This window comes from the organism of the source record quoted next, unplaced genomic scaffold (assembly GCF_019419815.1).
Source record: "Pyrus x bretschneideri cultivar Hongxiangsu unplaced genomic scaffold, Pyrus_bretschneideri_v1 Contig8, whole genome shotgun sequence".
NCBI classification, from domain to species: Eukaryota; Viridiplantae; Streptophyta; class Magnoliopsida; order Rosales; family Rosaceae; genus Pyrus; species Pyrus x bretschneideri.
Genome location: NW_025999820.1, coordinates 224,057 through 296,145, shown reverse-complemented (window position 1 = coordinate 296,145; position 72,089 = coordinate 224,057). Strand labels below are relative to the sequence as shown.

Below are 72,089 nucleotides of genomic sequence, written 5' to 3'. Positions count from 1 at the left end.
AACTCTTTTCTTTTGTCTTCCAGTACAATTAATCTTTCCAATACCTCTCAAAAATATAAGAAACATCTTTAAAAAAAAAAAAAATTATTATTATAAGAAACACCTCTTCCTGTACAATTGGGGTGACAGGAATTTGTATGAAGAAAAAAAATTAGAAGAATAAAGAAAAAGGAAAATAAGTTGAAAAACCGCTTTTCATTTTTTGGTTTTCAAGACTTCATTTATTGTTTACAAGTCAACCCCACAGTACCAAAGTATGGAAAAAGTTCGTGCATAGATGTCGCACATGTCTAACTTACCTAAAAACTTCAAGAATTTTTTATTTGAAATAGCTTTGGTGGGGATGTTGGCCAATTGATCCTCTGATCGTATCTTACGCAACTCCAGAATTTTCTCATCCAACTTCTTGATAAAGAATCTGTCCACTTTACAGCACTTCACTAGCTTCACATGTGAGGGTGTAAATAATGTCCAAAAAAAAAAAATTAAGAGCTTGTTGGACAATTATTTCATTTTTAGTTTTTAATTTTTATATTTTTTATGTTTGAGATATAGAAGAAGTATATAAAAGAAAATAGTGATGAAGAAGGGTTGTGTGAAGGAGGGGAAGAAACAGAGAAGAATCTTGAACAAAATAAAATTCTGAAAGTAAAATCAACTTAAAATAGAATAATATGGATATTTTATGTCCCTCATTTCCAATGGTGGAGCCACATGAAAATGAGGATAGTCCAGGGCTCATCCTAGAATTTTACACTTTTACCTATTGTCTACTAATTTTTGCAATAATGATTACGTGGTTTGTTGGTAGAGCAGAGTTGGAGGTATCCCTGAGTCCTGGGTCGAGAAATGACCTGCATATACATCAATCAACATGAAGAAATTTAGACAAATCATCTTCATCTTGAATGCAATCCATAAACCATAGTGTTCAATAACCACATATTAGATGAAATATTTTTAGGTAAATTTTTTTTTTTTTTTTTGTCAAACGATAAATTTGTTAGATTAGAATTTGACGGTAGGGAATAATTAGCCATTTTAAATAATCTAATTTCCAATTATCCTGAAACGAAATGTTTGGTATTTAGTATTACGCATGGTCTAGTAGTTTCCTCTTCACTCATAATAGATCTTATGTTTGAAGCTCAAGTTCGACAAGTTCGCAACCAATTTATTCTCCTATCCCTTTTGTGTGAATATATCGATGTATAAAAGGGGAAATACTTGAGAACAAAATTATCATGATGTACTTAGAGGGCTAAAATACACGTTTCCCAACAAGACTTTGATACAATTCAGCGAATTTTTTTTTTTTTTTAACGGCAACGATAGGTAAGGTTTCGTTCAACAAAAAAGAACCACGATAAACACGCTGCTATATAGCATAGCCCCAATTAAAACTGAAAGTTGAAATCTTTTTTGGTAACTACTCTTAGTTTTCAAAAAATAAAAATAAAAACTGAAAACTACCTTCTTAAGTTTTCAAATTTTGGCCTTAAGCTTTTACTTTTTGGTTTTTAGTTTTCATTTTTCTTTTTAAAAACTGAAATTAGTTACCAAACAAAATTTCAGTTAAAAGAAAACTAAAAATAAAAAACCAAAAAACTAAAAACTGAAAACCAAATGGTTATCAAACCGCCTCCAAGTATTTTTTTTTTTTTTACTTGCACTTAATCTAGACTTTAATTAACAGCTTCAAAAATAAAATACAACAAGGATTCCAAGTCCTTGTTAATGAAGAGCTCGATAATAATATCCCAAGCAAATCCTATTTTGATTTAAACTAAAATTAAAAAAAAATTCCTACAAGGACTCCAATAATCATCGAGGTTAGCTAGCCTTCTTGTTTTTCTCATCAAAGAATTGTATCAACCATGGCTTCCGATAATCAACAAGAACTTGCTCTTAGAAGAAGAAGAAGAATGAACTCGGGACAAACACTAAGAAAAATGACCGCAAGGCAAAAAATTACATTACATTGGGTATATATCGTTTCTCCAATTTTGTTAACTGGCTTTATATCGTTTCTCCAATTTTAACCTAATGGCCAGCAAGGTATATATACATTTACATTACATTGGGTACCTTTTCTTATCATTTACTGATAAAGTGTCTGCTTTTCGATTTTTGAAAATAGAGTCCCACGTTGAAAATTTATTATCTTACTTGCCTCATATATAACATCTTAGCTAGCTCTCTTCATCCATTATCGACTAGCCCCATTTTTTTCAATTTTCTCTTCTTTCTTTTTTTTATATGTTATAATTTTTCTTTACGTCATGAATTCTCTCTATGTTTTCTTGGTACGTATTCCGCTGTTTTTTCTATGCAGAAATAAAAATTCATGCTGCTTGATATGCTTCGGCGTTCTAAGTGCTGCTACTACTCCATCTCCTCTCAATTTGATTTTAGTGCTGTTATATCTGTAAATTTTTCTTTTTGAAGTCTCATTAATTTGTTGGAACCTTTTTTTGTTTAATGCTTTTACAGCCTTGGGCTGGTTTTCTGTACATTTTTTTTGGCTTTGCCCCTATGCTGCGTTTAGGTTTGTTTGGTTCCAAAAAATTTGTTTCTTATTACGGAGATTTAGTTTTACTAAATTTGTTTAATTGCGTGTAAATTATAAATTATAATATTTGTTTAAAACAATAATATATTTATATTATGGGTATGGGCTTGGGCAAAGCCACATAACCAAATTTTGTTGATTTGAGTTTTTTTTTTTTTTTTTTTTAGTACATTGATATTTTTTATACTAAGAGAATGAAGAGTTCAGCTAAACCACACAATGGGTAACCTAATTTGGTATCGAATTCACTATCCACGAGATTCGAACCTAAGACCTCTCACTTCCAAGTGAAGAGGAATACCATCAGATCATAGTTCTGGGTGACTGCTGATTTGAGTCTTAATTGTAAATATTCTTGGAGTCCTATTTTTTTGTAGGTTTAGGATATATAATCTTTAGGATGTTTGGTATAGTTAAATCTCAATTCACAATTTTTAAGTCCGCTCATCCATTTCCAATTTAAACATAAGCAAAGTTAGTGTTAGCTTGTGCAGGGTTGCACAATTTTCTTTGCAAGGAGTGTCGTTCTGATAAATTTTCTATCGAACCAGAAGATGATGAATATGAAGATGAAGAAAATGATGATGAACTAGGTAATCAAACTCAAGAGCAACAACGACAGATTGCTATTGCATAGAGAGCTGGTATAACTACGAATATGTGGACATATGATGTGAATGACAGCATTCAAAGATGAGAAATAGAGGGGATTAATTGTATTTACGGATTGGATCGGAGTATGCAATTTTTGTTTGAAAAACTTTAATAGCTAGTTTATTTTGTAAGCCATAACTTTCAAGATTTTGGAGCCAATGTTTAAATTCACTTCGAGAGCTAGTTGAAAACATTGCATGTGAGCTTGTCAACAACAACATCCTTTTGCGAACTTGTCAACCTCAAATAGTACTCCCATTGGTCCATTCCAGAAATATGTATGCCCTTGGTCTATTCCATCGAATTGAAACTGTTCATGTGATGTTTTTGTTGATTTGAGCCTTAATTGTAAATATATTTGGAGTCCTATTTTTTGTAGGTTTAGGATAGATAATATTTAGGATATTTAAATCTCAATCCACAATTTTTAAGTCCACTCATCTATTTCCAATTAAAACACAAGCATAGTTAGTGTTAGCTTGCGCAGGAGTGCACAACTTTCTTTGCAAGGAATGTCGTTCTAATGAATTTTCCATCGAACCAAAAGTTGATGAATCTGAAGATGAAGAAAATTACGATAAACCAGGTAATCAAACTCAAGAGCAACAACGACAGATTGCTAATGCATGGAGAGCCAGTATAACTACGAATATGTGGATAGATGATGTGAATGATAGCATTCAAAGATGAGAAATAGAGGGGATTAATTGTATTTATGGATTGGAGTATGCAATTTTTGTTTAAAAAATTTTGATAGCTAGTTTATTTTGTAAGCCATAACTTTCAAGATTTTGGAGCTAATGTTTGAATCCACTTTGATAGCTAGTTGAAAACTTTGCATGTGAACTTGCCAACAACAACATCCTTCTGCGAACTTGTCAACCTCAAACAGTACTCCCATTGGCCCATTCCAGAAATATGTATGGCCCTTGTCTATTCCCTCGAATTGCAACTGTTCATGTGATGTTGTTGGTTGGTTGGCTTTGTATTGTCATACGCCGTTCAGGTACTGCGATTTGGTATTAGTATGATGAAACTAATTTTGGCTTGTAAAGGGAAGGAAATTGTTGATCAGGTTCTTTAAAATTCTCTAACATTATGTTTGGATGAGGGAAATAAAGTTGGAATTTAGGTAAAAATCAGCATTTATAATGAATTAGCATGTATCAATTCCCTTGTTTGGATTCATAAACATAGAAATTTAGAATTTCCGCATGGAAAAAAACTTGGAATTTGGGGCCTCCAATTCCCAAGTTTAAATTCCATGTAAATAAGTGTCATTTCCCAATTTCAATGATTGAGAGTTTAAAAATAACAAATTTCGTATTCAATTCCATTGTTGTTTTAGATTTATCAAACAAGAAGATTCACAAATGCTAGAAAATAAAATTTCATCATTTCAATTTCCATCATTTTAAAATGCCTTAGTAATCTTAAATTTCTTCATCCTTAGCCCATGTAAAGAATTCTCTCACAATTCATGTGAATTCTATGAAAGTTATAATTAATTTACTCAAAGTCCCTAGGAATTTTTTTTTTCCTCTCAAACTCTCCAGAATTCCATGAATTTAAAACTTCCCTGGAACTCTTCCAAAATCCTAATTGAATACACTCCCTTAGTTTCCTTATCTTTTGTAATTACTTTCCTTGTAAAATAAGGCATGTGACAATATATTATAAAGGGTGAATTGCCAATGTAGTCCCTAAATTATCACCTCAGTGAACATTAGGTCTCTAAACTATTTTTTTTTTCTTCAAAAAATAAGTCCTTGAATTATAAAAATCTGCCAATTACATCCCTAATATTATATTCTAAGCTTTCCGTCAATTTAAGTCACGTTAATTGCATATGATACACACTGGAGGGTATATTGGTAGTTTTTCATAAAGAAATAGTGTATGAAGTTAGCTTTGGACGGTAAATTGATAGGTTTTTCATAAGAAATAGTGTAAGTTAATTTTGGAGGGTAAATTAGACGTTAGATTCACAACTATATGAAATGTTAAGGGTTTATAAGCGAGAAAATAACGGTATTACACTCTAAAGTATGTAAAATGACTTAAGTTGACGAAAAATTAGATATAATAGCTTTGATTCTAGTTATCCTTTCCTATTACAACTTGTATTCCTTGGGGATAAAGGAATTTCTTCTCTCCTTTTACTACTATAAATAAAGGCACTATGTAGGAGGGATAACACACACATTCCTCCACAATTCTACAAACACATCTCTCTCAATTGCTCTACCCTTGCCACTGGCCCTATTCCCTTTGTCAGATAAAATAGGCTACAACACATTATCAGCACGCTCCTATCACTACGCTTAGGAATCTAACATTGAAGTTTTTCTGCATCATACCAGTTCATCTATATGATCATGCAATCAGGATCCTTCAAAACAACGGTTTTTATCTCAATATTTTTGCAGTCTTGATAGCATGAACATTCACAATAATGCATGACTCAACTTTACATTTTTCGAATTTTAGATTCTACATAAATTGTGTATGCATTATATTCATAATTGTTAAATTATGTGAATTTGATATTTGCCATGAATTGCATCAAATATATGTATATGCATTAAAATATTATTGATTTGAATATGTAGATAATTGAATTTCATAATTGAAAAAAAAAATCAAAAATTGCCGCCTGGGTTTTTCGAACCCGTGACCCTGAGTAAGCATGGAGCATCAAGCTCCTTTGAAACTCGACGCCCACGACTTCGTTGTGCAATTTTCTGACCAAATCCAACATGGTATCGTAATTTTGATTCAATAGCATTGAAATTCCTGAAGAAATTTCATCGAATTTGTGTGAAATTCCAGTTTGAATTTCTTAGGTTTTTTCCCCAATGTCGAGGTACTTTCTCCATCCCCCATAACTTGCTCACTGTAGAACCTTTGACCTTGCACCGAGAAATTTTTCCCAAAACACGGCTGCCTACAACTGCGACACTGGCCTTCGTCCTCGGTGACTGCACCCAGCTCCGGCTGAGGTGTTTATTTTTTGTTGAAACCCTAAGCCCCAAATGAAAAAAAGAAATTTTTTTTTTTTTTAAGAACAAGGCTCACATGATGTGGCCCAATCCTTGGCTTGGCACGACACCGGCCCAAGGGGCCATGGTGTCCCAACGTTGTGTGCCACATCAGATCCTAGCTCCGCTGGCGCATCTATGTTCCCCCATATCGCATCACACATAATCTGGCCCTCATTTGGGCCGCCCTTTTGGGGCCTACTCCTTTTATGCAGCCGGTCTACTACATTGGGCATGCAACCCACTATTAATATTAAGGCTTGATCAGCCTGTGAAAAAGAAGGGGAAAAAAAAACACAAAATTCTTGGGCCCGCCTGTAACAGGCCGTGTGGATTTTTTTTAGGGCTAGCTTGATGCTGCCTATTTTGCCCTTCTCCTCCCCGTGGGCCTGAAACCTGTACCCAAGAAACCCCAACCCAATTTTTGGGCCTAGGTCGCACAGACCAAATTTGCTTAACCCTGTATGGGCTTTGGCCTATATTTTTGAGCCCCGAGCTTCGTTGTTTAATACTTTTAGACAATATGGGTTTTATATTTTTTTCACCCACACTTTAAATTGTGGCCCAAATACTTAATCCAATTATAACTATAGACCTGAAGTTCTGTTTGCATATTTTTGTTGCATCTTTTTGTGTATATATTTGTGTTTGCCTATAGGAACATATGAACCTGAAGTTCACAATTATTTTGAAACCTGAAGTTTATTATACACATGCCTTGTTTGAAAACTTGAAGTTTTCTTTAAAAACATCACCCATGAAAACCCGAAGTTTTTTTCATGCAAAATTAAACCAATACATGTCTATTAGAACCTGTATGTTCTACTCTTATGTGAATGGATTGATTTTTCTCCATTACACTCACCACATCTTGTCCATTTATTTTGTGATAGGAAAATGTTGAATTTGAACAAACACGACTTCACCGCTTTGGAGGTCTTTGGAAGGAACTACCTCAAGTGGGTCTAAGATGCGAAGCTCCACCTTACTGCAAAGAACTTGCGTCCCGCCATTGAAGACATATCCATGACCTTTATCCAAAGACATATCCGTGACACCTTGCAACTAAATACCTTACTGAGGAAGATCCACGTGCATTATGGGTTGCTTTGGCTGACTGTCTTGATCACCAAAGAGACATATTCTTGCCTGAAGAAAGATATGACTGGCAGTATTTGTGCTTCCAAGACTTTAAGTCTGTGAATGAATATAATTCTGAAGTTTGTCGAATCCAATCACTTCTCAAGTTTTGTAATGAAACTTTGACTGAAGAGGATCTCCATGAGAAGACCTATTCGACCTTCTCTGCTTCTAATATTGTCCTGCAACAACAATATAGAGCTCAGAAGTTCACTAAGTTCTTAGATTTGATCTCTATTTTACTTCTCGCTGAAAAGCAAAACCAGCTGTTAATGAAGAATCATCAAGCTCGACCTACTAGGGCGACTGTTATGCTTGAAGCACATTATAGCACAAACCAGCGCCCAAAACGCCAAAAAGAGGCGTGGTTAGGGTGGCCAGAAGCCACCCCGTGAAGGTCAACATAGTCAAGGTGTCACATCCCGGCCCGGAGCGGATCACTTCCCGGGCCCGCTCCACCACCGTAGCACGATATTGTCCACTTTGGGCTTGCTATTCTCTCACGGTTTTGTTTTTGGGAACTCACGAGCAACTTCCCAATGGGTCACCCATCATGGGATTGCTCTAGCCCCCTTCTCGCTTAACTTCGGAGTTCCTAAGGAACCCGAAGCCAATGAGCTCCCAAAAGGCCTCGTGCTAGGTAGGAATGGGAATATACATATAAGGATCACTCCCCTGGGCGATGTGGGATGTCACAATCCACCCCCATTAGGGGCCCGACGTCCTCGTCGACACACCACGACCAGGGTTAGACTCTGATACCAAATTGTCACATCTCGGCCCGACGTCGAATCACTTCCTGGGCCCGCTCCACCACCGTAGCACGATATTGTCCGCTTTGGGCTTACCATTCCCTCACGGTTTTGTTTTTGGGAACTCACGAGCAACTTCCCAGTGGGTCATCCATCATGGAATTGCTCTAGCCCCCTTCTCGCTTAACTTCGGAGTTGCTAAGGAACCCGAAGCCAGTGAGCTCCCAAAAGGCCTCGTGCTAGGTAGGAATGGGAATATACATATAAGGATCACTCCCCTGGGTGATGTAGGATGTCACACAAGGCCTATCTAAGGGAGGAAACAAAGCCCAAAAGCACTCAAACCTTACTCCCAGGGCCCCAAACTTCAAGAATAAGAGCAAAGCATCTGAAACCATGGACGTGGATATATGCTATTGCTGTCGTTCAAAGGACCATTGGTCCCATGTTTGCCAAGCTCCCCAGAAGGTTATAGCTGAATATCATTTTCATCGTAAAAAGTTTGAATCAAACTTCATGCAAATGGACGAACCGGAGACTACAAAGATGGAGGTTTCTAACTTTCAAGAGGATACCACCTTTATGGAAGATTAGAATCTTAGACATAAAAAATTTTAGTTAGTTAAAATTGCACAATGGGGCCTAATTCCACCTAGTGGATGAACCCCTCATTTTTTTTTTTGTTGATTTTTGAACAATTTTCCTTTATGTTTGGATTATTTGTTGGTGATTTGTTTTTAGATATTAAGTTCTAATTACTTACCATCCTTGAATAAATGAAATTATTTTGAATTGATATTTGTTTTTAGAACTTTTATGCATGTGACCGACTCAAATTAATTTTTCATTCTAGGTAAGACTAGTGGGGAAGTTAGTTGTCTGGTAAATAGTGCAACCACGCACACAGTTTTGCGTGAACGCATCTATTTCACAAACTTCATACCTAAGAATGTACCTCTGACAACCTTCTCAGGCCCATCCAACCTAATAGAAGGATACGGTAAGGCAAGTATAATGTTGTCCAATGGTACAATCTTGACCATTTCTGAGGCACGTAGAAAACTTAAGTTTCAAGGACATTAGAGATAACAATTACCACGCTGAAACCCACGTAGAAAACGGAGTTGAATTTCTATGCATAACATCCTCCTAATATGGCCAGAAGCATATTCTAGAGAAGATGGAGCGTATCCCCAGTGGTCTGTATACTACGACCATACACCCCATAGAATGCCACTAAGTGGCCGGCCCTACTACGGGGACCGCGCACGAAATTACACTTTGGCATGATCGTTTGGGACATCTTGGATGAATAGCGATGCGCTGTATCCTCAAATCATCACACGAGCATCCACTAACCCGAAGTTTAGGTTCGATCCAAGGAATCATATGTCAAAGATGTTCTATGGGAAAGCTTATTACTAACCTTTCTTATGACAAGATTCGTTCGAGTCCTCCCATTTTTCTACAACGAATTCAGGGGGACATTTGTGGACCGATTCACCCTCCCTGCAGACCATTTAGATATTTTATGGTTTTGGTTGACGTTTTCACACATTGGTCACACATGTGCTTGTTGTACACAAGAAACACTGCATTATCCAAACTGTTGGCTCAGGTTATCAAGCTCAAGGCTCACCACCTTGATTATCTGATCAAATCTATTCGATTGGATAATGCTAAACAATTCACATCTAAACCTTTTGATGACTATTGCATGTCGGTTGGGGTTGAAGTTGAACATCCCATACCCCATGTTCACACCCAGAACGGCCTGGCAGAGGCTTTTATTAAGTGCTTACAAATGATTGCTCGATCATTGGTCATACGTACCAAGCTCCCGATCGCTACTTGAAGCCATGCAATATTGCACGCAGCAAAGTTGGTCCGCCTAAGGCCTGTTGCGACACAACCATTTAGTGTCATTCAGTTGGTTACCAAATACGAACCAGACATATCGCATCTGCGCGTTTTTGGTTGTGCGGTATATGTGTCTATCTCACCGCTCTTACATACAAAAATGAGGCATCAGCGAAGGATAGGAATCTATGTCGGATATGATTCTCCTTCGATTATTCGTTACTTAGAACCTTTGACAGGCGATCTGTTTATTGTTCGTTTCGCGAATTGTCACTTCTATGATATAGTCTTCCCGTCGTTAAGGGGAGATAAGAACAACAACGTTCCTAAAGAACGACGTAAATTATCGTAGACGATCCCCACTTTGTCTCATTTAGATCCCCGCACCGCTCAATTTGAAACTGAAGTGCAGCGCATATTAGATCTCTAGACTATAGCTCAGAGCATGCCAGATGCTTTCACCAATCTAACAAGCATGACGAGATCATATATTCCAGCTGCGAATACGCCTGCAAAGATGGATATACTAAATGTACGACAAACTTCCCTTCTGGAGGCCCGGGACGCCAATCCTAGTGATCCACATACATTATTGGCTAGCCAATCATCTGCCCTTACACAAAAGCGTGGTAGGCCTCTTGGTTCAAAGGATTCACACCCCCGAAAGAGGAAATCCACGGCACAAGGTCCCAAATAGCCTACTGTGAATTCGATTATCGCTTACTCATTCTATCCAACTCATGAAGAAATTCTAGATTATGGAAGCATCGTTGAAATAAAGAATCCTCCTCCCAAAAATCATGAGATTTCAGTCAATTATTCTAGCTTAGATGATGTGTGGCGTAAAAATGAGATGACTGTCGACGATGCATTAGCAGTAGCTACTAAGATCATGTTGAGCGATGACATTGAACTGCGTTCCGTTGATAAATGTCGACGTAGAAATGATTGGTTAAACTGGAAACAAGTAATCCAAGTCGAACTCGATTCGATTGCGAAACGTAAGGTGTTTGGACCTATAGCTCCTACTCCTCCACATATGAAGCCAATTGGCTACAAATAGGTTTTCGTTCGGAAGCGTAATGAGAAGAACAAAATTGTGCATTATAAAGCTCGTCTTGTTGCACAAGGCTTCTCACAACACCCCGGGATTAACTATAAGAAAACTTATTCACCCATTATGGATGTGATTACTTTTCGCAACCTCATCAGTTTGGTAGTTTTCGAAAAACTAAGTATGCAGCTGATGAACGTAGTAACTGTGTATCTCTATGGGGATTTTGATACGAAAATTTATATGAAAGTTCCCAAAGGACTTACATTGACTGGTTCAAATATTACCAAGCCCCAGAACACACTCTCAATTCGGTTAAGGCATTCACTCTATTGTTTGAAGCAATCCGGAAGACTGTAGTATAACCGTTTGGGTGAGTATTTGACTAGTCAGGGATATATGAACAATGAACTATTACCTTGTGTGTTTATTAAGAAGTCACATTCTGGATTTGTGATTGTTGCAGTATATGTCGATGACATGAATCTCATTGGAACTCCTGAAGAGCTCACGAGAACTGTCACGCACCTGAAGTCGGAACTTAAGATGAAAGATCTAGGTAAGACTCGATACTGTCTCGATCTTGAGATAGAGCATTGTTCATATAGAATCCTAGTACATCAATCGAACTACACCCAGAAGGTGTTGCGTCACTTTAATGAGGATAAAATCTGATCCGCACAAGGCGCATTCTCAAATGGGTTATGTCTTTATCGTTGTTGGCACTGCAATCTCTTGGAGGTCAACTAAATAGACCTTAGTTACCACTTCGTCTAACCATGCTGAAATTTTCGCCTTACATGAAGCAACTAATGAATGCTTTTGGTTGAGAGCAGTAGTGGCCAAATTTGAAGCTCTTGCGATCTCTATCTCGCCGTTGATGTCCTGACGACGATCTTCGAAGACAACACATCATGCATCGAATAGCTTAAGAAAGGTTACATCAAAGGAGACAACACCAAGCACATTGCGTCGAAGTTCTTTTTTTCACATCAACAACAAGAGCATCAAAAGATTGAAGTCACACAAATCCGTTCACAAGACAATCTGGCCGAACTCTTCACCAAATCACTGCCGAAGACATTGTTTTAGAATTTTTTTCATGGAATTGGTATGCGTAAACTTTTTGAGTTGTAACATTGCTATTTCTCTTTGGAACTGTGTCATACTTAGGGGGAGTATCCTGAAGATACTTGCTTGATCTTAATGTACTCTTTTTCCCTACGATTAGAAGCATTTTTCCCACTGGGTTTTTGCTACCTAACTAGGTTTTAACGAGGCACCCACCTTGGGCTGGTCATATCCCTGATGACATCTCATAGACGTTCTTTTGACTTTGCATTTCTCATGCATTTTTCCTTAGACTCATAGCCTTAGGGTTTTTTAGTGAGACTCATTTACTTATGCAAGTTCCTACCTTATTGAGAATAAGTGTTGTTCCTTAGAATCAGTGCCGACGAGTCAACTTCCTCAACTTCTGCATGATGCTAAATCTACCTTGAGTATTTACACACTCAAGGGGGAGTGTTGTAAACTTTCCTAGTTTAAGTGTCACTGTGTAAATCTTTGATTAGATTTGATTCTAGTTATCCTTTCCTATTACAACTTGTATTCTTTAGGGATGAAGGAATTTCTTCTCTCCTTTTACTACTATAAATAAAGGCACTATGTAGGAAGGATAACACACACATTCCCCTACAATTCTACAAACACATCTCTCTCAATTTCTCTACCCTTGCTGCCGACCCTATTCCCTTTGTCAGATAAAATAGGCTACAACATGAATATAATAATAGGGATGTAATTAGCAATTTTTAATGAATTTAAGGACATTTTACCGAAAAAAATAATTCAGAATCTAATTTTTATTGAGATGATAATTAAAGACTAAATCGGCACTTCACTCTATTATAAACCATAAACTATAAATAAAGTAACGAAGCTTATTTCTTCTTAGCAGCAAGAGCTTGGTTTCCTTCCGTGTATAATTGCTACGCATTTAGTAGCAATATTGTTTTAGTGCCGTGCCCACAGCAGCACCTTGTGTACTGTGTTCAGTTGCTGTACTGTAACAATTTGGTCGTGCCATGTATTGGCTTCTGGCTGTGCCGTGTGGAATGTAGCATCTTGGATTTTGTGCCTTTTGTCTGGATTGCAGCGTGGATTCTTGGTGGCAGTTGAAGTTTTCAATTGTTGCCTTGACTTCTTACTTTCAATTTTTTGTTTTTCATTTTGACATGAATTATTGCTGTGCTTAAGCAATTGGAGGATAGTCTGCTGCTCTGACGTGTGAATTGCAATTTTGGAACGAGAACCGTGTGAATTGCAGCTTGGGTTTCTTGGCTGTTGTATGACTAGCAGCGCGGGTTCCTTGGCTGCTGTCTGACTTGCATCGCTGGAAACAAACTTCTTTTTTGATTTGCTGGTCGTCGTATTCTGAACTGTTGTAATTAGTGTTATTGCTTTTTTTCTTCCGTGAGTGGCGCCTTGTCTCGTTTGCAACTGCTGTGTCAAGTAATTGCAGCGCCGTGTAAGAGTATTTTGCTGCTAGTAGGCCTTGTGTGTAGTCCTTGTTTTGAAGCCGTGTGTTACTACAATGACAAATAGAGGTTGGATAATATGGGTTCCTGAAAGAGCTAATTTGGTATGTGCATTGCAAAACAGTAATTTACAGAAGGTATTGTTGTAGCATCGTCGTTTGGGGCATGCATCATTTGGCTATTTGAAACGTATGTAAATGATTTGTTTAGTGGAATTGAAGACTCAGAATGAAGTGTGAAGTATGTATTTTAGCCAAAAGTGATCATGCTTCATTCTCTTCAAGTATGAATAAAGGGTCTTTTCCGTTTGCGCTAGTACACTTTAATGTGTGGGGGCCTTCCCTTGTTAGTACTACTTCGGGAATTAAGTGGTTCATTACTTTCGTGGATGATTGCACCCGTATGAAGTGGTTGTATGTGTGGAAAAATAAAAGTGAGATTTGTGATGTGTTTCGTCTGTTTCGTTAGATGGTAAAATTCAATATTCTTCTAATATTAAAGTTTTGTGTTCTAACAATGGTGGAGAGTACATAAATTCTAAATTATCTTGGTTTCTACAAGATCATGAGATTGTTCACGAAACTACCTGTCCACATAGCCCACAACAAAATGGAGTGGCGGAAGGGAAGAATCATCATATCCTGAGATAGCTTGTGCTTTGCTTATTGGTGCATCTGCTCCCTAACGTTTCTACCCTAATGTTGTTGTACATACAATTTATGTTATGAACCATATGCCTTCTCGAGTCTTAAATTATCGAACATCACTTTAGGAGCTTACTCAAAATAGTTTGTCACCTCAGATCTTTGGTTATGTGGTCTATGTTCATATTTAGAAAGCTCATCATAGTAAGCTTGATCTTATGCATTGTGCTATGTCTTTCTTGGATTTTTTTTCTGCATTTTGGCATAAGCCTACCGAACCCACTGAACCAGGCAACCCATTTTGGCAGGTTGCCATCGAAAAAATCAAAGATATTCAGTAGAGCCCTACCGAAGACCCAAGCCTAGATCGATAAAGTTCTATCGAAGAGTACCGCCCAGTTTGGCTGTATCGTACCGAACTGTATCGCCCAATTCATCAAGCTCCCATCAAACAGTACAACCTAGTTCAACAAGAATATGCTAAATTACCAAGTATGTTTGTAGTACCCTCTCTCTATCTCTGATCCTGTAGTGCCTGTTCCATCTCCTCGAAATATCCAAGAGGCAAGTATTTTAAATGATAATACAATTAATCCTGATATTGGTGCAAGTAATTATAAATTGCCAATAAGACATAATCACGGTGTGCACTTAGGAAAGGAATACTTTGTGGAAAACATGGACATCTAAAGGTTAATAGTTTACAGATGCAAATTGGGCTGGTAATGTTACTGACAGACAATCTACATCAAGGTATTGTACATTTGTTGGAGGTAATTTGGTTACATGGCGTAGTAAGAAGCATAAAGTGGTGTCAAGGTCGTTTGCGGAAGCAAAGTATAGAGGTATGACACACTAAATATGTGAACTTCTTTAGTTACGTAAACTTTTGAGATATCTTGGTTTTGAACCAAATATAGCTATAGAGTTATATTGTGAGAATAAATTTGCATGGGAGACAGCTGATAATCCGGTACAACATGATCGAACAAAGCATGTGGAGATTGATCGACACTTTGTCAAGCAAAATCTTGAAAAGAAGATTGTGTCTATACTGTATGTGAGTTCAGAAGAGTAGTTGGCTGATGTTCTTAATCATGTAGTATCTAGTAAGGTTTTCCAAGACTCAATTATCAAGTTGGGCATGTATTATATCTATGCATCAACTTGAGGAGGAGTGTTAATTTGAGTCTTAATTGTAAATATTCTTGGAGTTCTATTTTAGATAGGATTATGATTGGTAATCTTTAGGATTTGGTTTCCTTATCTTTTGTAATTACTTTCCTTGATAAGTCATGTGCCTATATATTGTAAACCCTAAAGAATGAATAAAGTAGCGAAGTATTCAATGTTCTTCTAATTTTTCATTTACGAAAGTCGAACTTAAGACCTCTCATGAAATTTCTTAAATAACAAAATTCTTTAGGGTCTCCTTTTACATCACGAACTAGTAGACAATTTTAGACACAGGCTGTTAACATCAGAACTTGCATGAAATTTAATTTATATGAACTAACTCGCACACTCAAAATTGTGAGTCAATTTTGAATCAAACCACCACGATTTTATTGAATGAGTGGGTCTTGAGTTATAACACGCAGCTTAACATTCGTGTCGTGTTTTTCATATTCATGTCGTGTTTTTCATATTCGTGTCGTTTTCCTGTCATACTCAATATCTTAACGGGTCGTGTCGTGTAACATCCATTAAAATGAACTGGTAATATGACCCGATTCGAACTTGACTCGTTAATATTAACATAGAAGTATGAATATATATAAACTCGTATCACCTAACTATAGATCGAAATTTAACCGTTGATTGTCAATTATATTTACCCTCTATTTTGCACAACAAATTTTGTTTTTGTTTTTTTTTCAAACATGATCATTTAGAATATGTAGTAAGATGAACAGTTCAGATCATAGATATTATATTCGGAGTTTTATCGTTAGTGAAAAAATTGCTCGGAGTTTATAAAGTCTCTAGAAACTATATAACATTGACTCATATTTCAATTAACCATAAATATCAAAACGTGATATTAATGATCTGAATTGTTCATTTTTCTACATCTGCTTAAAGATGTTGTTTTGAAAAAGAAAATATGAAAAACAAAATTCGATGGGAAAATAAAGCGTAAACAACAATTGACAGTTAAATACAGATTTAAGGTTTATGGATTTTGGTTTCAAATTTTAGAGTTAAACCTATTTACAAAAGTTGTAAAGCTTGTCATTACAAGTGAATGTAAATGTTTGTTGCCTTGTTCCCACTTTTGCAATAATGTAAGTTTGCACTCAAATAAAAAACACTATTCATGAGGGTTTGGAAGGTTTTAAATATCTACACGACAATGTAACCATCGTTTACGCGTGGAGCATACAATCATGAGCGTTTATATATTCTTCCACTCTTTTCACATTTGGACATTAATTATTATGAACTCCTCTAAAAATACTATTCACGAGGATTTGTAGAGTTTTAAAAATTCAAACAACGATATACCCATCTCCAAGCGTAGAGGATGCGGTCACAAATGTTTGCTTATGCCTTTACATTTTTTGCACTTGTAAATTAATTATTATAATTTCTTTAATGTGTTTGGTATTTTTCAGTCAGTAATTTTATTTCTCAAAAAAAAAAAGTTGGTATTTTTATGTTGCTTTGATATTTTATTTTTCAATGTGTTTTATAATGTTTTAATCTCACTTTTAAGAACATAAAACATATCTAAGTATGACTGCATGAAAGAAAGGAAAAAACTTTGTTAGGTTGTTGACTCTAAAATTAAATTATTTTTTTTTTGCGCCTATACGAGTTGATTTGAATTTTGAACAAGTCAAGTAAAATTTATCCTAGCAATTATTATAAGAAACTCTCTTGTAAAAATAAATAAAACTTAAATTTTCCTAACTTATATAGAATAATAATACAATAATACATGTCTAAATTTTTTAATAGTTTAACTTTAAGAGATACACTCGACTATATAGCCTCAAAAGCGACAACATGAGCCAAATCTTCTTGCCATTTACACACGATGCAAAGCAAGAACTTGAATTTTTTTTAATCAAAAACCAAAATGATTGAGAACCAAACCATGATGCAGGCCCTGTCAAGGACGCTTCAATAGAATGATCACTCGATGAGGCCCGATACGTGTCTCGCTTACACGACCAAGGTGACGAAGGACCTGTGCAGCAGCAAAATGTCCAAGGAAAATGGAATGAAAAAGAGAAATGCCATCACAAAACCTTAGTCATCATCATTCAAGTAAATATATAGCACAAAAACTCTTTTTTAATCAGTTATTCGAACTTAGGACCTCCTTGTTAGAGGAGAAATGAGATCATTAACTATATCATACTCCCGCTATATTCTACACGCAGGACTGGCTAACTCGATTTGCCAACGGAAAAGATAACAGAAACGTGATAGGAAGTTTATGAAGGAGATAGTAAAGCTTCATGCTAATCTTGAAAGCATTTCATAAGCATCATAGAGTTTAAACAATTAACTACAAAAACAGAACTTTGACCTATGTAAAACTAGACCTGGCAATTTCTTATAGGACTTGTTAACACGACATGTAAACGACACGAAAATAACTGGTTTCAAGTCGACATGATAACTAGTTGGGTTGTTATCGGATTACATAATAAGAACCCGTTAATACCAGGTCTTTAACAGGTTTACATGAGAGTGACATGCAGATAATCTGTTTCGTCACGTTATGAAAAAAGTTATTTTGATAATTTTAATTTTTTAAACTACATAAAAAAAACTTACTATAAAATACAATAGCCATATTGTATATGTATATAGTGTATATTAAAATACAAGAGTGACATGCGAATAATCTGTTTCGATACGTTAAGAAAAAAGTTATTTTGATAATTTTAAATTTTTAAACTACTTAAAAAAACTTACTATAAAAAACTTTAGCCATATTGTATTTGTATATAGTGTATATTAAAATATGTATTATTGTATTATTATTCTATATAAATTTCAAAAATTTTAAGTTTTATTTATTTTTATAGTATACTATAGGCAAGGAGTGAGATTAAAAAAATTATAAAACACATTAAAAATAAAAATATCAAGTAATTTAAAAATACAAAACACATCGAAAAAAAAAATATAATAATTAATTTACAAGTGCGAAAAAGATGAAATAATATGCAAACCCTCGTAATCGCATCCTCTACGCTTTGAGGATGGGTACATCGTCTTTTGAATTTTTAAAACCATACAAACCCTCATGAATAGTATTTTTAAGGGAGTTCAAAATAAACCAATATCATTTACCTTGGTGATTGATGAAATTTAAAGGGTTTTATTGTAAAAAAAGGTGCAAGGTTTCATCAACCTTGAAACGTAACTCCTTTCATTTTGCATATCCTTGAACATTTGGTATTTTGTAGTAATGTACTAATATTTTTTATTATACTCATATGTTGGGGTATGTAATACTTAAAAGACAAATGTTGTTTTTATGTTTTGAAGTAATATTTACATGACAAGGTGACACACATATACAAATTTAGGATTATGTTTTCAATTTTTTTGGGGTCAAATTATGTTTTCTATTTTCATTATTTATTGATTTAAAATATATTTTCCTTATTGGGTAGTGGATCGGGTCATATTATTTGATAAGATTAATGGGTTGATTTCGGGTCAGGTCATATTACCATTTACTTTAACGGGTGTTACACGACACGACCCGTTAAGATATCGGGTATGTCACAAAAACGACATGAATGTCAGGTGTATGTAAAACCAACAGTAGCACAAGTACACTAAAACTACTTTTAGGATGAAATTCCCACTGAAACCAAGCACATCAGGTTTGAAATAATTACCGGGATTATTTAACCAATACATGAAATAATCTGTTTAGAGTTCATGAAGCATGGGAAGGTAAATGTATACTATTTACTTAAAGTTATGCCAAAAACAGGTGAAGTTTTCTTTAATTGCACTACGATATTTCTGCCCTAACTTCTTTTTCAGTTTCTAAAATCATAAAAGTTTGAAAGAAAAAAAGGCAAGGCACGAGCTTACAGTTAGTATTGCTTTTCCAGTATTGTCAGGCTTCAAGGTTGGTCCTTTCATGTCAGTTTCGAGAAAGAAGTGTTTTCCCCTTATTCCTTCTGTCATTGCAATGTCCCTCATTTCCTGCATATTTTATGGTGGGAAGTTGGGAACTGAATACTAATGCATAAATCAACAGTTACATGCGATGCTCAAGGATACGACACCTTCACCAAGGATGGAGACGCTTATATGATGAGAGAGAGCTACCTCCCACTTTGTAACCCATGCTATTGGCCACCAACAAAACCCCCCCCAGACAATTTAAAACATATAACCTGGTTAAGTTCACTTACCAGTGCCTTTTCCCAAAGATCTCCTGCTACCTGCATGATGATTGGTAAACCAGAGTCAGACGTGTGCAATAGCGTCATGTACAAACCAAAGACTCAGAGAGACAGAATGCAAACCTTCTTCTTTGGGGCAAATATCAGCTGAGCGTTTGCTTCTGCATATGTCACCATGTCATTAATAGCTGCATTGATCTTCTCTACTGTAAGCCTTCCCCTCATGTACCTGTGATTCGAAAATTGGGGAAAGAATTAGGAGACAAAATCGGATTATCCAATATGTATCACCTTTCATTTGAGTCCTAGCTATCATATTCTCCTATATGCTAAGGCAACAGAAAGAAAGTTACATAGCAAGCTGAAAACCTTCAGGATCATAATATGTGAGCCATAGTATCATACTGCAGGTGGAAAGAGTTCTGGAGCTTATAAAGGGCCGGAACATTCTTCAATGAGGTAAAAGTTGTTGTGCAAAAGCACACAGTGGACATGGGACTCACGCTTAAGTCTTATCAAATAAAGTAAGATAAATTAAGAAAGAAAATTCAACCCACTCACCCCGACAAAGAATCCAGCTCTTCAGCAGTTATAAACCACAATGGTGGAGGGGAACGTCCCTTTTTCTCCTGAAATTAACAAAAACAGAAAGAACAAGTGATTATCCTGTAGCTACTGTATCTCCAACATATAACTAATGACAGTTCCAGAACAAGCTAGCCATATAACTGATACAGAAATAGTTTTCCGCACATCAATTCTCGAGTTATGAAAGAAAGACAAGGCATATGTAATATTGCAATATTAGTATGATAGTACTACCAAGCAATAGTTTGAAGAAAAGGGTCATTCTTTAAGAAATAGTAAGAAATTAATCATCCAAATAAGTGCACGAACAAGAACAAGGACATGATTCTTCAAAGAATATTCGAAGTTTTGCTGCACATCACAAATTCTCGATTACAATATATGTTGCGGACATCCCTTGTTCCTTATTGATTGCATTGGCTGTGCACAAGTAGTGTGCGCATCTGTGTGTGCGTAGAGAGCATTTCTTACCTTAGGTAGAGCAGCAGGCTCTTCCTCAAGCTTGAAGGAACCGGTATTTTGTTGAGTTCCTTCTGGAAACAAACTGAAATACACAAACATAAATCTCTACCTACCAAATACAAACAATGTAAGAGACTCAAATAAACAATGCTTAATCCATGGATGCATGAGAAACTTGTCTTACCACTTATTAGTATCCAAATTCAACATCGACATTCTTTCGGGAACATGCGAGGGCACATAAACTGACATGTCCTGCAATTTCTTTTGCTGCTTCAGCGCGGCATCGACGAGTTTCTGCCATCACATTACAACATCAAAGTACAATTCGCCGAAATTTCAACAAGCAAAACATGTTCCAGGATTAATTAAGTAAATTATCGCCTGCCCTAATGATCAAAATTGATTCTTTCACTTTCCCATTTGGTGGATAAAAAATTTAATTTTGTAACTTGAATTTTCCTAGTTGCCAAACACATCCTAAGCTCAACAAACATTTGAACTAATTTCCCCAAACTTGAGAGAGAGAGAGAGAGTACTTTAGCTTTAGGGATGGCTAGGGTTTCATCACGCAAGCGGTCCTTGATGGCCTGAACCTGAAGCTCCATGGCCTTCACGACCGCGTCGACGGCCGACAAATCGGTGACGCTGCTCGCCGGGTACACTGCCACATGAACAATTCAGAGGTTATGCGGACAACTATGATTACAAGAATTGGATGAAGCAGTTGCAGGCGGAGGAGATGGGTCGGGTCGGGTCTTACCGTTTCGCGCAATGACGAGATCTTGAAGCTCCGCGATCCGACGGTTGAACCCTGAGATAACCGAATCCAACGACGCCCCTGCTGTCTTTACCTCCATCTCGTTCTCTCTCTACCTCTCTTCAGAAACTTTCAATCTCTCTGTTGGATCGGAAAATCTTGAGTTTTTTGTTTTTTAATTTGGGGAAACTGTTTTAGCGGGAAAATGTGTACCGAAAAGCTTGAAACTACTGCCTACCCGCTACGCTCAAGGCCCAAGCCTCCAGGCCCAGTTCTCTAGCCCACCTCAATCTGATAACCCAACTTGAGCAGCAAAAATTGAAAAATCTGTTGTTGTTTTTGTAACTCAAATTTTTTCAATTTATGCGGGAATTTTTTTTTTTTTTTGTCAAATTTATGTAGGAATTTAGTGTTGGCTTAGTTGCCTTTAGAACCTCACGGCTAGACCTGACCCGTTAATCTGACTTGACTCATGCGTTAAAATTAGTATTTGGGTGAATGCTTAACGGATGAACTTGTTAAATAACAAATCACTTAGGTTCAACCCGCAAAACCCGTTAGCATCCATTACCACCCGTTACCGAGGATGTTTTGTGTAATTTCAATAATCTTAAAAAAAAAAAAAACAAAAAAAAAAAAAAAAAAAAAAACGTTAAAATTAGTATTTGGGTGAATGCTTAACGGATGAACCTGTTAAATAACAAATCACTTTGGTTCAACCTGCAAAACCCGTTAGCATCCATTACCACCCGTTACCAAGGATGTTTTGTGTAATTTCAATAATCTTAAAAAAAAAAAAAAAAAAAAAAAAACATCGCTGACTCTTTGTCTCACGCACTCCGCTGAGAGCGTTTTGCTTTCTAGTCTCTCTATCTACTCTTCATCCACTCTCTCTCTCTCTCTCTTGAAGCTCCGTTACTCAATAATTTTTCTATTTCCGGTGCTTTTGAGAGGCGGCTGGCTGTTCTGTCCATGTTGTGTGCTATCAATGTCAATTGAAAGTTTGAAACCTTCAGATTCTGTGCGTCGTTTTTCTTTACGGCTTGTTTTGCTTTCTTTGCAGCTTAACTTGTTTTGTTTTGTTTTCTATTGGGTTTGTTCTTTTGCTTCATTTGAATTCAATTCACCATGATTATAATCATGCATTTGAATTCAATTAAAATTGGTATCTTTTTTCAATTAATTCGATAGTTTTTCAATTAATTGAATATAGATGAACCGCGCTAGGAGGATGGCAGAAAATGGTAATAAGCCCAGGTTGTGCAAGCTTTGATGAATTTAGAAATTTGGGTTGTAACTTGATTACAAGGTTTTATAATACCAATATTACCAAGTCATATTAACTTTATATTTGGGGTACTTCTAAATATGTTGGACCTCCATGCTTGAAATCTTGATTAAGATATATGTACTATCTATGGAAATGTAAAATTAAACAAAAACAAAAAGAAATTGTTAACGGGTGTTAATGGTGAAACGGATTAGGGGATGAATTTTTTGTCAAATTACCATACTAACCAAATTACCAACCGTACCATACCAAAGTTGTGCCAAAAAATTTGTACCATTGGTAATGGTACGGTATTTGTACTGTACCATACATTTTTGGTACGGTAATGGTTGAATACCATTACCAGTGGTATACCATACCGTACCACTATTATTAATATTATATCATTTATTTATTCATTTATATATATTTAGATATTATTATCATTATATGCACTTTATATTTTTTTTCCTAGTTATTTATCCAATCATCTCACCCTCTAACCTCTACTTTCTCAATAAAAAACCTAAACCTTCTTGCGCTGCGACTTTTCCTCTTTTCACTCATCTGGCCACCGACTTCATCTTTGTTGCTCCAGTTCCGGCGACTTTATCTCTCTAGAGTCCATCTCATCTTCTCTTCATCAAATTGAGATGTCTTTCTCTTTGGCTTCGTCTATTAATTTAATTTTTGTACAATTTTAAAGAATGTAAAGATGTAATTTAGGAATCTTTGTACTATTTTTTTTTAGGGATTTTGGATTCTTTCAGCAATTCTTCCATCTATTTACTTCTTGTTTCTTAAATAAATCTCTATAAAATTCTCATAATTAAATAAAAAAGTATAAGAAACCCAAACGGAGTGGCCAAAACAAGTTTGGCCCTTGAATTGGGTTGGAAAAAAAAAAAAGAGAAAAAAAACAGATTTTGGCCTAAAAGAATGGTCCAAAACAAAGTGGTAATTATCATTACCATACCATGCCAACCGAATTATTTGGCATGCCGAAATTTGGTATATCAAAAGTTTGGCACAGTAATGGTAATAGATTTTGTCATACCAAAAGTTTGGTATGGTAATTGGTACATGGGTTTTGGTACGGTAATCGTACTTACCACCCCTAAAATGGATGACCCATTAGCTTACACAAGTTGGGTTTAGGTGACTCATTAGCGTAACAGGTTAGGTGTGGGTGACCCATTAACTTAACAGGTCGGGTCCAACCTAATGAACCCGACCTATTTACATGTCTACTCACTGCAATGCAATTTCTGTTTGCTCAATTACATTCATACATTCAGTTTACAACCTCATTAGAACAGGTTGAAATGGTGTTACTAGTACTTCAAGTATCATGTTTGTTCAAGGCAAGGATGCATTCATTTTAGACACCTTATATATGCATCTCATATCATGTAATATGTGATTTAGTTACATTTTATGACTACTTCGATTAAATCATTTTAATCTCTATATATAAAGAAACATCCTAAACCCCAATCAGGTGAAACATTCAAATATCCTTAAAATACCCCTATGTTATTAAGGGTGTCAAAATAAAACAAGTTAATCAATAGGGATAAAATAGTAAATTGAAAATATATTTTGAAATCAAAACATTCAAACAAGAAACTCATTACGTGGGCAGTTTACTTAATTTTGTTTTTCATTTTTTAATAGTAAAATAATCGTAATTCTCATTTTACTACCCTGAAGTATTATAGTTTTCAACTTTCATACATTAAGTTTTTTCAGTGTCAGCTAAAGTAAGAATGGTGGGACACTTTCATACATCTGTTAGGTTTTTCGTGAAAACCTCCATTAACCCATGACATAACGCTCAAGTGAACAATGATTGGCACCATGTGGTACTACGGCCCCATGTGATCATCGAAAAATTAAAATATATATATATATATATATATATAGAACTAAAAATTAAAAACTAAACCCTAAAAGTTAAAATATTAAAAATAAAAATTAAAAAAAAAAAACTAAAAACTTCTACCCCCACCTCCTTCAGAACACCAAAAATTAAAATCCAGAAAGAAAAACTAAACCCTAAAATTTGAAACCCAAAACAACATCAGCCGCTCCGCCTAATCGACCAAGACCGCTCAACCCACTTGTTCCTCCTAGTCCACCGAGACCACTCAAGGCGCTAGTGCCGCCTAAGCCACCAAATTCACGGCGGCCAATGTATATTTTTAACTTCAAACCAACAATTCTTTTTCAGTTCTGCAAAAAATGGTGATTGGCAAAGGATGAGAATGAACTCGATTTGGGGTTGTCCATTGGATTAAATAAACATTTGATATTTTGTTATGTTATTTTAAGTATAATTTAAAGCATACAGTTAAGTGAGTTGTGTCAAAAGTGTGTTTTTAATAGGTGACCTAATGCATTATTTTAAGCTTAGCTTGTTCTCTTGCCCTATACAAGAGAGCAAAAAATGACAGCAAAAACGTAAGAGTGAGACTATGTGATGCGAGACTTTTGGTATAGTAGATACAATTACAACATAATCCACAACAATCACATACATAAGGTTACATTCACATACAATAGATATAATTGGCTTGGAATCCACAAGGATCACATATATAAGGTTATAGTGACAGTTTGCAAGTCTTGTTACAGTGGCAGTTTACAAGTCTTATCACATATATAGGGTTTAATTAATAATATAAAAATAAGAATGTGTGTACATTGATGTACTTGCACAACTACTAAACTTATCATTACCACAAAGTGGCACAATAACCAAAAAATTATTATTAAAAATACCAACCATGCAAGCACACCATCAATTATGATTGCCCACCAAACCCTAGCATTGGGTTTAGCAAAATTTGACAACTCAACCAGCGCACATTATATGCACTTCATGTGTGCCATGCTCATGATATGTACAATTTTTCCAAAATTTCCTAATTAATTATCTTAATACAGGGCTATTAAATTAAACTAACTAAAGTTTTGATATTTTGTTATGTTATTTTAAGCATAACTAAAAAGCACACAGTGGTTGTTTGTGTGCGCATCTGTGGAGTGAGTACTGTCAAATGTATGTTTTTAATAGGTGAACTAATGCATGAGTGGGAAAAATGGCAGCAAAAAGGACATGAGTGAGACTATGTTATGGACCTAGGGATTCTCTTAGACACTTGCCGTCAAAATGACTCCATAAGACTTAGTGATAAGACAAGGTGGATGTAGGGTTTGGTGATAAAAGAAGATATATAGAGTCTCTTAATAATTTGATTTGCACACTTGCATCGTAATAATGACACCTTGGGTGCCACTCATTACTACCATAAATTGATGGTTTTCTTTGTTCAATTATGGCTACTATTAGGGTCTTTGATGGTTTTTTGCAAAATGAAAAATAGAAAGGCCATATAATTAGGAAGAAAAAGTACATGAGAAAAGTAAAGTTAGAGAAAAGACTGTGTTGAAATTTAAATGCTAATATTACAAGAAAATTAAACGAAAATAAACAAATTTAGTCAACCTATCTTTACCACATAATGTATCACAAAATATATTTACTTCCTGATGACATCTGCAGGAATTACACTACTGAATTTTTCAGAGTCAAAGAAATCCCATTGCGATCGGACTGTGAAAGGATCCTATGGACTTCCACAATTGCTGCATGCTTTCATAGCAGCATTGTCATCGTGAAATTTTAGAATTTTAGCTATTACTTCCCTATCCACTCAAAGAGCTGACAAACACTGCTAAACCATCTTTCTACATTCCATTACACTCAACTGTCCTGATTTGTGACGATTGAGAAAATACAGAAGCTTGAGGCCTTCATGCTTTAATTCCCCCATCCCCCTAAGCACACCAAGATGACACCATGCACATACGTTGCTACTTCATGATCCTTTGAGATTGCCATCTTCAAGGCCTCAATTTCGGCTTCTTTCTTATTGTCTTGGAAGAAGTATGTCATCCCTAGCATGTACAGGGCCTCGAAATTGCCACAGTCCATGTAACGTTTCAAGAAGTTGGAGACATCTTTATTATTGCTCCATGAACTAAGTGGATGAAACCTTCAAATTCCCTAATGTTGATGTGTTCGAATATGTGGTCGTCTTGACCGATTTGGTTGAACTCATTGCACACCATCTTTTCTGAAAAAAGGTCCTTAAAAGATTAAGAAGCAACCTTTGTCAGTTTTTGGACAAGAAGTTCATCCGGAAGAGACTGTATGGGCGATGAGGTGATTCTAGCTTTCTTAATCTTTTTGAACTTGTGGTTTTGAAATAAAACACAAACCCTTAAGAAGACAACTTAAATAGGAGGTTTATATCTTAGACAAGAAGGGGAAGAGATATGACTAAGAGAGTGAGAACAATTACATGTTGGAATTAAATGGTTTTTTAATACAACTTTTCCCAGTGAATACAGCTGTTCAGTTATATCCAATAGTCATATCCTTTAGAATTAATTAATTAATAAATAAACAGTTATATTATTTCTTTATTAATTAATTAATCTATATCACTACAATCATAATCATATGTACATTAGTATACCAATGTTACAGTGCACCTTCACACATGATTACACATATTGTGAGAACCATGTTATCATAATCATATTCCAACACAAACACAAGAATTATAAGGTCCCTAATTCTAGAATAGTGGCCAATTGTTAGTTATATATATATATATATACAAATCCATATACAAATACATGATATGTACACTATATACACATGGTATGCACACAGTATGCACATGATATGTAAAAACTCTTTGGCCAGAGAGCTGCTTATGACATTTTTATGAGCCTTAATTAAAAAAATTACCGAATTAAATTTGAATAAAAAAAATTAAAGTCATGTCTGAAAACTATATTACTATGATGTTTTCTTTCAACATAATTAGATCCTCCTCTAAATTGTATATAACCAAAAAGGAATTGAATTTTATATGGTAAAACAAAAGGTTGGGTTTAGAAAAAAAAAAACAAAAAAAAGATATAAAAACCATCAAGTTCCAAACTTATGTCTTGTTGAAACTATCAAACTATACTCATCAATTGACCTGACACTGAATATTATTTAAGAATGGGCTTGGACCAACCCTGGCATCCATATGGCTCTGCCTCTGATCAATTTCCCTAACCTATATGTAAGTTGGAAATGAAGTAGCAGGAGTTGATAAACTATATGTTGGAAATAAAGTAGGGGGTGTGAGATTTGACAATTCACTAACCTATATGTTGGAAATGAAGTAGCAGGAGGAACAAAAAAAGGAGTGGTGGGGATTCCTACAACTTTTGTAGGTCATATGCATCAAATCCTCACCACATAAGTACCTTCAACACAATCCCTTTTTCACCTAATGGGTTTTCATCCGCATCAATAATACACTTGTATAAATAGGATTCTCACACTTATTTTCCCTAACTATTAACCAATAGTAAAAGTCATTGCACTTCTCAAATAGCCAAAGCAATTCACAACACCAATATGTCCAAGTTCAAACAAATTGAGGATTTTAACATCGAGTTCCACAGGTGGTACAACATGGAACCTCCTCCATTTTTGGGTTATCCAGGGCAAAATCCTACGTCATTGTTTAGCTCTGTTGACTGTAAGATGTCACTAGAAAATATATATCACGGTCCGTGAGAAATTCAATTATGAGACGGGCATCGCCGAGCATTGGAACCACAAGCTAGTGAAGGAAAAAAAAGAACTTGTGGACCTCAATGGTAAAGCCAATGAAGTGTTATACCGTGCAAGCTAGTAGAAAACAAAGGCTAACACGTCTTAACAAAGGATCCATTTCTTAAATTTTGAATTGTCGCAGAAGTGTTGCGGCTATATTGAGTCGTACGAGCATTCTCAAGAGGGAAAGTCCAAAATGGACGAGGAAAGTAACAAGGGTTTTGAGGATATTCATCAAGTAGCAAAGAGAAATGAATCGCATTAACCACAATGAGATTCTTTGAAAGTGAAGGAGGTCGAATCGTTTAATAAAATTTGGTGATCGTTTGGTGAAGGTTGTGCTTAATAACTATTGTAGAATAAATTTGAAGGCTTAGATGTTAAGTAATGTAATACAGTCGTGCAATGTATTTTCTAACTATTATATGATAATGAACATTAGGACTATGTATCCTTGTTATCTTCAACGTCTACCATGTCCTAAACTATCTTAATGCAAAGAGTATCAAATATGCAAACACATAATATATACATTGTAAGTTAACGACATGCACATGATATGTACAATATATGCCCATGCTATGCACAAAATTGGAGATCAGGCTGCGAGCTGCTTTTCGCAATTATAAGACACCTTAATGGCAAGATATTGGTGTAGTGGATACAATTAAAACATAATCCACAATGATCACATATAAGGTTACATTTACATATAATGGATACAATTGGCTTGGAATCCACAACGATCACATATAAGGTTATATTTACATATAGTGGATACAATTGGCTTGAAATCCACAATGATGAAATATATAAGGTTACAGTGATAGTTTGCAAGTCTTGTTACGTACATCAACCACCAATTAACTGTACAGGTGGAAAACATGAAACTCGTTGTCGTTTATTTTATAGTCACGCATGGCCCTTAATATCCTCTAAGCTTTTTCTTAATTTTGTTTTTCACTGAGGTCGGGCCACAACTAGGTTTTGGTCAGACTCACTAAATTTCAGGGCACAACATACGTGCATCATAATTAGTGAACATTCTCGCTTCTCATATTAAGTTATAGCCTTGCACACCATGCACACCATGCACACCATATACACCATGCACTCCATATGCATGAAATGGAAAAAATTTCAAAAATTTCTGGAATTGGACACTTGAACCAAAAATGGGAACATATCCAGTATTCTGGCAAGTCAAAAATAAAGTTTTTTTCCACAACACATAGGCCCCAACATGACACACAAACCCTAATTGAACTACTATGCATTAATTTATCTTACAAACAACCTATATATCCCATAAATCATTGATATGGGAACTTGGAATTAAACACCCTACCTTACTATGTCGAAACTTTAGTTGCCGGAAAAAAATGGAACTTTCCGGCCAAAACAAAAAATATGTTACAAGCGTCTTATCTTTAAGGATGGAAGAATTTGTTGTGTCAAGTTATGGAAGAATAACATACATAGCTCACAGATCTTAGCTAAAACCCGAAAAACCACCTCATTCTTCTCAAGTCTCTCTCGAGATCCTCATGTTCAAAATTAGATTTATGAGCTCAATCCAAAACATAACTCACTCTTCTCACTTCTCGCCTGACTTCTTTGTCTTTGAAATCAAAGCTGACATATCTTAGCTCAACCCAAAAACCCACAGCTCACTCTCTTGACATCGCCAACTTCGAAATAAATAAAATTACACAATGAGCTATGAGTTTTTACTATTCATATGCGGATATTTTCATCATTCGATTTTGTGCATGGAGTGTGCATGGCTGATTTGTCCTATTTTGGTCCCAAGAACAAGAAAATGGCCCATTTGTGTCAATTTCCCTTTTCTTTTTTTTTTTTTAATGATTTTGCGCTTGTTGAGTTGTGTACATTTTGGTGTTTGCTACCTCTTTGTTACTTTTGACGTATGTCTTTCATATGTATGTTTCTTTATCGTCCTTTACAAAATTTCATTAAATAAAAAAAAATCAGGATAACTAATTAAAATAGTATGTAAACTAATAATGTACTAATATTGAATTTTTGTATTACTTATGTTTGTACTATATTATTATATTGAACCCCAAACTACCAAGTACTGGTTAATTATGAAGCACCTTGGACCCATCAAAAAGTCCGTGCTTCAGCACCCATGCTGAAGCACATGAAACAACATCACAAATAGGTGAGAGTAATGACACGTGGGAATCACACATTTGTTATCCCATAACCAATGGAAGATTTCTCCCAACTTGAAGGCTAATCACAATGCGATAAGTGCTTTGCCAACCCTTCCGAAGGTCTTTACACCAACTTAACTTTACTTGAAGTCCACTGACTTCATGCATCAACAATTTATATTAATTTTTTGTAAGTAGTATTTTTATTAGTTATTTGTTTGACTTTTCAACTATGTGAAACATTAGATTAAATGTAGTATGTAAACTAAAATTATTGAATAAAAAATCATCTGTGGAGCAAAAAATAATCAAGAAAAATATGGAGGCAACACGTGGATTTTTGGGTGAAAAAGACAATATTACCCTTGAGGCACACCGGGATTTCTACGCGCAAGCAGTGGGCAATCATCCCTCAATCAAATCAAAAGTGCCCAAAATAGGTTTTATTCAAAACATATTTCATCCATCCTCATCAAATCTTCTCCACAAGGTAACCCCAAAATCATTCCTTTCAAATTATATTAATACTTAATTAATTGATTTATTACCTAATTAATTTATTAATTAGCTAACAAATCATAAATCTCACCCAAAAAACCATCCAAGTGGTCGGTCCTCCTCCTCCCAAAGGGGCCTGCCACACCTTTATATAAACACCCTCATTTTCTCCAAAACCTAAGTGCTAGACTCTTGCTAAATTCTCTAAATTCTCCAAACACTTTTCCCTCAAAATTCTAACTTTGGCATTGAACTGTTCTTCGGCGAAAGCTCCCCTCCCCCCCCCACCCCATTCATCGTAGGCGCATGATGTTCTTGGCCTTGACCTAAGGTGTTGTTTGTTTCGTAGGTGCAATTTTGTCCAAGAACAAGGAGGAAGAAATTTGCATCCACAAATTGGTGCTTTCATTGAGAGTTTGATTCACACGCTCGAAGAAGACTCTTGTATTCAACATTTCTAATTTCTCGTTCATTTGTAGATTTTTTGTACATTCTACTTCCTAGAATTTTGTATAAAATTCTTTGAATAAACGTAAAAGAAAAATACAATGACAAGAAATTTGGAAACCACAACGAATGAAACTTCCTACGTTCAAAGATTCAGATCAAGTGATGGAGATTGTGATGTAGCCCCATCACGACGATCTACAAGGCTCAAAGTGGTGGCGAGATGAAGAACCTTGCCACCATAGAGCACCACAACGATGGTAGGCACATGAACCACCGTGGTAGTGGGGAGTAGGCCAGCTCTATGGCAACACACCATGGCCTTATGCCCTACCACTACAGTAACCTAAACCCAGGACCAAGGCCAGGCCCAGGCACTGGCAGCGGCTGCCTAAGTAGCCTAGCAGGTGGCCCAATTTATAGACCACGCTGCAAGGCAGCCGAGCCAAACCCAGCGCAAGCAGGCCCAAGATGCATCGCAGGCCCAAGCTGCTCTGATTATTCCTTCGGTTTAGATCCAATACGTTTCCAACGCTACACAGCACCCATGCGTCCTGCACGTGGTACGGCCTATTTCTGTGGCCCAGCCCACTTCCGTGGTGTCCTAAGCAGCCCAAGTCGGTCCAACATCGGTTCAACTGTCCTGGGTCCAAATTTCTGGGCCGACGATTGAACCGGGGGCATTTTCACCCTATTTCTCCACGGATTTAACATTTCCCAATTCAAATCTCGCACCCAGAGTCTACTACACTTCCGCTACTCAAGGAGACACATTTCGTCCAAGCTCTTCCAACCTGAATGGTGAACAACACTTGTCTCGACAAGTCATAGAGTTGACAAGCTCCCTCGCATAGCAGACAACCTTGGTGAATCAGCTATTGCAGCGTACCAAGATGCAACATACCCCAGACGAGGTGTCCCAAAGTAGGACAAGGGCAGACAATGAATCTTTCCAACAGCGCCCCAACAAGCAGTCACTTGACCAGTCACGAACTGAGCGTTTTGACGGAGTACACTCCTGACTTGGCCCCCGAGATAGTGTATACTCTCGTCTTAGTGCACGGAGGAGCATGCACTCTCAGTTAGGCCCGTGGACGAACATACACTCACGATTGAAGCCACACTCCTATAATCAACATGAGCAACCTTCCAAGAGAAGTGTTCATTCGCCGCAAGGAGCATCATCTACCTTATATCGAAGTAGGCAGTACAGTGGACTGAAAAGAAGCAGTCACTCAATCCGGCTCAAGTTCAACCAGCAGTCTGCGAGTTACCTATTCGCCTACTAGGAACATACCACATGCACCGCAGCCGCGGCATAAACGAGCCGAACACATGGAAAAGAACAGCCTAAACCAGCAAGTCACGACCGGAGGCAATTGAGAGCTTCATTACCCCATCAAATGAAAATTCAGGAAGAAGTAGAGAGGCTCTTGATCGAGCGATTGTGTGATTTCCAGTGCAACGAAGCTACTGACAAGGTGCTCCGATAAGACATGACCAACATAAGTGGGTTATCTTTCAATGCCAAGATCGAGCAGACGAGACTATCCCACATAGATTGTCGAATACAAATATTACTTCTGTTCCGACAAAAGTAGTAACTCAGTCTAATGGCGTACCAGGGGCAAATGAGTACCAGAATGACACACCAGCCCAATTACCAAGAACCGGGGGCAGGCATTGTTCTTCACACTCTAGACGATTCAATACTAAAGCAGCACATCACTAGCAGTCGAGCATCACAGACCTAGTGGTCCAATTCCTCCTGCTGTACACAACTTGGCCCAAGCCAGCCCTAACTCTGCTTTCACAGCCGTGCCTACCTATTCCATGGCTTGTTGAGTGCATAAAGTTACACTTTTATGCCTTCTTTTAGTTAGGTTTTTTACTTAAAGTCTTTGTGCATCACAAGGTATTTTGTTGTTTGTATTGTATTTCAAGATGAAAGTAAAGGCTTGAAGAAATCATCTTATGTTGAATATCTTAAGAGCCTCAGATGGATAGTTTGAAGCCCAACTCGCCCATGACCAGACCAGAGCCGACAAGTGGCCTAAGATCCACCAGAAAAGGCGCTTGCAGAATAGCCAACTTGCAAGCCTTGCCCCGAAGTGCTCAAAATGAATTAGAAAATGGGCCATATATGGTTGGAAAACCCTAGAAGTCTTCTTTCTAATGGTCTTTACAGCTTGTGATTCAGAGGTTTCGACAAGAAATTATGATAGAATAAATAGGAGCTGTTCAGTTACAAATTTTGATAACGGCTAGTTTTCAGTTACTCTTATACTAAAAGCTGATTGTAATGAGCTATAAATGAGAGTCAATTCAAGGATGTAAATGTGTAAGATGTTAGAAAACTCCTACGCCTTTTAATAGGAGAAAAATACATAGAATCTAAAGGAGGAAAATGAGGAGATACATAACATCAAAGAGGAGGAGGAGTCATCCACCTTGAGCCGTTTCTAGGTTCTAGCTTTCCTAACTTTTTATGTATTTTTTTTATTTATTTTGTTATGTTTTTACTTTAGTTTATGGATACTTAGGGCTGCTTTGAAGCCCTAGACATGATTGAATTAATGTTACGATGAAATTTTAGTTTATCAATTTCATTTGTTAGCTAGAATCAGTTTTCAGTCTCAATTGTTTCAAGCATATATTTTCAAGCTTAGCTACCTTGTTTCTGTTTTCTTTCTATTGAGAATGATAAGGATGATTGCCATATCTTCGTTCATTCCTTAGCAACGTGTGATTAGGTTCAGAACTAATCATGTAAGCTGATTCCATGAAAATCTAGGATAAATGCCATGTTCTAGGGTTCATGTGATGTTCATAATCCTCTTCGTTCTTAATGAGTTTCTAGGTGCTAAATCTGAGTATATGCCATGCTAGGTTGCACCTAGAAATACAAGTTTGATGTATATGCCATGCATCTCACATGCAAAGAAAGTGAGGATTCATACAATCTAGTTACATGCCAAGCTAGATATGTGAACATCTTAGTTGTGCATATGAAATGGATAAGTTAAAAGATCATCTCATTGATTTATTATGTTTAGGGGAAGGCCTTAGCTCATTTTAAGTTAGATTTATGTCCTAAAAACGTTTTTAACCTATTTCATGTATTAGGTTTATTTTTAGATAGTTCTAATTTTTTCGTTTTATTTTTGTCTTTATTTCTATTCCAAAATTACTTAAACTCCCCAATTTTAAATCATAGGAGTCATTAACTAATGCTCATATGTAAGAATCAAAGGTTTTACTAAGTTGTTTATCAGTCCCTGTGATTTGACACCCTTACTTGTACCACTATACTATCCTTATATTTGCGCTCGAAAGGAACTTCAACATGGCTCCTGGCAGCCGTTGATCTATCGCCATGGCTCATAACTGTGCCAATCTTATGGCTCCCAGGCATGCCGATCTTTCCCTGTGGCTCGCGCTAGCTTACCCTTAAAAGGGCACATGACGAACACCTAATGATGGTGCAATAATTATAGGAGTAGCTCACTACGCTTACACCCTTACGCGGGTTCCATAAGCAGTTCGAAGTCTCAAACAGTTCGCCATATGGGTCTGCTTTCTAGTGCGAGAGGTTAAACTTATTGGTCTTCAGTACAAGAGGGTAAACCAATTCCCCGACACACATATGGGTAAGCTCTTCAATGCGAGAGGGAAAACTAATTGCTCTCCAGTGCGAGAGGGTAAACTAATAGCTCTCCAGTACGAGAGGGTAAACTAATAGCTCTCTAGTACGAGAGGGTAAACTAATAGCTCTCCAGTGCGAGAGGGTAAACTAATTGCTCTCTAGTGTGAAAGGGTAAACTAATTGTTCTTCAATACGAGAGGATAAACTAATTCCTCGACACCCATCTGGGTAAACTCTCCAGTGCGAGAAGGCCACATAACTCAAAAGATCGAATGCTTGGACGAACTAGGCAGCGAATGGTAAGGGGGCAGCAGTCATTTTGCACTCAACAGTTCGCTTATTCGACATTTTATCTTCAGCAGCTCCGATCTTGGCAGCTTCATCCTTGACTGCTCCATCTATGGCAGCTGAGAAATTAAACTCAAGCAGTTTCCTCATTTTTGGCAAGCAGCCTGAACGAGGCAGCACAAACCGTGGCCTATGCCACGCCATTTCCTCAGCCCATGTCGAGCCAATCCTTAGCTTCAGTCAAGCCGAGTAGCACAGGCAATGACCTCTGCCATACCACCTTCTTGGCCCATGCCAAGCCGACTCTTGGCCTCTGCCAGCTGACGTGCTGTACCACCCCGACAACTGCCCTATGGCAACACCACCCAAGAAGAAGATAAGGAGAATTAAATTTTTCTTACATCGGTGCGGCGCAGAGAAGCCAAAGAAATCAACGGAAGATGGTTCTTTGCATAGGCAAGCAAAGAATAGTGCTAGGGGAGGGGGAACAAATATCCTCTAGTTTTCTCTCTTTCTTGTAAGGAAAAATAATTGCCCTCCGAAGTTGATTTAATCCCCTACTTAAGGTAGGCTTAAATAGGCTTTGGAGGCGGTTTATTTCCCTTTTCTAGAAGAATCTAATTCCAAGTCCAAGTAAGATTATGTATCAAAGTTAGAGATCTTTACACCAGCTGCCTTTTCTTACAAGCTGTCCAACAGGTGTGGGAGCATTTGTGGAGCCAAAAATAATCAAGAAAAATATGGAGGTGACACATGGATTTTTGGATATAAAAGGACAAGATTACCCTCAAGGCACATTGGGATTTCTACGCGCAAGCAATGGGCAATTATCCCTCAATCAAGTCAAAAGTGCCCAAAATAGGTATTTATTCAAAACCTATTTCATCTATCCTCATCAAATCTTCTCCACAAGTTAACCCCCAAATCATTCCTTTCTAATTATATTAATCAGCTAATTAATCGTTTTATTACCTAATTAATTTATTAAGGATTATTATACAAAATGGTCCTTGAGATTTGCACGATCAATAGAAATGGTCCCTGAGATTGAAAATCAATAGAAATAGTCCCTCAGATTGTCCACCATCCATGATTTTGGTCCTTCCATTAAAAACGATTTTGGGCAATTTTCAAAGCTTTGTAACTCAATCGTTTCTTAACCGAATTCGACCCATAATATATCAAAATGAAGATAGGAAAGTGTAGAATAAGATTAAACCTATTTGAAAGCCCAATGGTTGCTAGAGATGGCTGTAAAATAGCCTGAAAGGTGACTGGTCCACGGAAAAACTGGAAAATTCGTCGGAAACTGGGTAAATTTTAAACATTCATAACCTCTTCAATACTTAACCAAATCGAGTGATTCAAAAACAAAATAATATTTCTTGACGAGACGAAGAGAATGGTACCTTTTTCGAAGGCTAACTCGCCGTGGTTTGGTCAGAAAACGGCTCGAAAATGGCTAACCATTTTCAAGTTAGCCACTTTCGAGCAATTTTCTGGCCAAACCATGGCGAGTTAGCAGTAAAGAAAGATACTATTCTCTTCATCTCGTCGAGAAGTATGATTTTTATTTTTGAATCACTCGATTTTGTTGAGTATTGAAGAAGTTATGAACGTTTAAAATTTACCCAGTTTCCGGTGAGTTTTCCAGTTTTCCCACGGACCAGTCACCTTTCAGGCTATTTTACAGCCATCTCCAGCAATCATTGGGCTTCCAAATAGGTATAATCTTGTTCTACACTTTCTTATCTTCATTTTGATATATTATGGGTCGAATTTGGTTAAGAATTGATTGAGTTACGAAGCTTTGAAAATTGCCCAAAAAGTTTTTAACGGAAGGACCAAAATCATGGACGGTGGACAATCTCAGGGACCATTTCTATTGATTTTCAATCTCAAGGGCATTTCTATTGATCATGCAAATCTCATGGAACATTTTGTATAATAACCCATTTATTAATTAGCTAACAAATCATAAATCTCACCCGAAAAACCATCCAAGTGGCCGGTCCTCCTCCTCCCAAAAGGGCCGGCCACACCCCTATATAAACTCTCATTTTCTTCAAAACCTAAGTGCTACACTCTTGCTAAATTCTCTAAATTCTCGAAACACTTTTCCCTCAAAATTATAACTTTGGCATCGGAGGTTCTTCAGCCAAAGCCCCCCTCCCATTCATCGTGGGCGCGTGAGGCTCTTGGCCTTGGCCTAAGGTGTTACTTATTTTGTAGGTGCAATTTTGTCCAAGAATAAGGAGGAAGAAATTTGCATCCACATGATCCATTAGGAATAGAATCTCATGATTACAAACACAACAAAAAGACATACAAAGCCTACCTAGCATAACTACTTCTAAATAAACGGAAAGATAATGCTTATGAGGACAACACCTTACATTACTTTAAGATGAACTTGCACAATACGATGCTCCATCGACATTTATTTTTTGCAAGAATGTGCTATACATGAAGATCCTGTGACTAACAACATTAGTACTTGGCTACCAAGATGAATGTAATAAGAGAACTTTTAACAAATAAGAAAATTTCAACTCAATTCAATATAAAATCATAATATAATTAATCGAACATTAAACGAGTATAGTACGTGAAGATTACGTACATGTATTATTCAACAACTTTGCTTAAACAATATTTTGATAAGTTCAGCCAATTTTTAAAATTTTATTATTTATTTATTTAGAATATTTATTTATTTTTATTTGTTCAATAACATGATAAAAATACTTATAGAATACGTAAATTTTATATGTATTATTGAAAAATGTGTGAAAATAATATGTACTAAAAAATGGCTATGTACATACATATACATATATATGTATGTGTGTGTGTGTGTATATATATATATATTCTACGTTTGAGTTTAAAAAAAACGTATAATTTAACATTATTATACACTAACCTATTGTGAGGCTACTTAGTACTACAGTTTAGTAGTAATTCTTTTCACTTATAAATGAGAGGTCTTAAGTTTGATTTTCATCAAAATTGAATTTGAACCATATTATTTATATCCTATTGTGAGACTAAGCCCCTTCTCTCCCTTAGTGTAGATAATATCTTTTGTTAAAAAAAAAAAAAAGTATGATTCAAAAATTATTATAAGACGGGTACAGAAAATTAAAGAATACATAAGTACATATATATTAGTGCGCATAATAAACAAATTAACTATTTTTGGTTAAAACAGTGAATCTATATAGACACATCCTTTTTCTAATGCAAGTAGTACTTTACCACATTGGTAGAAATATATTGAACCCTTACATGACGACGTGAGTTCGAACCCCGTCGATAACTAATTTAACAAAATTTAACATCCTTTTTCTAGTGTAGCATTTGACTTGAACATTGAAAGTCAGAAAATCTCTAATATAAAACGGGAAGCACCGATCCATCCTTTTTTCTTTAAGATCATAAAATTAAACAAACTCAACAGTTGCCATTTGATCAAGTAAATTCTTGAAAGATGTTATTTACATCAAAGTTTTCAGAAAGTACCAGAAAATTTGTCATCCTCTAGGTGACAGATTTTTCAAGTATTTGAGTATTCAAGCGATATTTCACATGTCATAAAATATATAAGAAGAGGAAATAATTTCTTGTTGTTCCACTTATTTTATGGTACGTAAAATACCCGCTTGAATAATGGATACTTTAAAAAATCTCTCCTTACAAGCAGTGGCATGCATGGACACCTAATGTGTGACATCCCGTCCCGAGATTATAAAAACGTATGTGTGAATTTACCTTTTTACCCCTAGTTCGTTACATTTACGTTTAGTGTTGGTTGTGTGGTGTGGCATGTGTTGGACCACACACACACACTCACACACACTGTCTCTCACTCTCCCGTGTTTTCCTCTCCCTCTGTCTCTTTTCTATCACTTTTCTCTCTCTCTTTCCCGAGCTCCCATTTCTTCTTCTTCCTTCTGAAAACGTACGGACAACACACACATCACCCAAACCTTGATGGATCGAAGGAACCAAGGGCATTTTTGGACTCGTGAAGCTCGTACGAGTGCAACCATACCATTTTCAGGTGAGAAATCCTTCGTTTTCATGTCGATTCGAGGTAGTCCGATTTAGGTACTATTCATGCAAACTTAAACTAGCGTGTTTTTGGGATTTTTAAGCTTGTAGATGTCTTAGTGAGGTCCCAAGGAGCCTCGGAATACTTCGTTGGAGAAGTTTGGACGTCGGAATCATTGTGGTCAAAGTTGGCCGGAGCTTTCGAGGCTTTTTCCGGCGAATCCACGGCGAGTTAGGGGTCAAGGCAGGTATGGATGTGTTCGTCTCGTCAATACCTTCATTTTGATATATAGTACGTCGAAAATGGTTAAGAAACGAAGAAGTTATGACACTTTGAAATTTACCCAGAAATTCCGGCAAAAACCCACCGCCGGCGAAACCAGTCCGGCGACGCGAGGAAGAAGACGTGCGCGTGGGCAGCGCGTGAACAGGGCGCGTGGGGGCGCGTGAGAGCTCCAAATTGAGTTCTGAAAATTGGCACGCGTTCGTGACGTCGTGTAGATCACCGTGGTATATTTACACACCCAAATCGGGCAACGTATGAGAAAGTTATTGACGAATGTTTGGTGTATGCGCGTTAAATAACGATAATTTGGTTACTTTTTGTATAGGTGAAAATTATACAGAAGAAGAATGTAACCAAATCTAGGGGAGGCTCAGGAACCTATGAGACGTCGATATGATCTGTGAGTGGGCAGTTGTTTTTCAGTATATATATATATATATATATATATATATACGTATGCTTGACGTATTTCCCAGAAAACATATTTTAAAAGAAATACGAATTAAATATCCTGTCATATATGCATCATGTTTTAATATGTGCATTACCATAATTATGCATATTGTTGCATGGTGCTGAGGAGGCCCAGGTAAGCTACATTTGATATACATCTGATTTACGTATGAAATACATTTAGAATACTATTGAATTACGATGGAAATACACATATATATCTATATACGTTTATATTTCCAGAAATTGGTTAGAAAAGGTTATTTGTTTCATGCCGTGCACCATATGTTTGTCGTTTATGCATCATCACATGTATTAGTAGTGGCATACATATATATGTGTATTGGCTGCTGTGGATGCACAGGTAAGTGCCAGGTAAAGGTTATTCGTATTTTACATTCAGTAGTAGTTTGAGATGATTAGTGAGCTCATAACCTGCACCCTCCGTGTGAGTGCTCCCGCCCTGAGCAGGGCCCAGTCCTTCACGTGATGTTCACCTCACCGCACCTTATGCTCAGCTTGGATCCAAGCTAGGTGCCCAGGCCTGTCGTACAGACCACATTAGGTGGTTCCGACTCGTAGGTGACCCGCGATTATTCGCCTAGCCTTCACGTGATCGTAGCACTTTAGCGTATATATATACGCCACACCCAGTCCTTGTCGTACAGACCACTTTAGGTGGTTCCGACATCGTGGTCAGGTTCAGTTGTTTAGTGATTGAGATTGAGATTTGAGCTCTAGATTCAGCCGTACAGGTCACTTTAGGTGACTCCCGGCTGCCAGTAACATGTTATTGATATGGTTTATACCTGAGCACTTGCATATCATTATGAGGCTTTGATTGGCATATCTTGAGCATAATTGGCATACCCTTGAGCTTGATTGACATATTTATACATACGTATATATGTTTATTTTCTGGGAAAGTATACATGTTTTACGGAGAGGGGTTACAAAGTTTTGAGAAGTATTTGGACTTGGAAAAGATTTGTTTTACTGACCCACTCAATTTTGGTTTTGCGCCCCTCCAGGTTCAAGAATTGCAAAGGTGTGGTGACTACGAGGAAATTCAACGGTGTTCTGACAGAATGGACCAAATGAGGACTCACTTTCGGGTGGTTTATCTTAGAAGTTGTATATTTTAAAGCTTCCGAACTGTGTAAATGGTTACGTCACTCTCACGTGACGGCCAGCATGCCCTCCTTCGGGACGGGGTGTGTCAGTTGGTATCAGAGCTTAGTTTCAATCTTGGACATCTTGAGAAGTTCTAGTGAATTCTGTCAGAACTACACCGCCTCGTAGTAAACCACGTAGTTAGAGGAACTTAGTCTCCCTGATTTAGCTGTTAGGGGAAACTATTATTTTGGTGATTCAGTATATTATCAAAAGGGACATTTTAAGATGGGTTATGAGTTGAAATTGAATCACCTTATGAAATGATGAACCTGAGGGAGCAAAGTGATGAATTAACCAATTGGAAAAGATGTTTTAGATTATGCAAGTCAAAGGAATCTTCCTTTTGACAGAAGGGTTGAGATGACTACCTGGTTTGAGTTATGAACTTGTATCCTGGTGGAAACAGGAGTATAATTCGTTGTCACCGGAGGAAACAGCCGATTGAGAATTGTTTAAGGACTTGTTTAAAGAAAAGAATTATTCCTCCGACATATATGGATGATAATAAGCAAGAGTTTGCGATTTGAGACAAGGAAAGATGACGGCGAATAAGTATTATAGAAAGTTTACGGACTTACCTTATTACCATCCGGATGTTGTTGATAATCCGGCAAAGATGTCTCGTCGTTTTAGGCTGTGTAATAAGAAGAAGTGGCGTTCTTTGGCGACCACTACCTACTGTACTTATTACAAGGAGTTTTACGAGATTTTATTAAGAATTATGGACTCTGAGATTATGTCCAGTGATAATGATGAAGAAGAATAAAAGAATGGGAATTAAAGGAATGATGACAAGGATAAAGGCCAGTCATCTCGAGAATCTCGAAAGATTCGGAACTTCAAAAGAAGTGAAGCTAATTCTAGTTCTTTAGGCAAAGGTTTTAATGTCATTGACCAGAGGCGAAGTGATAGATGTATTGGCAATCCCAGATCTCAGAGACAAGGTGATTTTGGTAAAGGAAATGTACCTTTGTGCTGTAGGTACAATAATGGACACCTTTGAGAATGTAGGCGAGAAAGCAGTGGACGCTTTACAAGTGGATAGATGAGACATAGAACTGCAAATTTTGTCCAAAGCCAACAGAAGCCCTAGCAGTTTTCTTTGCCACAACTGGCGCCGATCCAGCAAGTTCCTGGATCTATTAATTATGGTCAGTTAAGCCGTGGTGTACATGAGCGAAGTATTTACACTAATAGAGGTTGTGGGAGACGACAACAAGCCCAGGGATGTGTTAACCACACATCACTGCAAGATACTCAGAATTATTCAGATTTAATAAGGAGTACGATAATTATTCTTAATGACTTAGCTTGAGTCTATTTGTTATTAATGTAGAAATTTTACGTTATTAATGATATTGCCTAGAAAGTAGTAATTAAACGCGGTTGAGACGTGTGTATGTATTTCCCAATGAGTGGCAAAATAGTATTATTACACCCTCGAGAGTTGTTGCTTACTTATCGAGACAACGATGATTTATCAGTATTGCGGGCTGCAGACCGTAATATTAATAAATTATTCGTGGATTCGTTAAGCAAGTAAAACGGTAGGTTATCCTATGTTAGTATCGTACTTATTCAGAGTGCTCAGTAATAGTAGAGTATGTATTGTTGCCAGCTACTTTTGTTCCATTAGATTGTGGATTTCAATGTTATTCTAGAGCATATTATGTTATATACAGTGATGAGTTGCAGACCACGCGAGGTGGTACTGAATGTGTGCAAGATATACATGATATGATGAGTTACTTATGAGTTATATATGTAGCCGATGGCTGAGTTGATTAGAATGAAAGAGTATGAGCTATGTTTATAGCCGAATGTTGAATTGATTATATGTTATTCCATCATATTCACATAGAGATGATGAGCATTCTGTTATGATACTTGGCATGACATCCATTCATATTGTCTAGCATAATTTGAGATATATTACGTATATGAGTATATACTTTATTTTCGGGAAACCAGTTATTTTCCATCGGTCTGGATGACTAGAGATTACTTTTGTAAGTATGCAAAGTAGAGTGAGGCAGACCGTTATTTATGCTGTGAGAGTAAAGAGATTATTATCAAAAGGCTACCAAGGATACTTATCTCATGTGGTGCTAAATGATGTCACTTCTAGTACTCTGGAAGAAGTGGGAGTAGTCAAACATTTACCTGATGTGTTCCCTGAGAGTTTACCTGGATTGCCTTTAGGCAGAAATGTGAAGATCAATATCGATTTGTTTCCAGGTATAAAAATTTTATGTTAGAGATTAGTTCATGATGAGTTAAGAGAATTGGAAATTTAGTTGAAAGAATTGGTTGATAAAAGTTCATTCAACCTAATACAACACTTTTGAGGAGCTCAGTACGTTGGAGAAAAAGAAAATGGACCTTAAAGACTATCCATTGATTATAGACCATAGAATCGGGTAACGATTGAGAACCGTTATCCATGATGGTGTACTAATGTTTAAGGAATCAGCTCAGAGGTATTTGTATATTTCTAAGATTGACTTGAGGTCTGGATATTATTAGTTGAAGATTATCGGTGAGGATGTCCTTATGATAACTTTCAGGACTCGTTAAGGTCATTTCAAATTTTGGTGATGCCATTCGGAGTGACGAATGCATCTACTACCTTATGAATTTGATGAATGAAGTATTCCAATGATATCTAGACCGATTTGTTGTTGTTGTTATTGAAAAGATTGATAAGACTAAAGCAAAGTATGCTAAACATCTTAAATTGGTATTGCAAAGATCGAAGGAACGTCGATAGTATGCTAAGTTTAGCAAATGCTAAAGTTAAATGAATCAAGTAGCATTTTTGAGATATGTTATATCTGCTTCAGGTATTCAAGTGAATTCTTAAAAGGTAGCAGAAATTGAGAATTTAGAACAACCACGAATCGTGATTGGGATTCGGAGTTATCCTAGCTTAACAAGCTATCATGCACGGTTCGTGAAAGATTTCTCAGTCATTGCCTTGCCATTGATAAGAAAAGATGTTAAGTTTGAGTGGGAGGATAATTGTGAATAAAGGTTTCAACAACTGAAGTATTTCCTCACTCATGCACGTATTTTAGTATTCCAAGAGAATAGTGGTAATCATAAATTTTTAGTGATGTTTCTTGAATGGTATTGGATGCATGTTGATGCAAATGTTAGGGTGATTACATACGTTTCACGATAAAAGGAACCTCATGAAATGAATTACCCTACTGGTGATTTGGAAGTCATGATTACCATTCTTGCTGTGAAGTTATGAAGACATTATATTTGGTAAGAATGCAAGATTTTTACGAATCCAGAAAGTCTCCAATATCCATTACTTGGAGGGATTTTGATATGAGGCAGTGAAGGTGGATTGAATTGTTTAATGAACATGATTGTACGACCAGGGAGATCGTAAAATTGTTCTAGCTGATGCACTTGGTGAAAAGACTGTGGTAAGAGTTAATGTCTGGCACACTTGCCAAGATTGTCTTCTTGTGGATTGGAAATCAACTGAAGTAAAATTAAGAATTAACCAAGGCAAAGAAAGAAGGGAAAAAGAAAGATTGTTGAGTTCGAGAATAGGATAGTTATGTTTGAACTTGAAGTGATAGTTGATTAATGTACCAAGTTAGTATATTTACTCCAGTGTTGAATAACAACCACAATACAACAGTACTTATATGTTTTATGGAGAAGAGATTTGGGTTACGGAACTGCTAAGTTTCTTAAGTATGTTGGTTGCGCAGCTTCCGAAGTAACGCCATAAGGACCATGAAATGTGTCGATTTTTGGCTGATTTGTGGAAGAAATGCTTCTGGATAGAGAAAATTCGATCACGAAAGAGTTTTGGTAGGCCCTGGAACTATGGATGAGTCTTCTCAAAGTATTCAGGTGATTAAGTTTAACCTGAGAGTAGCCAGGAATGGCAGAAGAGATTAATAGTTGAACATGTCATTAATTGAGTGTTTAACGTAGATGATCTTATAATTTTGAATGTTTCACTTTAGAAAAGTATGTTTCGGCGTGGAAAGGAAAACAAATTAAGTCCTAAGTACCTCGGACTTTATGTGATCATCGAAGAGTAGGTGAAGTTGCATACAAGTGGTGATGTCTTCAGAATTGGCTAAGGTGCATAATGTATTATATTTCGATGCGTTGTCACTAGGTGGCAGATTCGTCACATGGAGTTCCGGTGAAACTATTGAGAATTAATCCGGATTAGACTGGTTGAGGAATCAAGGACGACTTTGGATGGGAAAAAAAAAAAAAAAGAATGTATTGAGAATTAAGATAGTGTAATTGGTAAAGAATTTGTGAAGAAAGCTTTTAGTGGAAGAAATTACGTAGGAGAAGGAGAATCGGATGAGAGAGATTTATCCGAAGCTATTGTATGAGTTTAGATGATTTAGTTGGTTGTTTTGAATTTCGGGACGAAATTCTATTAAGGTGGGTAGGTTGTGACATCCCGTCCCGAGATTATAAAAACGTATGTGTGAATTTACCTTTTTACCCCTAGTTCGTTACATTTACGTTTAGTGTTGGTTGTGTGGTGTGGCATGTGTTGGACCACACACACACACTCACACACACTGTCTCTCACTCTCCCGTGTTTTCCTCTCCCTCTGTCTCTTTTCTATCACTTTTCTCTCTCTCTTTCCCGAGCTCCCATTTCTTCTTCTTCCTTCTGAAAACGTACGGACAACACACACATCACCCAAACCTTGATGGATCGAAGGAACCAAGGGCATTTTTGGACTCGTGAAGCTCGTACGAGTGCAACCATACCATTTTCAGGTGAGAAATCCTTCGTTTTCATGTCGATTCGAGGTAGTCCGATTTAGGTACTATTCATGCAAACTTAAACTAGCGTGTTTTTGGGATTTTTAAGCTTGTAGATGTCTTAGTGAGGTCCCAAGGAGCCTCGGAATACTTCGTTGGAGAAGTTTGGACGTCGGAATCATTGTGGTCAAAGTTGGCCGGAGCTTTCGAGGCTTTTTCCGGCGAATCCACGGCGAGTTAGGGGTCAAGGCAGGTATGGATGTGTTCGTCTCGTCAATACCTTCATTTTGATATATAGTACGTCGAAAATGGTTAAGAAACGAAGAAGTTATGACACTTTGAAATTTACCCAGAAATTCCGGCAAAAACCCACCGCCGGCGAAACCAGTCCGGCGACGCGAGGAAGAAGACGTGCGCGTGGGCAGCGCGTGAACAGGGCGCGTGGGGGCGCGTGAGAGCTCCAAATTGAGTTCTGAAAATTGGCACGCGTTCGTGACGTCGTGTAGATCACCGTGGTATATTTACACACCCAAATCGGGCAACGTATGAGAAAGTTATTGACGAATGTTTGGTGTATGCGCGTTAAATAACGATAATTTGGTTACTTTTTGTATAGGTGAAAATTATACAGAAGAAGAATGTAACCAAATCTAGGGGAGGCTCAGGAACCTATGAGACGTCGATATGATCTGTGAGTGGGCAGTTGTTTTTCAGTATATATATATATATATATATATATATACGTATGCTTGACGTATTTCCCAGAAAACATATTTTAAAAGAAATACGAATTAAATATCCTGTCATATATGCATCATGTTTTAATATGTGCATTACCATAATTATGCATATTGTTGCATGGTGCTGAGGAGGCCCAGGTAAGCTACATTTGATATACATCTGATTTACGTATGAAATACATTTAGAATACTATTGAATTACGATGGAAATACACATATATATCTATATACGTTTATATTTCCAGAAATTGGTTAGAAAAGGTTATTTGTTTCATGCCGTGCACCATATGTTTGTCGTTTATGCATCATCACATGTATTAGTAGTGGCATACATATATATATGTGTATTGGCTGCTGTGGATGCACAGGTAAGTGCCAGGTAAAGGTTATTCGTATTTTACATTCAGTAGTAGTTTGAGATGATTAGTGAGCTCATAACCTGCACCCTCCGTGTGAGTGCTCCCGCCCTGAGCAGGGCCCAGTCCTTCACGTGATGTTCACCTCACCGCACCTTATGCTCAGCTTGGATCCAAGCTAGGTGCCCAGGCCTGTCGTACAGACCACATTAGGTGGTTCCGACTCGTAGGTGACCCGCGATTATTCGCCTAGCCTTCACGTGATCGTAGCACTTTAGCGTATATATATACGCCACACCCAGTCCTTGTCGTACAGACCACTTTAGGTGGTTCCGACATCGTGGTCAGGTTCAGTTGTTTAGTGATTGAGATTGAGATTTGAGCTCTAGATTCAGCCGTACAGGTCACTTTAGGTGACTCCCGGCTGCCAGTAACATGTTATTGATATGGTTTATACCTGAGCACTTGCATATCATTATGAGGCTTTGATTGGCATATCTTGAGCATAATTGGCATACCCTTGAGCTTGATTGACATATTTATACATACGTATATATGTTTATTTTCTGGGAAAGTATACATGTTTTACGGAGAGGGGTTACAAAGTTTTGAGAAGTATTTGGACTTGGAAAAGATTTGTTTTACTGACCCACTCAATTTTGGTTTTGCGCCCCTCCAGGTTCAAGAATTGCAAAGGTGTGGTGACTACGAGGAAATTCAACGGTGTTCTGACAGAATGGACCAAATGAGGACTCACTTTCGGGTGGTTTATCTTAGAAGTTGTATATTTTAAAGCTTCCGAACTGTGTAAATGGTTACGTCACTCTCACGTGACGGCCAGCATGCCCTCCTTCGGGACGGGGTGTGTCATAATGCCCATTATTATAATGTAAATATAGTAGATACATAGATATTTAATTGGTTAAACTAGGTTGTCTCCGGTTAATCTTGAAGAGATTTTTCAGTGTGACCGGCATATGTGATGGTACACCACGTGTCACTACACAAATGATGAGATATGTGTGTTAAAAAATTAATAACTTAAAATATAAAATATTTCACCACTTATATAACAACATGTGGTGTACCACCTGTGTTTCCGTCATAGTAAAAAATTTCTCTTAATCTTGGGAGACAAAATATATAGGGAGCTTCAATCTGGTTTATTAAGTAGAGGGAAACGATACCGTCTTGGAAACTGTATATTTCCCCAACTCTCTTCTTTCTTTCTCATTTTTTGTTCTTTGGGATGAATGAGAAAGAAAAATAATGGAAAAACAAACAAACAAGGAACGGAAATTAACAAGTTTTGGTAATGGGAATTAGGCGGTGTGCAATACGAACCGTTGGATCATGTTGGAAAGAGGCAAAATAGGCTTCCCAATTTATGGGTTGTAAAGAATTTTAGCTACTGCCCGCGGGGGTGTTTGGGGGGGGGGGGGGGGGGGGGGTGTGGGGGGCCCGGTTAGGAGTAGAGAATACTATGGGATGTTTGTCTACATCACCCTTAATAAAGATATATTGATCCACCACTTGTTATATTGGGATTTTAAAAACTCAGTTGAATCACATTTATATTTTATCTGTTTTTGGGGACACCCTTGAAAATGTTGCATCTTATGTCTCTCAGGTTTAGATCTGGGTCCTCTCGGACATGGTGCATGCCTGCCTAATGACCACTCTAACAAGTTGAATTTTTTGTAAACTAGTGAGGTTGAATATTATTAACTTGACTTGGGGGAAATATGGCTGTATGAACAATATGCAGAAGGTAATGAACGTCAAGCAGCAAAAAAGGTTAACTGTCTTTTCTTGGCATACAAAATAAAAAAGAAGACTTTGAAATTTGAAGTGCATTGCATTGTCAACGACCTCAAAAAGGCACAACACATGCAAAGTAGTAGTCATAACCCACCAAAAGTCCCCAAATTAACGTGTAAAAAGGAATTGAACAAGGTATTGCTATATATTAGAATGAAGTGGTAAATTAATTTGAACCCTTACGAATTAGATGTACTCTAATATACCAATTATGACCGACTCGTTGGAATGATATATTACTTAGTGGCAGAGTCAGACTTATAAAGGATGAAGGGCATTTCCTGAAGTGTAAAGAGAATTGGGATTGAAGGAGAAGGCGGAACTTAGTAGAAGTGAAGGTCATGTAGCCTCCTGGTCTTTAGATGACTCTAACAATGGAGACTGACTTTTATGACATGAGTACACTACCACTGATATTACGGTCATTTTAGTTAGTTTGTTTCTTTTTAACTGTGCCAATACTCTTGTAGCTGATCATTTTGTAATTTCTTTTTATTTCCTAGAATAACTTAGGACAAAACTCGTATTCAAAATCCAAATCCATAAAGGATAAAAAAGGATTAAAGATATATACCGATTATCTACTATAAATCAACTTGATGAGATTAAATTAGAAAACCAACTGCTAATTATATATTAACCTTCCTCAAAAGGAACGTATATACCTGTTGACCGAAAAGAATAAGAAAGAAATACCAAAGCGATGCATGTTATATGAACTTTAACTAGAAGTGTAGGGCCATGCTACAACTGCCATGCATCCTCCTCAATTAAAAACCAACCACTTTATATCTGATACATATATGCTTGACCCATCAATGTCTGAGATACTCTGGTCATGTATCATATGCACGTCTCTACTTCTTTTAAGTTATATATTATTCTACCTCCATAATTCGAAGGGTTTATTGAGCGATGTTCATCAAAAGATCACAATTAAAGATATCAAAGATCTGGGCAGGAACATCTGAATCATGAATTAAGTCGATCCCATTATCCCAACACACAACAGTGTGTTCTGAGCTTTACGATTACCACTGGTAAATATACGTGTTTTACCAAATGCAAAACTGGGCAGGTAAACTACTTATCCATTCAAAATTTCCTAATGCATAACTATTAAAATTAGAATAGCTGGGCATGCAGATCCAAGACATGTCTTGCAGTACTCTTTCCCAGTTCCTGTATATTTAACCCATGTGAAAATTATTTTGGAGTCCTGGCTTACTCGTAATTAACTACAACAGCATTGATAAGATAGTGTTAAGAAAGAAGAAGATGAGGCATTCTCTGATGTAAATATAATAATGGATGATTAAAAAGCCTGCTAACACATCCGATATCCATTTTTGTTAAAACAGTCATATCATATGTCATAACTTATATATAGTACTTTTTGCCGGCAATAGTATGTAACCCTAGCTATAGCTAGCTAGGAGGAATTCTGTGAGGCCCTAGTGGTTTCTTGACCGCAATAATTTCCCACATGCATATTGGTGGAATGGATTGAAAGAGCTAGAGAAGTATATATATTAGTTTTAAAGCACAGCTCGAAAAGAAAGGGAAAAGCAACAAAATTAGGTTTTCATATATATATATATATGATATATGTTTTGAAGATCTCAGTTATGAGAGGGAGGGTGTGTCTTTGGGGGTGAGTAGTCCAGATTAAACCCAGGTTGCTTCTGAACTCCTCGCTTATTGCGGAGCACACGCCATGAAACTGAAACGAACGATGACTTATCATGCTTTGAAGTTATTGGGTGATCAACAGAAGCACCTGAGGCTGAGGCCGATCCTTTTGTATTTTTTCTTGATTTGGCCTTCAAATCATCATTGGTCTTTGTTTGCTTGGGCTCCTTAGTATTAATACTATCACTTTGAGTCTGTAGTACTGTGCTTTCTCCTTTTTCCACTTGATCAAGTGATGGCTTTGATAAGAAAGACTTCATTATTGGCACAACTGGAATGCTATGATCGGAACCCCTTGCTTTAGTACTCTGCAAAATACCATAAATCTATAGTTAATTAAGTAGTTAACTGGCTTGGTATAAATTCATCCAATCTTTTGGATGTGGAGTGCTGATTAGTTGCTTACAAGAACCAATCTATAGTATCTGGTACACCGCCAATATAAAGAAATAACAGCCAAAATCAACGCATTACGTGTTAATAATATATCCACGCTATCAGGTTTTGTAAATTGATACCAATGTCAAATACTATTTCCCAATCAACTATTTATGTTGTACACAACTCAAATTTGAAAAACAATCTAAGAAAAAGTATTTAACAAAATATGCGCCATATATTACCTTCTTGATGATGTGAAATTTGTTGTCGGACTTCTTCTGAACAGCACGAAGACGCCCGGCATTGCATGCATGCAAAGAAAGACATAGAAGAAAAAGGAGAAGAATACAGTGATGAGCAGTACTGGTTGACATATTAATTGAGAAGCACAGACTATTTATTCTTTTTCGAATGCTGCAGATATATAGAGATATTGGAGACGAAAGCAGGCTCAGCAATGGGGTGTTTGAAGTACTATGGTAGCTGGTCGTCGATGTGATATATGTAGGGCAGGAGAGATAAATAGAATGAGAGAATTAAATGCAGGTTTTTGATATCGGAAGAGATTTAAGAGGCTGGTAGGTCTAGAAAGCACAAGAACATGGAGGTGTATGGGTGGGGAGACTAAGGAGGAGGAGAAAGGGAAATGAAGATGTGGGTGCTCTCCCCTTTTGTCCTTTCCCCTTTCTTTCAAATTTCAATTGTGTTGGGTCCCAAGACACACCCACCAGAAGAAAGAGGTGCAACTCACTCCCTTCTTCAAAATATATGCATGGGGGCCTGGCCTTGGGGGGAGAGAGAGATTTAACTAAAGTTCTTTTAGTTGGAGTAAATAAGTAAACCAGATGTAATATACAATAGAAAAGTAGGACTGCATGCACAAGATGCGAAACAAATAACAGAATCAAGAAAGCTAGTGTCTTCCGTCAGCTTAATTTCTTACCCGAGTAAAACTAGGTAAACTAAATTTGCAATCTAAATAATGTGTCATCAATAATAAAATAAACACGTTAATCAATAGTTAAGTAATAATTCAATCATGAACTTATATGTCATTTAGTTTATAAAATTCAATCCACATATTTAGTCTCCCTAACATTACCCTTTCTTACACCGAGGCAAACTCCAATATGTTACATGTCTTTTGAGTTATACGTAGATTAGTCATACCATTTGCATGTTGTGTGCGTCCTTGTTCCTAGCCCCTGCCTGTGTTTTTACCCTCTTGGACTTGGGACAACTTAATAACCAAGTAATTGAATTTCTTTTAATTAACTACAACTTAACTATGAGTGTTATAAGAGAAATTAATCATCAAATCACGGTAGACATGTACGTACGCACGATTAACATCCTTGCTAATATGTTGTAATGGTATGTCCTTAATTTGTTAACAAGCAATGAAGCAATATTAGAAGAATGAGAAAGTTTCTTCTTTTGAAATTGATGCATGCATGTTGAAGGGATAAATTCTTATAAGCAAATGAATTATGCAACAGCGTATATATGTAATCCCATTCTTATAACCTCACTTTCGTCTATTATTTTGGATAATAACTCAAACATTAAAACTTACCATATGTGCTGATCTATATATTATCAACCACCTACACATAATACGCGCGTAAAATCGAACATTTGCACGTTCAAGTTGAATTTAGGTGATGAACCTCGAGCTCGAATTTCGTCAATTTGTTTGGTTTTGAAACTTTTCAGTACAAATGCTTATCTCTGTACCGTTTAAAGGTCGGTTTGAATTTGAACATTCTTGTGTGTGTATATAAAAATTTAAACCCATCTCGGTCATGACCTCACTGATTTTAGCAGAGGCGTATGGTTTTGGGAATTACGGAACCAGATCCCCTCCAGATCCAATAAAACTGAGCCTGTTGAGTAAGCGATCCAGACTATTGAAATTTGATCAAACTACTACAAACAAGAAGCCCTCTAAAAGTTATAATAATTGTAATCGTTGGATCAAATTTCAATGGCCTGGATCGCTTGCTCAACAGGCTCAGTATAAATGGATCCGGTTCCAGGAATTACTGCAATGGTGAGGCTTTCTACAATCACGCTCAGTCTGTTCTAAACTTGAGTGCCGGCCAGAGAGGCTAGTTTTCAAAATTCATGATTAATTAATGGAAGTTTAGGGGTTAATTGTGGGGCTAGCCTATATAGCCTATATGTGGACTGAATCCATGCTTTTAAGGAAGCTGTTTGGGTGTATGATGGTGATTAATTAGTTGATCAGCATTCATAGGTCATCCTTACAAAATATTAACTAAATTGTTGAGACATCTAATTTAGTTTAAAGAATTTGACGAACATTATGTTTTAAGAAACATTGAAATTTTATCATGACAATCAAATAAGTAAATGGTTTCGAATTGAATTAGTTTTTGTAAAGATTATCTATGAATCGAGACTTACAAAAAAGACCATTTAAATTATTAAAGTTTAATGTGAAGTGATCCCACAACTAATTCTTATTTTTTTTAAATGGGTTCCTTCTCTTAAGAGGCATAATACATTCATACATACATACATACATACATACATACACACACACACACACACACACACACACACACACACAAATCCTTTAACAAGAGGGATCTCCATTTTTCAAAAAAAAATGGGACACCCTCTTGACCATTAGATTTGGTTTTAATGAAATTGTGTGGTCTATGATTTAATCTCAACCATACAATTTCATTAAAGCCAATGCAACAGTCAAGAGGGTGTCCCCATTTTTTTTTGAAAAAAAAATAAGGATCCCTCTTGTTAAAGGATCCATGAATACATATATATGTCTCAAAGGTTTTGCGCGTACGTGCAACAGAAAATTTATAATATTCACAGAACCACATGAGCTTAGCTCCCTTAGAAACTTAACAATGACATATGCAGTCATATTGGACTTCATCACAATACTGTATAATCTCCTCTTTATGTAGGGTTGGTTGCAACTTAGCTGGATAATAGTATAGTACACTGGCAAAAAAGTTAATTGAGTGCTTTACTACACAAAATAGTTATGGTGACGAACTAGAAATCATCATGTAAATAAGAAATTTGCCGCCTAAAATTATAAATGATGAAAACTTCATCGCCCCAAGTTGGTTGCGCAAAGCTCGTAAAGAAAGGTATTGCGCGACGAAAAGAAAGCACTTCGTCGTACAAACAGTTTTACACGATGAAAAACTATGGCGTCGCGTAAAATGACAATTCGTCATATACACCTATAGGCGCGATGAAACTGAACTCATCGAATGAAGATTAGAAGGACAAACAGTTTCGTGGCGCAAGATGGAAGTGACAAAGAGATCCTTCGTCGCATAAAGTTTTAAGGGACAAAGCTTTCTTACGAGACGAGGAATGAGGTCATCGCGTGAAATGCATAGGGACGAAGACTATTCATTGCATACACCTGTAGTCGTGATGAAACAAGACTCGTCATATGAAGATTAGAGGACAAAGGGTTTCGTGCTGCAAGAAGAAATCGACGAAGAGATCCTTCGTCGTATAAAGTTTTAAGGGACAAAGGTTTCTTTATCGTAAGATTTAACTCTGTCGTTGCTTTAGTTAATAGTGACGATGAATTATTATGTCGTGCAAACTATTTTTAATTTTTTTAAATTGTTTATAAACAGAATTTCAAAACAAAAAAAAAATTTGTTTCGTTAAATTTAAGTAGGAACAATAATTGATAAAGAAGAATATTAATTTAAAATAAATATGGAAAATGTATGCATAAGCGAGGAAAATTTTTAAATGTATGAATGTTTAGTTAAAAGAAAAAAAAAAGAAAAAGAACTACAATAGAAAATCATCAAAGACAGTCATGCGGTCGGCTGTGCTGGGTCGGGTGATAGAAGCATATTTATGCGCCTTAGTTAGCTAGTTCTTATGCATTTTTGTTATGTTTTCTTCCTTAAAGTAGTCTTTTAAGCTACTTTCATGTGTTTTCAGGTTTAAAGGACATATTACATGAAATGATGCAATTTGAAGCTTTTGGAGCAAAACTGAGCTGGAATGTGGTGTATGTAAATGGAGCACGAGGAATGAACGTGGTTGAAGGTCAAAGGAGTTCAAGAAATGAAGAAATGAAAGTGAAGAGCAAAGAAGTCGGAATTGGCAACCAAAGTTTCTAAAGTTGGAAGTTTCTATTCTTGGAGGTTTCCATTGTCGTGAGTTTCTATTCTTGGCTTTGGGCTTTTAGATGACCTAAACCCTAACTCTTTGTGGACCCTAAGCCTATGCCGCACCTAAACCCTAACCTTAGCCCATTTTAGAGCCATTGCCGTGGGCTTTAGCCCAAGTCCTTTCCCTTGCCATGCAAGGGGGGGCATTTTAGGCCCAAAATCCATGCATTAAGCCCTTCACCCTAATTCTTCCTCCTAATTAGTGCATCCCACCATTCCATTCCATAATTTCCATTAGTGCATCCCACCATTCCATTCACACTTAAATGCCCATTATCCCATTTTTTTAGCTTTTAATTCCACACCATCCCATTATCCTTTACATCCACTAAATCATGCATCCACATTCACCTAAATAAACCCTAAACTACATCCACTAAACCATCCATCCACCATAATTCCCACCATCCACACCTTTTCCCTTCCACCAAATACCTTAAACAAACATCCATTAACACCCATTCTCTTCCTATAAATACCCATTCATTCCATTCACCAAATCATCTCATTTTCCATTGTAATACACAAACACTTCCCCTTCTCCATTTTCTCCATTTCCACTCCATTCCACACTTCCATCCCATCAACCAACCTATCCCTAGACCTTATGCTACAATAAAGAGGAAGATAAGAGGGCCTAAACGTTCATACAATTCAAGTTTGAGTTGTTGGAATGTTTAGGTGTTTCTTTGATTTCAAAGTTTAAATTCAATTCTCTTTGTTTTGTACGTATGAGGAATGGAAGAGAAGAGTGCCTAAACGTTCATACAATTCAAGTTTGAGTTGTTGGAATGTTTAGGTGTTTCTTTGATTTCAAGGTTATGAAGAACTAAACCCCCTTTAGCTAGGGGGTGATTCGAAACTATGTTTATATTTGCAATATGAATTGATTAACTTTCGTTGGAATTTCATAAGTTGTGGATTCAATTTGTTTAACTGTTTGATTGATAACTTATTTATGTATGTTTATTAAGAATGCGCGCTTAATTTTCATGCATGAATTTGACGCTAGAATATAAGTGAATTTCACCTAATCGTTATGAACTTATATTCACAAGTAGTGGAGGTTGCTTATAAACAATCGCGTTAAACAAATTCTTGGCATAAGTTTCATGCAATCATAGTAACGAATGCCTCGTCAACACTTATAGTTTTCATGATGCTTAATGATTCTTGCTTGTATCTCTATTATGCAATTCATGTAGGGAACTTGTGAGGAATGCTTTGGGTTGTCGAATGATGTCATCCAATTCAATAACAATAGGAAAACTTGACGGTTAATTTAAGCGGACCTAATTAACCCGGGGTGTTGAGTTTCATAATTTATCGAAAGACCAACTGAGAATCAATTTTGTATGCAAGTATAACATGTGTGGAGATGAACCCCTTGGCTATTCCATCATCCATATTTTCATCTCATTCATATTTACGTTTTGCCTTTAATTACAATTTGTCCATTTAATTTAATCTCGTCCAAACACAATCCCCCCTTTACTTTATTGTCAAATTAGTTAGAAATCAATTTAGTTTGTGTTTTTAAAGAATTTTGAGTCTTTTGGTTTGTCTTAATGTTTTAACGTTTAGTTTCACATTCTTTGAGTCTAGTTTAGTGTTTTATATTGTTTTTACGTTTTTGAGTCAAAATCCAAGTGATTAACAATCCCTCCTAATCCCCGGTCCAGAACGATCCCTCACTTATCCATTCTACTACAATTGTCAAACGAGGGTTTAATTTGAGTGTCAAGTAATTATCACATCATCGGGGGCCTGGGAGGTCGAAGTAGTAGGAGGAGGTGTAGTAGTGGGGATGTTGAAGCCGGACAACTAAAGTGTGGTGATAATCTAGGCCATCTTAGACTCTCGGGCAGCAATATGAGCTTTCTGGGTGGCAATGTGGGCAAACTACGTCGCAATGTGTTGATGTTGGACTGCCACCTGCTGTTCGAGTTCCGCTACTTTCTCTGTCAATGATGTGACCTGTCCCAAGGTGGAGGTGGAAGAGGAGGCTCCCATCTCACGAAGGCAGGCATTTCCCATGCCCCGATACACCTTCCTCGACCTAGTATCAAGTCTCTGGTCGAGGGTGTCCGTCATGATACGGAGACTCGCATCCTTTGGGGGGGGGGGGGAGGGGGGAGGCCACCTCCTCCATCAGGGTGTCAAGGGGAAGCTGGGAAGCCATTTCCTCAAGGACAGCTTAGCTCCTCTCCACCATAGTAGATATAATTATAAAAGAAAGTTAATTAATGTTTATATAACATTTATTTAAAATGAGTAAGAACTATAAATTTAAAAATTACAAAAACTTACATGGAACTCCTCCGTCAACTCATCACTCGGCCGCATGTACACCTCCTTGAATGTGTCAATCTCAGGAAACTTGACCCCCTGCATTAAAAAAATAATAAAAATTAGTTATTAGTTGTGTAATTTAGAGTAAGGGTAATAACTTTTTTTTTTTTTTTTTTTTGTGAAAATGTGGTTACCCGATGTTGCTCCTCCATCCTATATGAAAAGTGTCGAGAGCTGGAGTGGTGGAGACGCTTCTTCTTTGACCTATTTATTGCATTGACATTCGTTCTTTTCTATTAAAAAGAAACAAACCGTATTAGTGCCGATATTAATTATAAAGTATTAAAATAAATTAATAAACGAAAAAAAATCCCTTCTTCTTCTTCCAACTTTTCGATCTTCACATTCATTACCCGAGGGCCCCTTTTCCCCTAATTCTTTCCACTTTATCTATGCACTATGCTTCAACTATTCATTCAAGACTTTGATCCCCTACTGATCCATACAAGGATGTGTTTTTGATATTTGTCTGATTTACCTTTTGTTTTCTTTTCGTTAGCATTTCCCTTTTGATTGATTTCTGAAGAAACTGGAGTTACACCTCTTTTCCATTTCCATTCAAGAGTTTTTATGTGTTTCCACTCCGAAGTGAGAGTCGATTTCATCGCAAACAGATATTCACGTATATAGAATAGAACTTTTTTTGTCGATCATAGTTTGGTCCAAAGAACAAGAGTCGGCTTTCGTAAGCTCGTTATTCCTCATTAGCTTAGTGGTAGAGTGGTCGACTGTTAACTGACAGAGTAATAACGAGGGATCAATTGAGATCAATTAATAAAATTGGACAAGGATAAAAATATCCCAGGATTCCGCTTCGAGCAAGCAATTGTATTCTGCCATAATAATCTAGACTTTTTTTTCTTCAATATGAGTAATGGATAATGTATGACGAAGTCTCAACAAGAATTTTGGCACCTCGATGTCGACTCTTCACCACCTGGGGTTATAATATGTTCCAATGGTTGGGTTGTTTGCCAGATAAAAAAGTTTTCATCTCTCCCTACATGCAAAAGCTTTAAAAATAGCAATTCTGGGGCAAGAGTTTCTCACAAACTCGAGTTCAAGACCTCCGATTCTAATCTGATTGACTAGATCTGGTCACAATTAATAAAATATTATTAATCTATAATAATTTATATAATTCACTTACCAAGTATTGTTTTCGTCCTGACAATGGGTGCAGAACCAAGCCTAATGTTTAGGGCGCTTCACCAACTCCAAGGGGCACCCGTGTGCTAGAGCATCCACCGGATCATCGAATCTCTCAAAATACTTGTGGAGGTCACTCTTCCATTGAGTGTACCGGTCGGTGAAAAGTTCTTGGATGTACTTGGCTTGATTGGCATTAAGGTCCTCAAGGTCATAGTGATGCTGCAAATACAAAATAAATTAATCAAAGTTAACAGTTATTAAATTTCGTAACTTTACTCACAAAATAATGAAAAAAAAAAAACTTTGCTAACCGATAGCTTATGAAGAACATAGTCCTTGGTTTCTTGTAGGACAAGTCTCCAAGACTCCCATTGCATGGGCCAGTGGCAATGCCCTAAAAATTGGCCTAGGCGGTGAAGGACTAATGTGATTTAGGGCAAATCGTTTTGAAAAATCGGTCTAGAACTAGGCGGTCCTAGGCGGAGGGCTAGATGGCACCTTGGCGGCTCCTAGGCAATCCTAGGCGGTTTTTTTATTTTATTTTTATTTTTTATTAGTTGTGTGCTTTTTCTTTTTTGGTTTCAAGGTGGTATACTTATGGAAATGGTTTACCTAATTTGCAAATGATGGATTTACTACAAGTTCATCCAATGGTGAAACAAATTAGAGTACTTTTGAAGGGATACATACAAAGAAAAGAAATAAACTAGATATAACAAGGTTAAATAATTTAGTGTATGTCCAATCCAATGCAAGGATCATGAACAAGAAGAATTTAGTCTATCATCCAAGAATCCTCCTCATTATGATTATATGCTTACTGTTTTTTAAATATTGATCCTTTTGGATGTATATACTTTATGTATTCTTCTACTTCTATTTTTGCATTTTATCATTCTTTTATTATCCATACAAGTATAGTTTTTTTTTCAGGTGTAAATAGGCACTTATTCACAAGATATATAATAAATTTACATAAATTAGCCTAGGCGCTAGGCCCCTGCCTGCTGCCCAACTAACGCCTAGCGTTTTTTAGAACCTTGGGCACTGGTGACGCACAATGGAGGCAATGTTATGGACTAAATGGTTGTGCTGCTCCTTTGTTGCTTCCACCCGTTGTCGAGCATCCCACATAATCTTTATACGCTCTTGGGTGTGGTGTGGGTAAGCTGTGATGTGCCCATGAGTCTGCATGCAACCCTAGTATTTTTTAAGACCTACAAAATGAAATAAGTTAGTGTAAAAATAATTTAAATAATATACGGAAAATTCAACAGAACTTCCCCTAAAAATACAACATTTCCTATAACCTACAAACAAATAAACAACACAATCAACACAAGTACAAAAAAATTCACATATAAAGGAACCAAATAAAAGTCTATTAAATTTATTAAAATAAAAATTTGGACAAAATAATGTATAACTTGTGTCGGCTCCCTCTCCAACTGCGGTGGAAGCCGATGTAGACTCTTCAACCTCGTCAATAGACGGGGGCCAGTCGATGAAAGCGCTGAGCACTAAATAATAGATGAGTCACCGAGGAAGTCGATGACTCAGGCACTACCGACAGTGGGGCCTGGGGTGGAGGTACAATAGCCTCTGACATCAGGGCTAGTGCTGGTGGAGCGGTGGCAGGTAGTAATAGTAAATGGTGGAGGTGTCGGAGGGGACTATTGACTAACCTACGCTGCCTAATCACTGCGACAACTACAAAATCCAATTGAGCGACCAACATTTAAAACTATGCTATTAATACCAATTTATATAATCAATACAAAATCCTAAAATTTAAAAAGTAAAAAATTGAACCTTATAATTATACAACTAACACAACCTTATAATTATACAACTAACACAAAATTTATGAACTTGTAAAAGCAACCCTAAAATTCGTTAATTAATACAAAAAATTTTGAATTTATACCACAACCCAAATATTGATCCTAAATTATAAAATTAAATTAAAATCGTAAACCTAGGATTTAAAAGTTAACAAATTTAACAAATTAATCCCAACAAATAATACTTCACCCAAATCTTTTTTTATTTTAACCCTACATTAATAATATTATACATACAACTAAAATCTTAATTCTAAAATTAAGCTAAAATTCTAAACCTATGATTTTAAAGTTAACAAATGAACAAGGTAAACTTATAAAATATAAAATAATTCTAAACTATAATTATAAACCTATAATTGTAAAAATATAAAATAATCCCTAACACTAATACTGTGACATCCCACATCGCTCAGGGGAGCGATCCTTAAATGTATATTCCCATCCCTACCTAGCACGAGGCTTTTTGGGAGCTCACTGGCTTCGAGTTCCATGGGAACTTCAAAGTTAAGCGAGTAGCGCGCGAGAGCACTCCCATGATGGGTGACCCACTGGGAAGTTCTCGTGTGAGTTCCCAGAAACAAAACCGTGAGGGTATGGTCGAGGCCCAAAGCGGACAATATCGTGCTACGGTGGTGGAGCGGGCTCGGGTTGTGGTGGGGACCCGGGCCGGGATGTGACAAATACGTTAATCCTAACATTATAAAAAAAATAAAAAAATAAAAAAGCCCTAAACTTACAAAATTCAAACATAAAATTATAAAGTTAACTTAACAAATTTAAGTCATTTAAATGAAATTTGTTAACATATTGAATAATTTGAAAATTAAATGAAATTTGCATAAAAATTATGAAATTTAACATTTTAACCCTACCCAACCCCCCACCCGCACCATCCATCCCTGTGCCACCCTTACCCAACCCTCAATGACTCAAGCACCGCCACCCCTCACCCCCTACCACCCATTGCCGATGCCCACTCGAGCTCTACTCCCCAAATTTCAAAATCCTTAAATTCCCTATTTTTAAAATCCCTAAATCTCCAATTTCGAAATCCCTAAATCCCCAAATTGGCAAAATCCCTAAATCCGTTACCCTAATAAGTAATCAATCCACAAAAACCATACATCTAAAATAATTAATAAATGAAGAAAAAAAATGAATTACCTCAGATTTAAGATAAAAAGAGAGAGTTCACGGGAGAGAAAGTTGCAAGGAGCAAGAGCTCGAGGGAGAGAGAGAATTACAGGGAGAGAGAGAGTTCAAGGGGGGGGGGGCAGAGAGAGCGTTATAGGGAGAAGAGAGTTCGAGGGAAAAAGAGTTCGAGTGAGAAAAAGGGTACGAGTGAGAGGTTCTGGAAAATGAGAGAAATAAAGGCTCTTTGGAACTAATAATGCGAAGGCCTTTGCAGCACTTCTAATGAATTTTTTTTTATAAAGGCCCAATTTTTGGTTAATTTTGAGAACAATGCGTGAGGAACAGAAACAAATTCGTTGCTTATAAGGACAAAGCGCGACAAATATAGCACATTTTGTCGCGCAATATTTAATGAACATTTTTTTTTTTTAAAAAAGGCACCTACATTTTAATTTGAGAATTTTGAAGGACTTTTAGTGACGAATTTATCCCATTCATTGCTCAATGTTTAATGAACATTTTAAAAAAAAGGCGCCCATATTTTAATTTTGGGAAATTTTGAAGACCTTGAGCAACGAACTTAACTTGTTGCGTCACGCAAAGACTAAGTGCGACGATTGCATTCCTTGCGTCTCGCATCCCTACTTGAGCAACAAGTTTTCTTGTTTTCATCGCGATATTACGTTATGAGCGACGACTTTCTAGTGTTCATCGGTTAAGATTGACTTTAATTTGTTTTTTTTTAATCCTTATAATAAATTAAAATTTGTTTATATACAAAAAATTAAATACACTTAATTACATTGCATATAAGTCAAAAGTCTTTAATCCTCATCCTCGGTACAATAAATATCACTATCCTCACTTTGATCACTTTCAATATCCCATTCATCCTCATCCATTGGTACATCAACAACATCATCCGCGCCGTCAGGTGGATTGTATCTTGGGAGACTTTCGAGTTCAATTGTAATTGAGTCTATAGGAATTTCGATTTGAAGACCTCCAACTACTTGAAATGGTTCTTGGACAATATTAGTGTCCCAAAGTGTTTCTGCAGCAATTTGTGTCGAAGTTTCGAGGAGTTGATTGGTAAAGTTGTCGTTATCGTCGTTGTCGTGAAGATCTCAGTCTAGAATATCATACACCCCTCTGTGATTAATCCTCTAAACAACTTTCCATCCCTTCTCGGCCTTTGGATCATCAATATAGATAATTTTCTTGGCCATAGTTGCCAAAATGTATGAGTCTTGACTTTACCAACATCGGGTAGTGTTCACCAATAGTAAACCATCGTCTCGTTTAACACTCCCATTCCTACTAGGGTTTGTATCGAACCAACGACACTTAAAAAGGATGACGTAGTAATGGTCTTTGTAAAGCAATTGGACCACACTTTGTTAGTTTTCCATAGAAATCAATGTCTGCAATATTTCCTACTTCTAGGACATGTACACTGTTGTTTTGAGTACAAAGCTTGTCATCATGCTTAGCTCCCAAGAATTTTATGACGTTCACATGACACCTTAAGTACAGTTTTGTGCTTAAAGGTTCGATAGCCAAGTTGTATAATTCATCAGTATACGCGGGGAGAATTGGTTTCCTTCAATTTTTTTCACCTAATTTATACCAAAAAATTGACATGGTTGTTTTACCAAAATTTAAGACAACTGACATGCAATTATATTTTAGGAAAAAACCAGCCAAAAAACCTAAACATCTTACTTGTTCGCAAAACCAACGAGAAAACAGGTCACGATGTTTCACAGCATATAAATGCAAAGGATGTTCCCTTATCATCAACTCTTTATGCTCATCCAGGTACTCAATTATCTTGTCAGCAATTGTTAAGTACGAACCAATAAGCTACTTGCATGTCCCTTTCGGTGAATGAAACGCCTCAGTACTAGCTCACCAAATGGTGTGTGAATTGGGCAAACACATATAGTTTTTGCCTTCTCACAGCACCATCATTATTACGGTGTGGTCGATTAAACATCATCTCAACGTCTTATAAGTACATAGCACAAAATGTATTCATCTCAAATGCCACCCAAGCCTCCACCATTGATCATTCGGGCTTCACCTTATTCCTTTCACTCTTCTTTAACTCACCCAGTAATCTGCAAAAATAAAATTGTCATGATTCAAATAAGTTAAATCGTCTATTGATCACGAATTAATTAATAACTAAGGACTTTATACCTTTCAATTGGATACATCCATCGATAGTTGACGGGTTCGGCAAGTAATATCTCATCTGGCAAGTGAATTATCACGTCGATCATGCGTGTGAAGAAAGAGGAAATATTTGTTTAAACTTGCATAGGTCTTCGACAATGTTAGTCTATAACTATTGTACATCAGACTTCGACAATGTTAGTGTACAATTGTTGTACATCAGACTTTCGCAACGTCCTAGCAGATAATTGAGAAAAAAATCTCGCCAACAATAGAATCAGCTTCATTCATCATATCTTTTAGCAATAGGTGTCAAATACCAATCGGGAACATGCATTGCAGTATGACATGACGATTGTGAGTCTTAAGCCCATAAAATTTGCCCTCATCTACATTGTGCATCGTCCGATATTTGAAGCATATGCGCATCGTCCGATATTTGAAGCATACTCATCTGGAAACTTTACGGAGGATAAAAATTTTAAAAACTCCTTCCTCTTCTCCGATCTTACTAAAAAGATGCTAGCCCCTTTCTGGCTATCTTACACATCCTCGTCATCCATAAACGTGGCTTTATTCCCATTTGCTCCAAATCTATGCGAGCTTTGATAGTGCCCTTCGTCTATCCCCCGATATCTAATATAGTTCCAACTAGTGTTTCAAACACGTTATTTTCAACATGCATAACATTGAGGTTGTGGCGCAGTTTCAATTTCTACCAGTAGGCAACTCAAACGACATACTTTTGTGTGTCTAGTTTAGATGGGTGTCTGGTTTGGTCTTATTTACTGATTTGCCAAACGGGCAAAAATCCAAACGATTCAAGTGCGCTAAATTATTTTCTCCTCTATTCCGTCAAAGAATGTTGTCTCATTCTAACTGCCACTTATGGTCCTATGGCAACCATCTACGATGCCTTAGGTAACAAACTTTCTCAGCGTGCCAAGAAGCCGTTGTGTCTTCCTTGCAAACTGGGCATGCCAAATAACCCTGAGTACTCCACCGAGACATCATAGCATACATAAAAAAATCGGTTATAGTCTACATCACTACTGCTCGCAAGGTGAACTTCTGCCTAATTGCTTTATCGTATGTCGAAACTCCGTTTTCCCATAAATTTTTTAGCTCATCGATCAACGACTACAAATAAACATCAATAGACTTGCCCGAATCCTCGGTTATCAACATAGTTATCATCATATATTCTTTCTTCATGAATTTCCAAGGTGGCAAATTGTATGGAATTGCGAAGATTGGCCAAATGCTATGGTTTTGGTTTAATACCCCGAACATATTAAATCCGTCTATGGCTAGCCCCAATCTTACGTTTCGTAGCTCTCGCTCAAAATCGGGGTACAAACAATCAAACTCTTTCTATGGCTCACCATTAGTAGGATGCCTTATCAAATCATCATCCACTCTTCTGTCCTTATGCCATCTTATGACGCTAGTAGTATGTGTCGACATATACAAATGCTGAAGCATGGGCTTTATTGGAAGATAGTGCATAACTTTTTGTGGAATCTTCATCATTCTGTTTTGAGCTATCATTTTAAACCTCGACCCTTTGGATATAGGGCATTTATCTAGTGCTTCATTCTCTGTATAGAATAATACACAATTATTTTTACACGCATGAATTTTTTGTAGCCCAATCCCAGACCATTCAACACCTACTTTGCACTTTTGTGATCTTTAGACAAACAATTGACCTTTTGAAACATCCTCTTGAAAAGGTCCAAAAAATAATCGAAGCACTAATTGGACATACAAAATTTTATTTTTCCATGTATCAGCTCCACAATAGGCGTCAATACTAAAAAGTCCTTGCAACCGGAGTATAATTCTTGTTTGGACACTTTTTAATAGTTTTTCATAATTTTTACAGGCTCCACTATCCATGGTTCAAGGGACATCATTTCCCCCTTCATGATCAAAATTGATCGAGGCGTTTGGAAAAGCATCATCTAGGATATCTATAATTTGTTCGTTTGGATCATCATAAGATTCAACTACCTCAACCAATGGGGTCACATGTGAAGATGAAGGATGTATTAATCATTCCCCACTATGAGTACAAGTGGTATACGTCTCCATCATACCATGTCTTATTAAATGGTATCGAACATTTTCATAATACTAATCAACCATTGAATTGTTACAATTCCTATACGGACACCGGATTATAGGTGAATCCTAGTTGTGTGCCATTGCGAAATCAATGAACTGATTTATTCCATCCAAGTATTCGTCTGCACAATTGCTAAGATTTTGTATCCACTATCTGTCCACATACCACCTTATGCCTCCGGTAAAGGTCCTATCACATTCAGGAATACACAACTACATGTCGTATTTTACAGCTCTATCAGATTAAGTTTCGACGTCGAAATGATTTGGCAGCATATCCATGGAGTTCTTCAAGTGCAGCACGTATGTACTAAATACGTATGCAGCACTTGAAGAACGCACAAACATGCTACCAAATTTCTCCTCATCGAAATCTAATCTGTGAACCACAAACTATGACACATAATTGTGCATTCCCAAACTTTCCAAAAATTGGGACAATTCAAGAATTAATTGGACCACTGTCATGCTCGAACTCTAACTAATTCTCAAATGGGAAACTAAGTTTTCATGAAAATAACATACGAAGTTAATAATTAACTTCGTACAAAAAATTTTTGTAAGACCGTACAAAAATGTTTGCATACAAATAAATTGTATCACATAAATGCTAAAAAACAAATAAATAAACTACATTTAATGTTAATGAAATAGTCGAAGAAAATATACTTCCTAATGCAAACAGTGAGTTGAGGGAAGAAAGGCAAAGCTGCAATGAATTTGCAGTTTCTACCCCTCTGCGTTTGGGACGCTGAATTAAATGTCACACTCTTGCGTGACAAAGCATTCATTGCGCAAAACATTTGCATTCGAGTACATAGCGCCAAATTTGTTCTCGTTTACCGCGTGTTTTACCCACCATGCGCGGCGAAACCTTCGTTGTGTAAAACATATGCATTCCATGTTCTGGTGCCAAGTCATGGCCATTCCTGCGTTTTCTAATAACCTTTGCGCGATGACGTGGTTTCGTCGCTTAATTCCCCTTGAGCCACAAAAAAGTGATTTCGTCGCTATTTTGTTAATTTTTTAATTTTTTTTTTTTGTTTTAAATTACTTTTTTTCATTTTAAATCACATACACACTTAATAAACAAAGTATTAAATTACACCCTGAACAAATCTACAAATGTTTAAATTAATTAAAGCATTCATGCATACTTAATTAATATAAATTCTATTTCGCTGTTGGTGGTTCTAATATTCGTTTCAGTTTTGCCTCACGTTCAACATCAAACTTCCACTCCTAGAAAAAGGATTTGAATATGTTGTCGATGCACTTCATCAAATTTGGGTCACTTTGGTCAATGTTCCAATCAGGCTCTAACTCATCGACTAAGTGCATCTTTACCTCCTCGGGGACGGCTCTCCAAGACTCCCAACCCGCACTGCATTTGTCACACACTAATACCCCTACATCGCGCATAAACTTCTTGCGCATATCCGACTTTTGAATTAACATCAATTTTTCTAATTGATTTAGTAACAGCTCCCTCCAAAATTGTATCGGACCACGGGAGCAACTCTTTTTTTTTTTTTTCTTGTCTAGTAAAATAATATATATTAAAAATAATAACGCAAAATATAAAATGCATACAAAACACATAATTAATATAGTGGATATTACCTTTTCCGAAACCTTCGCTCTCCATTCTTTTCGATGAACGAGCACCTAAGTCGACCATCGTGCTCAAATTTAAATAACAATTAGAATTGTAATCCGGAAAAAGGTTTGAGAAATATGGAAACCGAAACTAGTAATTTATAGGAACCTTGGCCACCTTGTGCGACGAAAGCCCCTTAGCAAATGCCGCACTAATCCTCTAATTCAATACAATTGAATCTTCTGACTCAAAAAACTGACCATCTGGAGTAAAAATCTTGCGCGATGAAACCTTTGTTGCGCAAGACTCCAGTGGGAAATAATTTGTCGCCTATTGATGGGTAACGTGACGAACATTTTGTCGCTCAAAATATATAGATTCAAAATATGGCGGTAAATTTAACCGCGTCTTTTACGCCTTTTACACAACGAAATGTTCATCATGCAAGAAAATTGGCGAGGGGTGAATAAGTAATTCGTCACACAAACTCAGTGCATAGAAGATTTCATCGCGCAAAATATATAGCGACGAACAAATATGTAATTGATTATAATTATGAAATTTACGTAAACATAGATCATTATTATTTATATTTACATAAATTTCATAATTACAAACAATTATTCAATTATAGTATTTATTCTAAAAATAATAGAAAACTTAAATAAATTAAATTGACCAATTCAATTATTTAAACAACAAAGCATGAATTAAAGGCTAATTAAGTTCAAATACATAACTTAAAATAAAACCTTAAAAATAAATATTATCCTCAAAAACATAAATTTAAAACTACTCCGATGGTCTTCCATTCCACTCCATGTCATAAAGCCACTGCTTGTAACCCCTCTTCAATGCCTCATCCATCAACTTCATCAACTCTTCGTTTGTATCATCAAGAGTATAGTTACACTATTACACATATATGCAAATAATTATTTACAACATATAAAAAAATTTCACAAAATTAATTATTTTCAACATTTGTCACACTTACTAGCAGTTGATCAATCACAGTCTTCTTCACGTCCTCGGGCACAAATTTTCAAGAGCGCCACTTAGCAGTAAGACAATTGTTTCGCATTGCTAAACAAATCAAATGCGCAAACTCCACATATTGCACCATATAATGGGGCCCGGGGACCGTCATTCTCCTACTATCCTTATTATCTGCCATCACATGTACAAAACAATGTGAAGAAAACTGCAAAACAATTTATGCTTATAAAGAACACGCAACACTTTATGCGACGAATAGTTCGTTACGCTTACACGACCCCCAACCTTTGCGTGACGAATTGTTCGTCGCGCAAAGTACCAAATAAATACGCAATAAATGCCATGACTTCAACGTCACCGACCATGCTTTGCGCGACGAAGTCTCGTCCCTCAATGTTATGCACAATCAAACTTTCGTCGCACAATTAAGCAGTAAATATGCAGTAAATACGATGACTTAAAAGCTAACCAACTGTTTTCATAGTGTTTTTGCGCGACGAAATCTCGTCCTGCAATGGTTTTAGCGACAAACATTTTGTCGCGTAAAGCCTTGCTCGACTAATCGAAAATATTTATTTTATTCCGTCTTGAAAACAGTTTCTCAAAAAAATAATGTCAATATTATAGTATTTTGGAAATGTTTTCTCAAGACGAAACAAAATAAATACAGTCCATATAAATTTATTCTTCCAAATTAATAATAATTCAATGCCATTATTTAATAAACCATAAGTAGACTAATAAAAAAAAACTATTTTAATCATCCGCTGGTTCAGCCATTCCATGCCATTTTGCGTCACATTCAACATCAAACTTCAACTCCTGGAAATGATACTCGAACACGACGTTGATGCACTTCATCAGATTTGCATCACTTTTGTCAATGTCCCAATCAAGCTGATATGCAAAAATAAATAAATGATACATATCACTATTATATTTTATCTAAAGAATTAAATTATTATTTAACTAATTAATAATTTACACGTACTGCTAACGCATTGATCATGACCATCTTATCTCCTTAGGGACGTCTCTCTAAGACTCCCAATTCACTCTTCATCTGTCACGCACCAATACCCTAACGTTGCCTCTAAACTTGTTCACCATATTTGACTTCTGATATCCTACTAATTATGTGTAAGTGATTCGGTAGCAGCTTTTAGTAGAAGAAGTGTATCGAACACATGTCGCAGCTCTCTTCTTTTTCTTGTCTATCAACAAAATAAAAACTAATATTAGTACTCTTAAATATTTAATTAATTTAAATGACCAACAAAATTTAGTATGCATTACCTTTCTCAAAATGTTCGCCCTGAACTTTCTTTGACGAAAGACCACCAGAGTCCACTATCGCGTACGGAAAACAAACAAAAATTGGAATAATAATTTGATAAAAGTAAAGAGTTTTCAGATTGAATTGTGAAGAGACGAAGCGAAACTGTCAATTTAAAGGAATATTGGCTACTTTGTGCGACGAAAGTTGGAGTAAATACCGCATTCAACACTTTGACCAAACAATTGACAGTTTGGTAAATGTTTGAACCTTTGTGCGAAGAAAATAGGTCCCGCATTTTTGGCGTAAAAAATACAGGCATTTGCGTGTTTTTCTGTGAACCTTTGCATGATGAAGAGTTTTTTTGTAGCATAAACTGTTTTTGCGCGACAAAACATGGCATCGCTCAAGATGTTTGTCCTATTAAATTCTTTCTGATGAAGTTGAGCGACAAAATGTAACATTCGTCGCGCTAACTTGTTTAGCATGACTAGTTTTCTGTTGTCACATAAAGTTTGGTCACACAAATGGTTTTTTTTCTACTAGTGGTGGGAAGGAAAAACTTCCCAAAATTTGGTTTTTGTCTTTTGTAGCAGTGGTAATTTCGTTTTTGGGTAAATCTTAGTTTACTACCCTCAAATTTTGTAGGTTTCAATATTTGGTACAAGAAGTTTTTTTCGTCCCAGAGTCATACGTAAAGTGTTAATTTTGGAATAGCCTCATGCATTCGTTAATCTGGTTGTTAAGTCTCCCAATAACTAATGATGTGGCGCCCATGTTGATAATGATTGGGTGTCATGTGTCATTAAGGGTCCACGTGGATTATTTTTTTTAGAAGGTGTCCACGTGGAAATTAAAAATTCAAAAAAAAAAAAAACCAAAATTTAGAATGGGAACAGTTTAAAGTGAAAAAGGAAAAGCGAAAACCACTTTTCACTCCCCAAGAAATCTAAGTCCGAAGCAAGCTGCCATGAAACTTAAGGTTGAATGAGAGTGACATATTAAAAAAAGGTGTCACTACAGAAGATATTGAGGAATCGAGGGTGGCAATTTCGATTACAAAGGGAAGTGGATCAAAACTGAAGAAGGGTAGACCAAAAAAGGGTGCTGGTCACTTAGAAAAACGGTTATGTCTTTTGAATGACATAGCCTACAATGGTGAGGATGAACATGAGGCTGAAGTAATTAAGGGAGGACAAGGAAGTGGAGATGAGGATAATGAATGTGATGAAGATGATGACGGTGATGAAGATGGTCCTCTCAATGCTGATAATGAATGTGATCAAGATGATGACGGTGATGAAGGTGATAAAGGTCACGAAGTTGAAGATGTTAATCAAGGGGCTGAACTAGAAGCGAATGAAGGTAAAAATTTTGAAACATATTTTTGCAATTTTAATTTCAGTATTCAATTATTTTTGCAAAGTTCAGGTTTTTAACAAATATGCATTGTTTGTGGCAATAAATGCAGAGGATGACACTACTGATAGTGAGTTTGTGGATAGTGGCTACAGTTTGGAAGATGATGATCGTCGTATAGTAGATGATATGATTGTAGACACTATGATTGGAAATGCTAAAAGGGGTGAAGGGGTTAGGAACCAACATCCAAAAGAAGTTATTGATGCAAGGGATGTAGAAGACACTCCCTTAATGATGAGAGAGAATACTCAGACGGCCTGCACAGTGTTGACGATTCAGGTTCATGATAGGAGCATATTTGTTATCTTATTTCTTTGCATTTACTTAGTTAAATTCTATTTATTATAGTGATTTAAGTTATTTTCGTATTATTATAGGTCCAGTTGGTAAAGATAACAATAAATAGTCAAATGGAGCAATTTGGAGCAGTTGGATTGGATAGCATGTGTGGATAGCATATGGGCTGGATGTTTTTGGTGTTAAATGGTGTTAGACATGTGATAAGCTCTGGAGAAATTAAAGTTGGGGCTTGGAAGATAAGGAATTACACAAGAAAAAGGAATCCTAGTGGGAGGAACATTA

The 72,089-nt window shown here is 36.7% G+C and overlaps 1 protein-coding gene and 1 long non-coding RNA gene across 2 annotated transcripts; one reads left to right on the top strand and one right to left on the bottom strand.

Annotated features, from left to right (window-relative positions):
• Positions 1–17,153: 17,153 nt before the first annotated feature.
• On the bottom strand, positions 17,154–21,639 carry LOC103930415 (spindle and kinetochore-associated protein 1 homolog). Its single transcript, XM_009339752.3, has 9 exons — positions 21,461–21,639; positions 21,237–21,361; positions 20,882–20,994; positions 20,707–20,779; positions 20,209–20,276; positions 19,771–19,876; positions 19,657–19,686; positions 19,331–19,444; positions 17,154–17,453 (listed from the first exon to the last, which is right to left on the bottom strand). Exons 1-9 carry the CDS (start codon positions 21,555–21,557, stop codon positions 17,376–17,378), a joined length of 804 nt encoding a protein of 267 aa, XP_009338027.2. The 5' UTR covers positions 21,558–21,639; the 3' UTR covers positions 17,154–17,375.
• A 17,576-nt stretch (positions 21,640–39,215) lies between these two features.
• Positions 39,216–39,942, top strand: LOC125473000. The gene is made up of 3 exons (XR_007254939.1): positions 39,216–39,547; positions 39,642–39,785; positions 39,886–39,942. It is a non-coding gene; the product is annotated as an uncharacterized LOC125473000 (long non-coding RNA).
• Positions 39,943–72,089: the final 32,147 nt, after the last annotated feature.

Bases quoted from the DNA above. Each gene is read 5' to 3' on its own strand.
- LOC103930415 (XM_009339752.3), bottom strand. From the start codon at position 21,557: ATGGAGGTAAAGACAGCAGGGGCGTCGTTGGATTCGGTTATCTCAGGG. The intron at 21,362-21,460 runs GTAAGACCCGAC...TTCATGTGGCAG, and splicing joins TCTCGTCATTGCGCGAAACG to TGTACCCGGCGAGCAGCGTC. The intron at 19,445-19,656 runs GTAAGTGAACTT...TAAAATATGCAG, and splicing joins ATCTTTGGGAAAAGGCACTG to GAAATGAGGGACATTGCAAT.